The following is a 72,089-nucleotide window of genomic DNA, read 5'->3' as shown; positions in this document are numbered from 1 at the left end:
GAAGAGATGAAATGAGAATGAGAAGGAAGCAATTTAAAATTTGGAAATGAAAAATGTCACTGAAATTTTGAAAATGCAGCATATGAGACATAGTCAGAGACTAAATTGGTGAACTGGAAGATAGAGGACTTACCCAGTGCGCGCGTGCGCACGCGTGAACACACACACACACACACACACACACACACAAACATATTTTTCAAAGAGAAATGGTGGATATATTAAGAAGCTCCAACATTCATCTGGTAGAGGTTTCAAAGGAATAAGAGTACAATGATAAAGAATCATCAATTAAGAGAAATTGCCAATTACTTTCCAGATTTGAAGAAGAGAAATTGACATTGATGCTTAGACAGTCTGTGATGCTAATATTTTAACTGATAAAGCCAGAGTGCAGACCCAGAACCACTGGTTCACCTACAATGTAAAAATGACACTGGAGATTATAGCCCAGTTTGTTTCAAACCTGGCTATGTAATTTGGAGAAGATGCAGATCCAAATGCCATGCTTCTTTTCTTTAAAGAATTTTCCCACTGTTTTATAAGGACTCTTCTGAGACCTTTGTATAGTGTGATGGCTGAATATCTGTCTCTCCCTTAGAGGGTACTTAGAGTTCTTTGCAGGAACTTTACAAGTTCTGAAGCCTTCCCAATAGCCTTTATAAAAAAATTAGAAATAACTTACTTATATTTAAATCATCAAACATACATATGCCATTTAATCACTTTTGACCATTGCATACACCTATGAATACTACTACTACTACTACCACTACTACTACTACTACTAATAATAAAGCAATAGGCATAAAAGCCACCAGAGGGAAAACTGCTTTCTTCTAAAGGTATATCATCTAGTCTGGTGGGCAACAATGAATGCTAGAAATTTTTACAAATGCTGAAATAAAATAATTGTCAATCTAGATTTCTGTACTCAAAAAATTAGTCAAGTTTGAGGACAAAATAAAGACATTTTTGATTGCTGATCAGAGATAATCCCTCTGATAATACAAAGGTATACAATAATTCTTAGCAATAAAAGAAGTAAGCCAGATGGAAAACAGGGAAAAAGAGAACAATAATGAGCAAAGCAACTAGTAGACTATCTACATAATAACTATTGTGTGTTTAAAAGGGAGAAAACAAAAACAACTGTCCCAAATAATGAGCAGTTCAGTGGGTAGCTATGGCATAATGAAGCCATAACCGAGAGGATAGGATGGGTAAAAATGTTGAATAACTAAAGACTTTGTTAGAGAAATTTATAATCATGTGTATTTCTAAAAAAAAAAATAAAGTAAGATCATAAATAAAACTTATAGCATCCAAAGTAGCAGAACATAATAGAAGCCAAGAAAAATGATGTTGAACTGAAAACAAATGAAAGATAGCATAAATGGGTCAAAATATATCAAAAACATAATAATGTAAACAAATGGATCTCACCTGGTAAAGAAAAAATTACCAGAATAGCTTTTTGTAATAGTTACATGCTATTTATTAAACTATACTTAAAAAAGAAAATACCAAATGATTAAAGTATAAAAAGTTTTGCCAAAACAGAAAAAGTGGATGTAGAATATTAATATCAGAGAAAACAGAATTAAAGACAGAAATAACAAATAATAAAAAGGGATAATCCACAATAAGAAAAAAAAAATACCAAGTACTTACATGTCACAAGGTGGCAATAAAATGTATAGAACAAAACCCGCAAGAATTACAAGCAGACATTTATACAAACAAGACAGAATTATGCCCCTTCTGTTACAAACAGATCCGGAAAAAACAATAAAATGAGAAGCTTTGAGCAATAAATTTAAAAAGCTCAACTTATGAAATAGAAAATATTGTTTTCAAGAATTTATAAAAAAAATTGCCAGATATTAGGTCACAACGGAAGTCTCAAAAAATTCAAATAATGTATAACATACCGACCCTTTTGCTGATCACAATGCAATTAAGTATGACATATCAATAAGAAAAGACAATCTAATAGAATATGCCAAGTATATTAAAAGGCCCATTGACAGAACAAAACAACCCTGAATGGCCAATAAAAACCCAAGAAGTACTTCAATAGTAATCAAAGAAATGCATACCAAACCAAAAATAAGGTCAAGTTACACATCATTAGATTAACCATAGGTAATAAATTTGAAGACAATTAAAATTTACAACCTGGGAATTCTTCTTTTAGGTATATATTCAAGAAAAATTCTTTCACATGGGCACACTGAGCAATATTTAGGAAACTTGCACTATTTGAAATGGTAAAACAAATAAAAAATAAGGAAAAGGCTGTGTCTTTATAGCAAGCAAAAAGGTATATATTGATGTATAATCATTATAATGGCCTATTCTAATATTATAATGTGAACAGTATCTATCTAAATAAGTGGCTTTTCAATATGGATCAATTTAAAAATATAATTTTGGATAAAAAATTGTAAATGAATATATTCTACATGCCATCACTTAATGAAGTTTTAAAGGCTTTAAACCAATACTATTTTAAATATCTAGATTTGAAAACAGAAATTTAAAACCATGCAAAAGGTGAAAAGATAATAGGTTTAGCTATACTACAGAGCAATAGTAACAAAAACAGCATGGTACTGGTACCAAAACAGGTGGGTGGACCAATGGTACAGAATAGAAGACACAGAGACTAATCCACAAAACTACAACTATCTTATTTTTGACAAAGGGGCTAAAAGCATGCAATGGAGGAAGTGCTGGCGAGGATGTGGGGAAAAGGGTACACTTGTACATTGCTGGTGGGACTGCAAATTGGTGCGGCCAAATTGGAAAGCAGTATGGAGATTCCTGGGAAAGCTGGGAATGGAACCACCATTTGACCCAACTATTCCCCTTCTCGGACTATTCCCTAAAGACCTTAAAAGAGTATACTATAGGGATACTGCTACATGGATGTTCATAGCAGCACAATTCACAATAGCTAGTCTGTGGAACCAACCTAGATGCCCTTCAATAGATGAATAGATTAAAAAATGTGGCATTTGTACACAATGGAGTATTACTCAGCACTAAAAAATGACAAAAAACATTTGCAGGGAAATGGATTGCACTAGAGCAGATTATGCTAAGTGAAGGTAGCCAATCCCTAAAAAAACAAATGCCAAATGTCTTCTTTGATATAAGGAGAGCAACTAAGAAGAGAGTAGGGAGGAAGAGCATGAGAAGATTAACATTAAACAGGGACAAGAGGTGGGAGGGAAAGGGAGAGAGAAGGGAAATTGCATGGAAATGGAAGGAGACCCTCATTGTTATACAAAATTACATATAAGAGGATGTGAGGGGAAAGGGAAAAAAAACAAGGGAGAGAAATGAATTACAGTAGATGGGGTAGAGAAAGAATATGGGAAGGGAGAGGAGGGGGATAGTAGAGGATAGGAAAGGTAGCAGAATACAACAGACACTAGTATGGCAGTATGTAAAAATGTGGATGTATAACCGATGTGATTCTGCAATCTGTATACAGGGTAAAAATGGGAGTTCATAACCCACTTGAATCAAATTTATGAAATATGATATGTCAAGAGCTATGTAATGTTTTGAATAACTAATTAAAAAATATCCAACCATTAAAATCATGTTTAACTACATTACATAAATAGAATTATAAAGGAAATAATCACAATTTATTGTTTTTCTTTTGAAAAATAATAAATTTGCATGTTCAATGTTATCTCAACTTTACTAAAAAATGAAAACAGATGTTATGTATATAACATTATAGTGATTTGTCATGGATGGTGAAACAACAATCTTCATTTTTATGTTTTTCTGAATTATCAAAGTTATCTTCAATAAACACCATTTTTATAACAAAAAAAAAAGATACTAGGTTTAGGGAGAAGTACACAGGGATTTTCAAATGAAGTTTTAATGTGGGAAAAATAAATCAACTTTGAGATATCAATTCATACCCTGGTTTTGGCAAAAGTTAAAAAGGAAGCCAGGGGCTGGGGTTGTGGCTCAGAGTGCTCACCTAGCATGTGTGAGGCATTGGGTTCGATCGTCAGGGCCACATAAAAATAAACAAATAAAATAAAAGTTAAAAAAAAGGAAGCAAGCCAGACACTTGGCTCACACCTATAATCCCAGCAATTTGGGAAGCTGAGGTAGTAGGATCACACAGGTTCCAGGAGAGGCTTAGCAATTTAGCTAGGCCCTAAGCAATTTAGTAAGGCCCTTTCTCAAAATTTCAAAATAAAAGGGCAGGGGGATTCAGCTCAGTGATGAAGTGCCCCCTTTGTTCAATACCCAGTATTGAAACAAAAACAAATAACAAAATAAGCAAAAACATTAAGCTTTGACAAAGAAGGGAAACATTCTCATCCACCATCTGTGCGAGCGTAAATTAGTGTAACTACTTCAAAGAGCAATTAGTCAGTGACTATTAAAAAATTATAATCTGAATACTTTCAACAATTTTTACTTCTTGGTATGTATCCTAGAAAATGCTTGGAAATATGCTTAAGGGAATACATAAGAGGGTTCTCCCTAAAATACTGCTTGGAATGCTCAAAAATAGTTAAATATCTGTAATAGAAACAGCTGAATTAAACACGGTAAAACACGGTAAAAACACTATGAAGCTTTTTACAATGCTTTTAGAACAAATTTGTTTGTAGGAAGACTAAACAGCGTCGAGTTGAAACTGGTGAAATAAAGTTGGGGAAGGTTACAGTCTACTACCAGAAAGTGGCTTTTATTGAAGTAAAGACCAAGATATAGATCTTGATGACCAAAAGTCTACCTATATTGAAGAAAAAGATCCTGAAGTGGCCAAATTGAACTGAAGACTACCTATGAGGATGAGAAATAAAAATACTGTTATGGCGGCACTAACTATGCCTTAAGATAATGATGCAAAAGAGAAATGTGGCTTACGGTGCAGCTTTCCTGTATAGTAAAGATTCCTACCTGAGCATTCGAAATGACCCATGGAAAAAAGAGACATTATGATGTGGGTGGCGTTAAGGGGGAACTTACCAATAGAAATCAAACAGATCCTACAGGCAGCCGGTTACCCATAAATCTGTTCGGGTGGTGAAGACCCTTTCATGGAGGGGGGCTGTCTAAAGGACTGCCTATAAAGAAAAAAAATTGCTGTGAACAGGCCTAAGGAGAGGCCTCCTAATAGAAAAAATAAGACCCTAGTGTTAATAAGGTTGAGCATGATATTGCCTATATGATGTGGAAGACCATGGTGATGAATGGAAAACTGCTTGTGATGAAGGATCCTGGTATTAGCCGACATACAAGGTATTCACATCCTTCACTTACTTGGTTAAGTTTTTCCTAAGCATGTATTTGATGATATTATAAATGGAATTTTCTTCTTAAATTTTGGATAGTTCATTGTTAATATATAGAAACATGCAATTAAGTTTTTTTTAAAAAATATTTTTTAGTTATAGATGGATGCAATATCTTTATTTCACTTAATCATTTATTATATGATGCTGAGGATCGAACCCAGTGCCTCCCATGTGCGAGGCAAGCGCTCTGCCACTGAGCCACAACCCCAGTCCTTGAAACTAAGTTTTACATGTTGGTTTTGTATCCTACAATTTTATTGAATTTATTACTTTAAAATATGTATTAATATATAGTTTATGTACATAGACAAGTATATATAATAAATATATAAATACCATATATACTAGGAATCGAACCTGAGGGTGTTGCACTACTGAGCTAACATTCCCAGCCCTTTTTTATTTTTTATTTTGCGACAGGTTCTCTAAGTTTCTTAGAACTTCACTAAGTTGCTGAGGCTAGCCTTGATCTTGTGATCCATGTGTCTCCACCTCCTGAGTCACTAGGATATATCTCTGAACACAATAATCCTAGTGACTCAGGAGGTGGAGACAGACGGATCACAAGTTATAAACTCAAATATATAAAAATATATTTATAATATAAATATGTATACATAAATTTATGTATATATTAATATATTTATAATATATGAATATATGTACATATTCCCCTTCTGGGTCTATTCCCTAAAGACCTAAAAAGAGCATGCTACAGGGACACTGCTACATCGATGTTCATAGCAGCACAATTCACAATAGGAAGACTGTGGAACCAACCTAGATGCCCTTCAATAGACGAATGGATAAAAAAAATGTGGCATTTATACACAATGGAGTATTACTCTGCATTAAGAAATGACAAAATCATAGAATTTGGAGGGAAATGGATGGCATTAGAGCAGATTATGCTCAGTGAAGCTAGCCAAGCCCTAAAAAACAAATGCCAAATGTCTTCTTTGATATAAGGAGAGTAATTAAGAACAGACTAGGGAAGAAGAGCACAAGAAGAAGACCATCATTAAACAGGGTTGAGAGGTGGGAGGGAAAGGGAGAGAGAAGGGAAATAGCATGGAAATGGAACGAGACCCTCAGGTTTATACAAAATTACATACAAGAGGAAGTGAGGGGAAAGGGAAAAATAATACAAGGGGGAGGAATGAATTGCAGTAGTGGGGGTAGAGAGAGAAGAGGGGAGGGGAGGGGAGGGGAGGGGGGATAGTAGAGGATAGGAAAGGCAGCAGAATACAACAGACACTAGGATGGCAATATGTAAAGCAATGGAAGTGAAACTGATGTGAATCTGCAATCTGTATAAGGGGCAATATGGGAGTGCATAACCCACTTGAATCAAAATGTGAAATATGATATATCAAGAAATATGTAATGGAGGGGTAAGACAAGATAATACAAATGGAAGAAATGATTTACAGTAGAAGGGGTAGAGAGAAAAGGGGAGGGGAGGGGAGGGGAGGGGGGATAGTAGAAAATAGGACTGACAGCAGAATACATCAGACACTAGAAAGGCAATATGTGAATCAATGGAAGGGTAACTGATGTGATACAGCAATCTGTATACGGGGTAAAGTTGGGAGTTCATAACCCGCTTGAATCAAACTGTGAAATATGATGTATTAAGAACTGTGTAAGGTTTTGAACGACCAACAATAAAAAAAAAAAAAAAAGAAAGAAAAGAAAAGAAGGGGAACAGAAAAAAAAAAATAAAAAAATAAAAAAAAAATATTTATAATATAAATATGTATACATAAATTTATGTATATATTAATATATTTATAATATATGAATATATGTACATATATTTATAAACATGCATATATTTATATGTCTTTTTTTCTGTATGTAAGACCATGCTGGGGCTGGGGAGGTGGCTCAGGCGGTAGCGCGTTCACCTGGCACGCGCTGGGGCGCTGGGTTCCGCAGCACCACGTAAAATTAAAATAAAGATGTTGTGTCCACCAAAAACTAAAAAATAAATATTAAAAAAAAGACCATGCCATCTGCAAACAGATAATTTTACTTCATCCCTCAATTTGGTTGCTTTTTGTCTCTTTCTTGTTCATTTGTTTGGGCTAGGACTTCTAGTAATACCTGATAAAAGTGATGAGAATGATAGTCTTGCTTTGTTTCAGCTACAGAAAAATCTGCTTTCATCAGATTTTTAAATCATTGAATATGTTATTAGTTATGAGATTTTCAAATGTGGCCTGTGTTATGTTAAGGTAAGTTCCTTCTACATCTTATTTGTTGAGGGTGTTTACCATTAAAGGGTGTTGAAGTTTTTCAAAGGCTTTTTCTGAATCTATTGAGGTGATCATTCAGTTAATATGTTCTACAATATATAATCACCCATACATTCCACACTTTTAATGTACTGTTAAATTCTTTTTCTAATATTTTATTGATGGTGCATGTATCCATGTTTATCAGATATATTGGCCTGTTTTTTTCCTTTGTTATAGTGTCCTTGTCTAACTTTGGTATCAGGACAATCTTGTCCTCAAAACAATAGTTTTTGAGTGCTTTTTGTTATATTTTTGGAAATATCTTGGAAAGGATTGGTGTTAACTCTAACTTAAACATTTGGTAGAGTTCATTTGTGAAGCCATCTGATCTGGAGATTTGGGGAGTTTTTTATTACTGATTCAGTCAAATTTTTGTTTATGGTGTATTTCAGCTTTCTGTTTCTTGTTTATTCAAGACTGGTCAGATGCCTCTTCTTAGGAATTTATCAATTTCTTTTAGGTTACACAATTTGTTGGTGTGTAATTGTTCATAATACTCCCTCATCTTTTTAAAGTTTCTGTAGTATTGGTCATAACTATTCTCCTTCACTCTTGATTTTGAGATATTCTCCCTTTTTCATAGTCTAGCTAAAAATATCAATTTTGCTTACCTTTCTACAAACCAATTTTTAGTTTCATTGTTTTTCCTTATCATTTTGTATCTTCTATTTGTTTATTACTTCCTTCATTTTGTTATTTTATTCCATCTACTAGCTTTGGATTTAGTTGTTCATTTTCTAGTTCCATGAAGTGTTAGTTTATTTAGTTGAGATCTTCTTTTAATGTCGGTGTCTATCATTAGTCTTTTCTCCAACTACTAAGTTTTATTTCATGTTTTAATTTTCTTTCCTCTGGCAATAATTTCTTGTTGTTGTTTTGACTTCTTCTACTCATTGGTTGTTAAAGACTTATGTTTTATAATTTTCATGTATTTCTTATTTCAATTTTCTTTTGTTATTAATTTCTAGTTTCATTCTACTATGTCAAAAAGGATACTTGGAATAATTTTAACCATAAATTTGTTCAGACTTGTGATCAACATGGTCTATCCTGGAGAATGTGTAGCATGTGTTTGAGAAGAGTGGTTATCTTTTTTTTCCATTTCATGTAATTTTTTTCTTTTTTTATCGAGTGTGTATCTTTTTGCTATTAAATGATGTCTTACTCTTTTAAAACTACTATAACAAAATGTCATTCATTGAATGGCTGATGAACAACAGAAATTTATTTTCTGAAGTTCTGCAGGCTAGAAAGTCAAATATCAAGGCACTGCAAGATTCATTGTCTGGTGAAAGCCTGCCTCCTTATTTACTGATGGTCATCTGCTGCACATGGCAGAAGGGGCAAGGGAGTTTTTAAAATAAATATATATATAAGATCACTAATGAGTGTTCTGCCTTCACTATTTAATTGCCTACCAAAGCCTCTCCCATAAGATACCTTCACACTGGGGAATTAGGTTGCAGTGCATTTAGTTTCTAACATAACAAAAATTTATTCTAGATCAAGTGAAAGGTTCTGTATATGTCTATAAGGTTCATTTGGTGTATAGTTATTGTTCCAGTCTACTATTTCCTTATTTTATGGCTACCATACCCATTAACATTAAAGTGGCAAAACTCATCAATACTAATATTTGATATTTTTTTTTTAACCTGGATATAATAAAATAAAACAAAATATTAAGTAAAACCCTTTTATAAAAAATCCTTAAATCCTTCAAGGAGAAATTGTATCTGAAATACAAAAGTAATTTAGTGACTAATTGTAAAACTCATTAAACTAAAAGTAATTTATTTAAATGATCTTTGCTTTAAGGTTTTAATTGCAAATTTAATTTCATTGCTTGACATTGATTTTTTTGAAACTTTTTTGAGTTTTCTATATCTTTATGTTTCAATTTGGATAGGTCATATGTATCCAGAAATTTGTCAATCTCTTCAAGATTTTCTAGTTTATTGGAGTATAAATTTTTATTCTCAATTTCATTAATTTTGGCTCTGATCTTAACTTTCCTATATTTAACTGATTTCAGTATTAGTTTGTTCTTCTTTTTCTAGAGCCTTGAGATGTAATCTTAATCTTAGAGTATTTATTTGGTATTTTTCTATTTTTTAATATTGGAGCTCATTATCCCTCAAAAGGTCATGTGTGAGACAGTGTAAGAAAATTTAGAGGTGAAATGACTGGGTTAACCTTAACCTAATCAGTGCATTAATCCCCTGATAGGGATTAACTGGGTAGTAACTGTAGGCAGGTAGTGTGTGACTGAAGGAGGTGGGTTATTGGGGAAGGGCCTTTGGGGGATTTATATTTTGTTCCTGATAACCAAGAGTTCTCTTTCACTGCTTCCTGATTTTCATGTTCTGAGCTGCTTTTTTTAAATTTTTAATGCTTAATCAAACTTGATTCTTCTTTAACTGACTCTTCTTTTAGTGCAATTCATTCCTATGCTCTTTTCATTTTTATTTTTCATTTCTTTTGCATGAATTATTTCACTGAATGTGTGTGTGTGTGTGTGTGTGTGTGTGTGTGTGTGTGTGTGTGTTTGTATACATATATTTTGTACCAGAAATTGAAGTAAGGGCACTCGACCACTAAGCCACATCCCCAGCCCTATTTTGTGTTTTATTTAGAGACAGAGTCTTATTGAGTTACTTAGCACCTCACTTTTGCTAAGTCTGGCTTTGAACTCATGGTCCTCCTGTCTCAGCCTCCTGAGCCACTGGAAATCCAGGCATGAGCCACCACACTGAGCTCATTGAATGTTTTATAGTGCAGGCTTAGTGGTTATGAGTTCTTTTTGTTTCTGCTTATCATGGAAGGTTTTTATGTCATCTTCTGAAGGATAGTTTTGCTGGACATAGTAATTTTGATTGGCATCTGTTTTCTTTTAGTGTCTGGATTGAGATGTCAGTTGAAATTCAAATTGGCTTACCTCTAAATGTGACCTGCCATTTTTCTCTTGTGGCTTCTAAATTCTATCTTTTTTCTATATATTCATTTTATGTATAAAGTGCCTTGGAGATAATCTTTTTATCTTGCCTATTTGGAGTTATTTATGTTTTGTTGTTTTTGTTTGTTTGTTTGTTTTTGGTACTGGGGCTGACCACAGGGGCACTTAACCACTGAGTCACATCCCCAGCTCTTTTTAGTTTTTATTTTGACACAGGGTCTCACTATGTTGCTCAGGCCCTCACTAAGTTGCTGAGGCTAGCTTTGAACTTGTGATCCTCCTGCCTCAGCCTCCCTCTGCTGTGATTATAGATGTGAACAACCACACTCAGCTCTATATGTCTCTTGTATTTTCATTTTATTCCTACAGTTTGGAAAATTTCCTGTTATTATTTTTTTTGATTGTTTGTGCATTCCTTTTGTTTGTATTTTGGAGCCTTCATCCGTGCCATTGATTTTTAGATTTGGTCTCTTAATGTTATCACAGACAGATTTCTTGCATATTCTAGTCATGGTTACTTAACATCTTTATTGCTTAACATCTTTTCTTTATTGCTTTATTTTCAAGATTATATACTTTGTCTTCGAGTCCTAAGAATCTGTCTTCAAAGTGTTCTAATCTACTAGTGATCTTTTCCATTGAATTTTTAATTTGATTTATTGAGTCTTTCATTTCTGGCATGTCTGTTTCTTTTTTTAATTGATCTTTAAAAAATAAACAATAGAATGCATTACAATTCTTATTACACATATACAGCACAATTTTTCATATCTCTGGTTGTATATAAAGTATGTTGATACCAATTAGTGTTTTCATAAATGTACGTTGGATAGTGATGTCCATCACATTCCACAATCCTTACTAACCCCCTGCTCCCTCCCTTCCCCTCCCATTCCTCTGCCCTATCTAGAGTTCGTCTATTCCTCCCATGCTCCCCTCCCTACCCCACTATGAATTAGCCTCTTTATATCATAGAAAACATTCAACATTTGTTTTTTGGGGGATTGACTAACTTCACTTAGCATTATCTTCTCTAACTCCATCCATTTACCAGCAAATGCCATGATTTTATTGTCTTTTATTGCTGAATAATATTTCATTGTGTATATATGCCCCATTTTTTATCCATTTATCCACTGAAGGGCATCTAGATTGGTTCTACAGTTTAGCTGTTGTGAATTGTGCTGCTATAAACATTAATGTGGCTGTGTCCCTGTAGTATGCTGTTTTAAGTCCTTTGAGTATAGACTGAGGAGAGGAATAGCTGGGTCAAATGGTGGTTCCATTCCCAGTTTTCTAAAGAATCTCCATACTGCTTTCCATATTGGCTGCACCAATTTGCAGTCCCACCACTAATGTATGAGTGTACCATTTTCCCCACATCCTCACCAACACTTATTGTTGGACCTTTATTTATGTATTTGTTTATGTGTGGTACTGAGAATCGAACCTAGTGCCTCACACATGCAAGGCAAGTGCTCTGTGACTGAGCCATAATCCCAGCCCCATAGAGTAGTTTTGATTTGTATTTCTCTAATTGCTAGTGATGATGAACATTTTTTTATATATTTGTTGATTGATTGATTATCGTCTTCTGAGAAATGTCTGTTCAGTTTCCTGGCCCATTTATTGATTGGGCTATTTGTTTTTATGGTACTTAGCTTTTTGAGTTCTTTATATACCCTAGAGATTAGTGCTCTATCTGATGTGTGAGGGGTAAAGATTTGCTCTCAAGATGTAGGCTCTCTATTCACTTCACAGATTGTTTCTTTTACTGAGAAGAAATTCTTTAGTTTGAATCCATCCCATTTATTGATTTTTTTATTTTAATTCTTGAGCCACAGGATTCTTATTAAGTAAATTGGGGCCTAATCTCACATGATGGAGATTAGGGCCTACTTTTTCTTTTATTAGACACAGAGTCTCTTGTTTAATTTCTAGGTCCTTGATCCACTTTGAGTTGAGTTTTGTGCATGGTGAGAGATAAGGGTTTAATTTCATTTTGTTGCATATAGATTTCCAGTTTTCCCAGCACCATTTGTTGAAGATGCTATCTTTTCTCCAATGCATGTTTTTGGCACCTTTGTCTAATATAAGACAATTGTAGTTTTGTGGGTTAGTCTCTGTGTCCTCTATTCCATACCATTGGTCTGCCAGTCTGTTTTGGTGCCAATACCATGCTGTTTTTGTTATTGTTGCTCTGTAGTATAGTTTAAGGTCTGGTATAGTGATGCCACCTGCTTCACTCTTCCTGCTAAGGATTGTTTTAGCTGTTCTGTGTCTCTTATTTTTCATGATGAATTTCATGATTGCTTTTTCTATTTCTATGAGGAATGCCATTGGGATTTTGATCAGAATTGCATTAATTCTATATGTTGCTTTTGGTATTATGGTCATTTTGCTAATATTAATTCTGCCTATCCAAGAGCAAGGTAGTTTTTTTCATCTTCTAAAGTCTTCTTTGACTTCTTTATTTAGGGTCTGTAGTTTTCATTGTATATATCTTTCACTTCTTTCATTAAGTTGATTCCCAAGTATTATTATTTTATTTTTTATTTTTTGAGGCTATTAAAAATGGGGTAGTTTTCCTCATTTCCCTTTTAGAGGATTTGTCAGTGGTATACAGAAATGCATTTGATTTATGGGTGTTGATTTTATATCATGCTACTTTATTGAATTCATTTACTAGTTCTAGAAGTTTTCTGGTGGAGCTTTTAGAGTCTTCTAGATATAGAATCATATTGTCAGCAAATAGTGCCAATTTGAGTTCTTTTTTTCCTATATGTATTCCTTTAATTTCTTTCGTCTGTCTGATGGCTATGGCTAGTGTTTCAAGAACTATGTTAATTAGAAGTGGTGAAAGAGGGCATCCCTGTCTTGTTCCAGTTGGTTAGAGGGAAATGATTATACTACTTGTTTGTTTTTTTTAACTTTATTTTTTAATTTGTTTATTTTTATGTGGTTCTGAGGATCGAACCCAGGGCTTCACATGTGCAAGGCGAGGGCTCTACCACTGAGGTACAACTCCAGCTCCTTGTTTGTTGTTTTTTAACTTGGCTCTGTAGTGTATTTTGAAATTGTATTTTGTGAAGCCTCCATCATTGCTCTTTATTTTTTTTAACTAAAGATTTCTTTAGTTATTCAGGATCTTTTATTTTTCCACATGAATTTTAGGATTGTTTTTTCCTACTCTATGAAGAATGTCATTGGTATTTTGATGGGGATCTATAGATCACTTTTTTATATTTATTCTTTTTAGTTATAGGTGGGCACAATATCTTTATTTTATTTTTCTATAGTGCTGAGGATCAAACCTGGTGCCTCATGCATGGTAGGTGAGCGCTCTACCTCTGAGCCACAACCCCAGCCCCTATAGATCACTTTTGATAATATGACCATTCATCAGTATTAATTCTGCCAATCCATGAACATGGGAGGTCTTTCCATCTACAAGCATCTTCTTCAATTTCTTCAGCATTCTCTTATTATTGTAGAGGCCTTTCACCTTCTTGGTTATTTCTAGGTATTTTAATTTTTAAAATATAGTGTTAGTTGAATTGTTTGATTTCTTTCTGAGCTGGTTTGTTAATAGTGTAGAGAAGTCATTGATTTTTGTGTTTTGATTTTGTATCCTTCTGCTATGTTAAGTTTGTTTATTAGATCTAAAAGTCTTTGGGTCAAGTTTTTTAGACATCTGAGAATGGAATAATCTCATCTGTAAACTGTGATAATTTGACTTCTTTTCCTATATGTATCCCTTTTACTTGTGTAATGGCTCTGGCTAAAATTTCAAGTACTGTATTGAACAGAGTTGGAGGAATAGACAGCTCTGTCTTATTCCTAATTTTAGAGGAGAAAGCAATATTTTCTTATTTGGTATGGTTATGGTTTTTCATTTGTCATATATACCCTATTTATTTTGAGGTAAGATCATTCTGTATCTAGTTCCTTCAGGAATTTTATCATGAAAGATGTTGAATTTTGTCAAAAGCTTTTTTTTGCATCTATTAAAGAATATCATGAGATTTTTTTCTCGATTGTTTTTGGTGTATTATAGTTTTTATTTGCATATGTTGGATGATATTTGCATTCCTGAAATCAAACCCACGTGATCATTGTGTATGATCAGTTTAATTGTTGCGCTGAATTTGGTTTCAATAATTTTATTGAGGATTTTCATATCAGTGTTTATCAAGAATATTGGTCTATAGCTTTTTTTGTTTGCTGTGTCCTTACCCAGTTTTGATATTAGAGTAATATTGGCCTTGTATAATGAGTTGGAAAGTGTTACATCCCTTTGTATTTCATGGAAGAGTTTGAGGAGTAAAATTCAGACATGAACCCAGTTGGGCTTTTTATTTGGGGGGAGACTTTTTATTACTTCTTTAATTGCATTGTTTGTTATTTGTCCAAGTTTTTTATTTTTTATTTGTTTATTATCATTTTACAAAATTCTTGAATTTATTTCGACATAATTGTACAAGCATGGTCCCCAGAACTTCCCCTTTCCCTCCTCTCCTCCTTTTCCCTGTTCCTTTTCCTCTAGTTTATTGATTTTTTTCTGTATTTATTTTTTTTACTTTTTAAATTTGTGTACTATGTGTATATATGATGATTAAATTAACTGTGGATATTCAAATATGTACATAAGAAAATTTGTTTAGATTTATTCCACCATTTTTCCCTTTTCCTGTCCCTCCTCCATCCCCCCCAAATCCTTATCTTTATTCCACTGATATCTCTCCTATTTTCATGGAATTTCCCTTCTTTCCCTGCCACCTCTCTGATTGTGGTCTAGCTTCTGTATAAATTTAAAAGCTTCTGCACATCAAAGGGAACATTTAAGAGTGAAGGGAGAGTCTACAGAATGGGAGAAGAACTTTGCCACCTGCTCTTCATACAGGGAAATAATATTGTTCATTTAGTACTTCTTTCATTAATTTCAACTCTTATCTTTGTTGTTGCTTTCCTCCTATTATTTTGGGGATTAGTTTCTTCTTGTTTTACTAAGACCTTGAGAAACACCACTAGGTTATTTAAGATCTCTCTGATTTTATAATAGCTATAAATTTACCACTTCTGTCTTTGCTGTATCCAACAGATTCTTTTTTAATATTTTATTTTTTAGTTGTAGTTGGACACAATACCTTTATTTTATTTAGTTTTATGTGGTGCTGAGGATCGAACCCAGTGCCTCACATGTGCTAGGTGAGCACTCTACTGCTAAGCCACAACCCCAGCCCTCCCAACAGATTCTTTTATGTTATTTTTCATTATTATTGGATTATAAGAAGGTTTTAATACCCCTCCTAATTCATTGATGACCCACTGGTTATTTAATAGTGTATTGCTCACTTTCTGTATGGTTGTATAATTTTCAGTAGTTTCTTTTGCTGTTGATTTCTAATTTCATTCTTTTATGGTCTGATAGTTACAATAAGTTCTTTAAGATTTTTATATTTCTAAGACTTGCTTTATGGCCTAAAATATGATATATTTTGGAGAAAGTTCCATGTGCTAATAACAGTGTATATTTTGCTGTTGTTGAATGGAATGTTTTCTAGATGTCTGTTAATTTAATCCAGAGTATAGTTTCACTCTTGTTTCTTCACTGAATATTTTGTGTGGATGAGTATTTCTGAGAGAGAGTGGGATACTGAAGTCACCACTATATATTGTAGCCTATCTGACTTTTTATGTCAAGTTTGTTTTTTGATTTTTGAGGTATATATATTTACAATTGTATCTTCTTGGTGGAGTTTTCCCTTTACTAATACCTAATGACTTTCTCTGTTTCTTCTGTCTAATTGTGCTATAACTGTATCAGTGCAATAACTCCTGTTTCCTTTCAGATTCCACTTGCATGGAATATCAGTTAGAGCTCTTAACTTTCAATTTATGTATATCTTTGATGGTAAAGTGTATTTCTTGCAGGAAGAAAACATTTGTGTTTTTCTTTGTTGGTGCATTATGATTTTATATAATAGTGGATTTGTTACATAACATAATTTGATCAATCTCATTCCACTTTACCTTTAATTTCCCACTCCTCCTACCTCTGCCTGATCCACTTGCTCTACTCTACTCATTTCCTTTCTATTATTATTTGTGTAATAATTTTATATAAAAGCTGAATTTATTGTGATATATTCAAACATGGACATAGCATAATTTGGTAAATTTTGTTCCCTAGTACTTGCTATGTCCTACTCTCCTCCATTCTCTACCCCTTTCTCTATTTTGTTGGTCTTCCTTTTTTATTCAATTTTTCTCTCTATCCCCTTGTTTTTTACTCCAATTTGCCAGTTTGTGTCGTTTGATTGGATAATTAAGTCTATTAAGTCTATTTACACTTAGAATTATTATATAAAGGTCATAGTACATCTTATTATTCATTTATTTATTTGCTGTGCTGGTACTTGAACCCAGGGGCATTCCACTACTGAGCTACATCTCTATCCTTTTAAAAAAATTTTTCTGACAGGTTCTCACTACGTTGCTGAGGCTGGCATTGAACTTGCAATCCCCCTGCCTCAGTCTCCATTGTCACTGGAATTACAGTTGTGAAACACTACACCTTTCTCATTTTGTTATCATTTCTAATTCTCATTTTCACTCTCATCTTCTAATGAGATTTATTCTTTCCCATGTTCTCTTGATTGTGTTCATCATCCTCATCTGTGTGTAGGATTCATTATATTCTGGAATGCTGGCTTAGTGGTCTTGAATGTCATTAGTTTATGATTATCTTGGAAGGTCTTCATTTATTCTTCTATTCTGAAGAATGGCTTCATTTGGTATAGTAATCTAAGTCAGTTATTTTATTTTAGGATGTGTTAACTTTTCATCCCTGTCACCAAAATATCCAACAAGAATAATTTAGAGGAAGAAAAATTTATTTTGGCTCACAATTTCAGAGGTTCAGTCCATGGTTTGCTGACTCTATTGCTGGGGGCTTTAAGTAAGGCATGATATAAAAGCAGAGAGAGCATGGCAGAGAAAAGCTGTTCTTCTGGTGGGCTTGGAGCAAAGAGAGAGATCAAGGCAACAGGAACAACCTATGTAATCTCTAAGAGCATCCCCTCAGTGACCTACGTCTTCCAGCCATACCATACCCATCCACAGTTATCACCTACTCCATTCAAATTACTAATACATCAAATTAATTAATCCATTGATTTGATTACATTTTCAAAATCCAATTATTTTGCTTCTGACATTCCTGAATTAATGCAAGAGCTTTTGGTGGACACCTCATATCCAAACCATAACACAGGACTTGAAATATCTTATTTTATGTCCTCCTGGCCTTTAGAGTTACTGATGAGAAACATGCTATTTTGATGGGTTTGCCTTTATAAGTGACACTCTGTTTTTCTCTGGCAGCTTTTAATATTCTTTCTCATTCTGAAATTTTAGCACTTGGAGAGCCTCTTTCCTGGTCATGCCTAATATGCCAGAATGTCCATCTCATTCCTAAGATTTGTGAAATTTTCTGCTATTATTTCACTGAATGTTTTTTATACAATTAATTCATATCTCTGTTCTTTCCTCAAGACCTGTAATTCTTAAGTTTGGTCTTTTGATGTTGTCTTAGAAATCATGTATATTTTGTTCATAGTTTCTTATATTTTCTTTATTAATATCTGAACATTTTAGTTTATTCACCTTATCTTCAAGTCGTGATACACTTTCTTATGCTTGGTGTAGTCTACTGGTGAGACTTTTACCTGATTTATTTATTTGACTTATTGTACTTTTCATTTTCAATATTTCTGCTTTTTTCATAATATCTATCTATTGAAATACTCTTTCATATTCTGTACTGTTTTCCTTAATTCATTCAGCTGTTTGTTTGTATGTTATTTGAATTCATTGATTGTTTTAACAATCAATATTTTGAATTCTTTGTCCAGCATTTATCCACCTTAGTATCTATGGATTCAGTTTTTTGGGGAGTTATCAATTTTTGGATGAGTCTTGTTACCTTGATTTCTAATATTTCTAGTGTTTATAGTTTATAGTGTATATCTCTTCCACTATTGTGTGGGGTGTTTTTAGTGAACAGCTTTCTCTTTATTATGTACCCCGGGCTGAGGGTATATCTCTACATCAAAGCACCCATTTGGTGTGTTCAAGTACTAGGCTCAATCCCCAGTAGCCCTTTGAGATGGGAGATTAGCCACCAGTAACAGTGACAATTTAAATGAAAGCTAGTGTCAACATATAATAAAAACTTATTTAAAATGATCTCTATGACTCCGATAGTTATAAAAAAAGGGATCATTGGAGTATAGAACATGCTGAAAATGAGGTATTGATAAAAATGAAATCAATACCAAATATATAGAGAAAAAGGGGTAGAGAAGAGATATAAAGGAAATGAGAAGAGAAAGAAAACATTGGAAGGGAATAAAGTGAAAATGAAGAAAAGAGGTAGAAAAAATCTAATTAAAAGATTAAAAGCCCATACAATTAGATAAAATATGAAAAAACAATGAACCAAAACAACATAAAATAAAAGCAAAAACAAAAAAAGAAAAATACTGAGGTTTCTCTTTGCTGAAGCACTTAAACTGGAGGCACTTGTTTCTAATACTTCCAATATTTAGAATTTACCAAGTATGGGGAGGGGTTTGTTTTCTCAGCTCTAGCCCAAATAGGCCAAACCAATTAGGGCCATCTCTAGTCTGAGGTCCACCCCTCTTTGCACAGCAGAGAGTGCTAATGGAAAGTTATCCGCTGTGGTGCTAGATTCATACCCAATACCTTTGTTTTTTCATATCTAGGGATAGATCACAGCAGTAGGAGGAGCCTCACACCTCTGCACACTCCTAGTCCTGATGCACTTATTCAGTATCTTCAGGGGCATGGTAAGTGTCTAACCCGTACCAGCCAATCCTCCACATGCCTCTCAGAGTGGAAGAGGCAGCCAGACCCATGGGATCTGCACTTGGATAGGGAACTGCAAACACCAAGCTTTCCTCCAGTCATAACCATGGCACTTCCTGACTCAACTCCCTTGCAAATCCTGCCACACATCAGGTCTTGCTCATTGTTGCAGAGTTCAAACTACCAGTTTTAAATAGCAGTGCCTTCTGATTCCCCTTATCTACCAAATTGGCAGACCACACCTCTCACTACCCAGAATTTTCAGAAGATTTGTGTCACAATCACACTCCTATGCCCTGGATGACTCTTGGGTAAGAATCTACTGACCCAGCAAAGAAAAGTAGACATTGGGTTTGGAGCAGGGCTTTCTGATCTCCCATGCAGCAAGCCTAGTCAATGGGACCTTCTTAAGATGGTTACCCATCATAACACTGTCTGAATCCAAAGGGAAATGGAGGGAACCTCTTCTCTCAAATAAGCTGAGTATGCATAATCTAGGTCTATGTGCTCAGATTGCATATTTGCCCTATAGCAGAGTCTGAATTATTTGATAATGCTGAGATTCTCTCTTTCAGCCCACCAAAGGGGAGCTTCCTTTACCCCTGCTGAGTCTCTGTGCATTGAGTACTGGTATACTTTATTTCTCTTATTATTTTAAAAGTTGATATTTCTGGGGTTTACTTGGTCACTGATTCACTTGAGTTGCACTCCAGTGTTTTCCTACAACCCCCTACCTCATCATGCAGGCAGACACCTATTGATTTGATTCATTCTTGGGGAGAAGCAACTAAGTACTGAGTACTTCTAGTCCTTTGTGCTCTCTTAACATTTTCTACCTTCAGCCATAATATCAAGAATGTCCTATTTCTCCCACCTTTGGAGAGATGGAGTTCTTTGAAGAAACTGCATCTTCCTCAGGCAATTGGTTCTGAATAATTTGGAACTACGTATTGATACCTGGAGGTTCAGCTGGAGGAGGAGGTTGAACAGTCAACCTAAAGAATGTGGGCTTCTCTGTGAGAAAGACCTGTTATATTATTTGCTGAATTAGAAGTAAACTTTTATTCCCTCGTGAAAGACAAAGATTCAGCTTGGCCAAACTTTATTCAGGATTCTGCATCTTCTCCTGAGTCCATCTGGGCACTTCCTTGTAATATCCAGTTTTAGAAACCTGCTAAGCCAGTTTAATAAGAAGTTCCCATCTTTGATATCTAATCATCCTTGATAACTGATCTGAGTCCTCATCCTTCACCATCCCCCAGGTGATGTCTGATTACCCTAGTCTGTGTTTAGCAAGAATCCTGTTAGGTCAGTTTAGCCAAAATCCCTCTTTACCACTGACATATTATCATAGTTATTTTCCATTAACTGACTCCACACTGTTTCTTGGCCATAAATTCCTACTTAGCCATGTTATATTTGGAATTGAGACTACTCACCCCTGCCCACTGCAGGACTCCATTGTAGTGGTCCTTATATTTATCACAATGGTCCACCAAAAAGTCTTACTTACTGTTTTAACAAGTATCCTTGGATAGTTTCTTTTATAATAAAAAGATTGGAGAGCCCTGATATAACCAGATCCCTGACAGTGGAAGAAACATGAAGCCCTTCCCTTGGGGATATCAATTAGCTGAAAATGGTGTTTACTAAAGACAAAGGAAAAGTTTTGGGGGCAATGAAAGTGATAGATAAGTGATAGGCCCTCTGTAGGGGAGTGAAGAAAAATGGAGAAGCAGTAGACACGTCAGTAAAATAGGCCTATTAAAGTATTCTTATTATGATATATAGATACGTGAGAATACTTAGTAACTTTTATTTTGAGTGAATTTACATATTTACATATTCTGGGTAATCTTTTCAATATGAAAAAGATTCAAAAGATACAAGTGGTTGTATAGTACACAATTTTATAAAACAACAACATGATAATGTAAGTATATTTTAATTGATGTGGAAGATTTCCCTTATATTATTTTTATTTCATTCATTTTCAAAACGTAATATGAATAAGCCACATGCTGCTTCAATATGTATCAATAAGAGGATGGAGTATATAAATTGAAATTAGCCATATGTTGGCAACTATTCAAACTGAGTAATGAATATTCAGTGCATCATTTTATTCTATTTTTGTTTTTAAAACTTCTATGATATTTTATCTTATTCACAACAGTATTGAGAAAAATTATCTTTAATATCAGTAAATAACACATGCATATTGTCTCTATGAAATCTTTACATTTATAATATTTCCTTTTTCACCTTTCACTCAGGAGATGAGTTTTGCTCTTCTTATTCTCTTTCTTTCTGTTCAATCCACCCTGGCCTCTTTGCTGTTTCTCAAACATTTCATGCTCATTACCACATCTGATACTTTATATTGTAGATTATTATTTACTATATTATTTAGATTATTACTATATTATTTAGATTGTTCACTTTACATGAAGTACTCTTCCTCAGAGATCCTGGGTTCAGAATCCTTCATTTCTTTTCTCGGTTTATTCAGTTGTCCCTTCAGTAATGCCTATCTAATCGCTTGTCTTAAAAATTCTGTCCCAACCCACTCCAGGACCTCATAGATTCCCAACACCTTTTACTTTCCCCCCTCATTAACAGTTAAATGGCAGACTAAGGATTTAAACTTAAGTTTGTCCAAATTCAGGCCATACATTTTACTCAAAGATGAAATTAGTGGACCAACATTTTAAAATGAATAATGTAAACATATCTGTTTCATTAGAAACTCTTTTAAAGCTTAACATTAGGTCTACACTGATATTTTCATGTGGAGATGGGAAGGAAATAATTTTTAAAAAAATTCTGGTTATTTGATTTTACACCTTTATTTATTTATTTATTTTTACGTGGTGCTGAGGATCAAACCCAGTGTCTCGCACGTGTGAGGTGAGTGCTCTGCTGCTGAGCCATAATCCCAGCTGGAAAGAATTTTTGCAAACCACATTCCATGAAGGAAAAATGGTAAAATCCCTGTATATATCCCTCTTCTTGCTTCCAGATTTTTCCCTGAGCATAAATTAGACATGACATACTGTATCTTTTTTCTTTCTTAAAATACTCAGCATTTATTAAATGTATAACCTTTCTTTCTTTACTTATCCTCTCTGTCTTGGTAATCTAATCCATATAAGGATAGTAATAGAATCTACATGGTTGGACTGTAATGAGGATTAAATGAGTAAGTACAGGTAAAGACCTAAGAATAGTGCCTAAGTCATTGTAAATGTGTTTATTTAGAAAATAAAAGTTTTTATTTAGAAAATACTCCTTATAAACATTTTAGTTTTCTTCTGTAAGTTCCATAGCTATCTATCCACTACTATTTCTCTTTGCTATGATTTCCATTACCTGACAGCCTCTTGTTCAACTTCCAGCTGCTGCTCTAAACTCTAGGATCCGGTCACCACCACCCCATCCCTTTTTACAAGCATACCATTGTAAGCCTTTCTTGGCTCCTTCTTTGTATTAGCAGACAAAGAATCCTGCTCTTCCACAAAAGACCCTCTGCAGGACTCACATACCTTAGAAGGGAAAAAATGAAATGGTAAATAACAATTATCTTTTCTTTAAAACAAAAAGGATCAAAATGAATTACCCTGACACAAAGAACTAGAAAATCAAGTATGAAATTTCAAGGTAAAAATATGTTTAGTTATCCTAGGCCTGTAGCCACAAGACCTGGTAAGAGATCTATAGAATGAAAACTGACAAGTTTTAGGAGTTGAAATCAAATAAGTAAAGGGTTTTAAGAGAAATGGAAATGAAATCAGTGGATTTTGTTGGGGGCAAATTTAAGTTGGGAGTTTCTAATACTATTTAGAATTCAGTGTCAAATAAATCAAGGTTGGAATCTTATTAACCATATCTATACAAAGACAAATTCATTTTATTTGAACACATTCTTTGAAGATAAATTGAAACAATATATATTAAGTGCATAATACAGTCTAAATGAATAGAATTGACTTTTACTTGTATTTTAACATCAATTTTTAAAACACTTTTTAGTTGTCAATAGAACTTCATTTATTTATAGGTGGTGCTGAGAATCAAACTCAGTGCCTCACACATGTTAGACAAGTGCTCTACCACTGAGTCACAACCCCAGCCCTTAACATCAATTTTAAATGTTTTCATTAATTTATTTAATTTGGTTGTATTTATCTTTGCACTTATATTTATAGCAAGTACTATTTTGCTTAAATAAAAAATACTAAGCATAAAGTACTACAGGTTCTATGTGGATATAAAAAAATACCTTGACAGTGACAGCGAAGTCATTGAAACCTTAGAAGTTTTCCTTACATAAGAAATGGGATGAATATAAAAGGAAGATAATGGAAAGGCAAGAATAGACTATATGACTTTAAATCTGAATAGGATTATAGAATCATTGTAATTGTTATTAAAAATTGTTATACTAAAAAAAAAAAGAAAAGAAATGGGTTTCCAGGTGCCGTGCCACATGCCTGTAATCCCAGTGATTTGGGAGGCTGAGGCAGGAGGATCATGAGTTTAAAGGCAGCCTCAGCAACTTAATCATGTCCTAAGCAACGTAGCAAGACCTTGTCTCAAAATTAAAAAAGGAGGAGGAGGAGAAGGAGGAGGAGGAGGAGGAAGAGGAGATGATGATGATGTGACTTAGTGGTTAAACACCCCTGGGTTCAATCCCTAATTTTTAAAGATCTCATTGTTAAGTAGGTAAGCAGGCATGCAAACACAGCAGTTGAACTAAGAAAATGATAACTATGGCAGAAAAAAGATGAAAGACCCAGCAATATGAAGGAGAGACCTTATTTAAAGTCTTAAAGACAAGGAAGCTTTATAATACATGTCCCATAATAAATGACAGCCACATTTGAATACCAGTCACATAAGTGAAGTGTGGCCAGTTGAGACTGGAAAGAGAGTTTGTTTTTCTGTCAGACAGACCTAGGTGTGAACCCCAGATCTGCTACTTACTAGGCTTAGTGTCTCAAATCCCCTATTATACTTTCCTTATATGTAAAAGCAAGATTTCTTTTTTTTACTTGTTCTTTTTAGTTATACACGACAGTAGAACGTATTTTGACACATAGAGTATAACATCCCATTCTTGTGGTTGTACATGATGTGGAGTTACACTGGTCATGTATTCATACATGAATATGAATATAGGAAAGTTGTGTCCTTCATTCTACTATCTACTATATGATTCATTGTACTGTCTTTCCCATTCCTGTCCCCTCTCCTTTGCCACATCCCCCTCCCATGTGGTGAACCTCCCCTCCCTCCCCTCCCCTCCTTCCCCTCCCTCCCCTCCCTCACCATTGTGAGTTAGCACCCACATTTCAGAGACACCACTCTGACTTTGTTTCTTTGGGATTGGCTTACTTCAGTTAGAATTAGAGCCTCCAGTTCCATCCATTTACTGGCAAATGCCATAATTTCATTTATCTTACGGCTGAGTAATAGTCCATTGTGTATACATGTATAAACCACATTTTCTTTGTCCTTTCATCCATTGAAGGGCTCCTGGGTTGGTGCCATAGCTTAGCTATAGTGAATTGAACTGCTATAAACATTGATGTGGCTGTGTCACTGTAGTATGCTGATTTTAAGTCCTTTGGGTGGGATAACCCCAAGGAATGGGATAACTGGGTCAAGTGGTGGTTCATTACAAGTTTTATGAAGAATCTCCATAGTGGTTTCCAGAGTTGTTGCACCAATTTGCAACCCCACCAGCAATGTATGACTGTACCTTTTTCCCTACACCCTCGCTAACATATATTGTTACTTGTATTTTTGATAATTGCCATTCTGACTGGAGTGAGATGAAATCTCAGTGTAGTTTTAACTTGCATTTCTCTGTTAGAGATGTTGAACGTTTTTTCATATATTTGTTGACCATTCACATTTCTTCTTCTGTGAACTGTCTATTTAGCTCCTTTGCCTATTTATTGAGTGGTTTTTTTTTGGTATTAAGCTTTTTGAGTTTTTTTAATATATCCTGGAGATTAATGGTCTATCTGAGGTGCAGATGGCAACAATTTTCTCCCATTCTGTAGGCTCTCTCTTCACATTCTTTAAAAGTGAGATTTCAACACCACCTTCTTGAGGTCTTTGGGAAATTTTAAGTGTAGAGTCTGGCACATACATTATCACCAGTAAAGGTCAACAATAAGATGCTATGCCAAATGTCTTTCTACTTCCACAGAGTGAGTTTTTCAATAGTAAGAACATTGTCAGCCACATCTCTGCTCACTCATCCTGCTCTTTAGACCTAGCCATTGGTCATTGGTCTATAAATGCTTGTGGAGCAAATCTAAACCAGGTCTCAGCCTCTTCCATCTACAAACTGAAGAGGTTCACCTTGGAGATGCTTTATAACTCTGAAATGGATTTATGCTATACTAATATTAGTGTCCTTAATACACAAAGTTAAATTTATTACATTGTGACCATTGCTATGATGCTTTTTCTTTGTGTCTTTGAGCTAGATGCATGTGACTAATGGGTGGGCCATATATGGTTCTAACTCTCCACTGGGTTGAATGACATAACACAGAATCATCTTATTATAGCCAGTAGGCTTGATGTCAGAGTAAAAGTACTGTCTATGTTTAATTTAAATTGTCTAGTTTAATTAATGAAGTTTTGGTTAAATAACTGTGAGTGTTCTTATCTTTGCTAAACTTCATTTCACAGTTTCACATCATTGAATATGTTTTTTCCAGAACATACAAAAATCCATATAAAGAAATATTACTCAGTAATTAAAAATAATAAACAGTCACTGGGCACATTGGCACATACCTATAATCCCAGGGGCTCAGGAGGCTGAGGCAGGAGGATTGTAAATTCAAAGCCAGCTCAGCAACTTAGCTAGACCCTAAGCAACTTAGTGAGAACCTGTCTCAAAATTAAAAAATAAAAATAAAAAAGGACTGGAGATGTGGCTCAGTGGTTAAGCACTCTGGGTTCAATCCCTGGTACCAGTAAATAAATAAATAAACAAATAACTAGCAATTCATGCAACAGCATGGATAAATCTTGAATGTGTATTTCTCAGTAAAAAAAAATTCAGGCAATCTGAAAGTTTGCACACTATATAATTCCATGTATATGACTTTCTAAAAGATTACATTTTAATTATAAAGAAAATTTCTGTAGTTGCCATACTTACACATGGGGAGATGGTTTGACCATGAAGGATAGTATAAGGAAATGTTTGGGGATGATGTATCTGTTCTATACCCTGATTGTGGTGATGATGATGTAAATCTATTAAAATTCATAGTATTTTACTCTAAAATTGGCCAACTTTACTCTAAACATTTAAAAGTATAAAAAGGAAAAATTATGTGCACTGACATGAAAGCAGTACTTAGGGGGAAATCCATAGCTATATGGAGAATGGCCTTGACATAGTGATCTCAGTTTTCACCTTAAGCAACTAGAGCAAGGAGCAATTATACCCAAAGTAAGTTTTTTAAAGTCAGTTTTTTAAGAAGTCAATAAAATTTACAAACCTCTAGTCACATGATCAAGAAAATAAGACCGAATACACAAATTGTCAATATCAAGAATAAAAAGATGACATGTAGATTCTAGAGATTTTAAAAAGGATAGGGGAATATAACAAAGATTTTCATGTTTATAAAGTACAAAGCTTAGGTTAAGTGGACAAATTATTTGAAAGGTACACACTGCCAAAGCTCAATCATGCAGAAATAGGTTACCTAAATAATCCAACATCTAATGAATAAATTGAATTTATAGTTAAAACCATCACACACACACACACACACACACACACAAACCTACAGACCTAGGTGGCCTCAATGTTGAACTATCCTCAACATTTAAGCAAGAAATAATGTCATTTCAAAAATTTCTTCCAGAAAATTAAAGGAGGACTACTTCCCAACTCATGTTAATCTTAGGTTAGATAGTAATTTCTTAGTTATTCCACCAAAGGTATGACCCATACAAGGAAAAAAGTTGGATTTCATCAAAATTAAAAGCTTGTTTTCGGGGCTGGAGTTGTGGCTCAGTGGTGGAGCACCTGCCTAGTGTGTGTGATGCCCTGGGTTCAATTCTCAGCACCGCATATAAATAAATGAATAAAATAAAGGTCAATCAACATCTTAAAAAATATTTTATAAAAGCAAAATATTTTTTATAAAAACAAAATACTGTTTTTTAAAAAATACATTGTCAAGAGAATGAAAAGATAAGCCATATACTGTGAGGAGATATCTATATCTAGATATCTGTATCTATCTATATCTATCTATCTATATTTGTGTGTGTGTGTGTGTGTGTGTGTGTGTGTGTGTGTGTGTATTTGTACCAGGAATTGAACCCAGGGGTACTTTACCACTGAGCCACATCCCCAGACCTTCTTAATATTTTATTTAGAGACAGACTCACACTAAATTGCTAAGGGCCTCTCTAAATTGCTGAGGCTGGTTTTGAACTTGCAATCCTCCTGCCTCAGCCTCTCAAAAGTTATCAAGTTGTATTCCTTAAAATTGTGTAGTTTATATGCCAATTATGTCTCCAAAAATGTAAAAAACTTAGATTATTAATATGTAATATGCCTAATAATGCTTAGGGCAGAGAAAGATGTGGTGAAATAGACAGGCTCCATTCACTGATGTTGATACTTCCCATGAAATGACACAATCATTCAAGGTAATCAGACTGGATATATGTATCAAAGTTTAAATGTACATAATTATCCAAACCAGAAATTCAATGACTGAAAATAAATTGTAACTAAGTGGATAAATGTGTTCAGGATGAGGACAATAGCATTCATTGATTCTAAAAGTAAATAAATACATATTCAGTAGTAGGGTTATAGTGTAATAAATTTGTACAGCTATACAGTACATTATCTAACATTATGAACTAAAATATCTCTGTGTGTGATGTTGTAAATCTAGAATATCTTCCAATATCTCATGTATTCAGAAATGGAGTTTTGGAGAATTGATTGGATCAGGATGGCTCCACCTCATCAGTGGTCCATTTATGGACCAATGGCAAGTAGGACCTAGTTGGAGGAAGCAGGTCAGTGGAGCAGGATACAGAAAAGTTTGTTTCTTCACAAACCCTTTCTTTTCCCTTCCCTTCTCTCCTCTCCTCTCCTCTCCTCTCCTCTCCTCTCCTCTCCTCTCCTCTCCTCTCCTCTCCTCTCCTCTCCTCTCCTCTCCTCTCCTCTCCTCTCCTCTCCTCTCCTCTCCCCTCCCCTCCCCTCCCCTCCCCTCCTCTCTTTTCTCTCTCCTTCCCCTTCCTCCCTCCCCTCCCCCTCCTCCTTTTTCTTCTTTCTCCTCCTCCTCCTCCTCCTCTTCTTCCCTCCCTCCCTCCCCCATCCTTTCTCCTTCTCTGCTTCCTGGCTGTCATGCACTGAACGGCTTTCCTCTGCCATATCCTTACACCAAGATGTTCTGCCTCCCTTCAGGCCCAGAGCCTTGGAGCTGGCTGGCCAAGGACTGATTCTCTGAAAACCCTAAGCCAAAGTAAACTTTTCGTCTTCTATGGTAAGTTGCTCTTTTTAGGGAATTTTGTCACAGTGATGAAAAACTAACACTGTGTGCCTCAAAATCCTCAGATCACACTGATAAAGGAAATAAAACTTGGCTCTTAGGGAAAGTGGTTTACAATCACTAAAAATCCTGTGTGTGTGTGTGTGTGTGTGTGTGTGTGTGTGTGTGTGTGTTCATTTTGGTTTTCAGGTCCTCAAACATTCTGCTGTATTTGTATGGAACACTTTTCTTCACTCTTCTCCTACTTAACTCATACTAAACATTCAGTCTAACATTCACTTATTTACTCATATATGCCTTCCTTGGGTACATGAAGTTAGGCCGATTTCCCAGGGTTTTCTACTTGGAAAACCCAAAAGTCAGTATGCCTCATCTAAGATTCTCCTAATTAAAGTCAGCACCTGTTATACTCCACTTTTAAATTTTTTCTCTATACTAATAATAGACTGTGACCTTACCCTTAAAACTCCAGTGCCTAGCATGTAATAGATGTTCAGTAAATATGATTCTTTTTTTTACAGAGAATTTTTAAATATTTATTTACTTATTTATTCTAGTTTTCAGTGGACACAACATCTTTATTTTTATGTGGTGCTGAGGATCGAACCCAGGGCCCTGCGCAAGCCAGGCAAGCGCGCTATCACTTGAGCCACATCCCCAGCCCCTAAATATGATTCTTATATGAATAAAATGTCTGGCACATAGCCATTGTTACTGCTAATACTATTTAACTCTGAAATAGATACTATGGGAAAAGAGGTTATATGAAGTCAATGAGAATATTAAAAAAATGATAATATAAAAAAGTCAAGGTGCCAGGTGCAGTGGCGCACACCTGTAATCCCATTGGCTTAGGAGGCTGAGGCAGGAGGTTTGCGAATTCAAAGCCAGCCTCAGCAAAAGAGGTGCTAAGCAACTCAGTAAGACCCTGTCTCTAAATAAAATACAAAAGAGGGCTGGGGATGTGGCTCAGTGGTTGAGTGCCCCTGAGTTCAACCCCTAGTACCCTCCCCCACAAAAAGCCAAGGAATTTGGATGTTGAAAATGAATCCTGCGTATAGTGCTAAATTTTTTATATAACTGGAAACACTTTAGGGAAACACCTACTCAACAGCTCAGAGTTATTAGTAATGAACATATACAGCAAATACAATGCTGTTCTTAGCACTTAACAAGTATTAACATGTATGTTCAAATCTGGAGTTGATCCTAAGCAATCTCCCTTCAAAGTCCATGCCTTTAAGCATCAGGCACTATTGCCTCTCTCTAGATCAATAGGACACACTGTGGAAATCTTTTTTTATGACTAAGGATAGATGGATTATGTGGCATAATTTTAAAAATGAAGCAAGGGGAGCAAGAGGCTCAGGAAGATGGTGTAGTGAGCAAAGGGTCTGGTACTGGGATACAGATATTCTGCATAAAAATTCAGTGTTCCCCTTCAGGAAGCCATCACATCTTTGATGACTGAAGGTCTGCCACAACTTGCATAAGCCATTACCCTTTAATCTTCATAACACCACTATGATCTATCCATTTTTGAGGGGGAAATTTGGGCTTAGAATGAATAAGTAATATTCTGGACTTGACACAGCTTGAAAAGAGTAGAAATCCTGAACATGGAAATCCTGGTCAGTTTTTCCCACATCTGTCCCTTTTCTCTTCTCTTTCCATTATGCTCCTATCTTAGGGGAACACAAACACTCTCTTCCCTGTTAAACCTCATTGCACCACCCAATATACACTAAATTGGAGCAGCTTTGATGTATGATTACAGAAGTCAGAGTTCATGAATCTGATGATACGGGTTTAAATACTGACATCATAAGTGCTATGTTCTTGGACAAACTAGTTAAGCCCTCTCTAGTTTCATTGGTAAATAAAGGCTGTTGTAAAGACTGCAGATTTAGAGGTAGGTTAGGAAATGGTATGGTAATTCAGCATTTTTTTTATTGGTTGTTCACAACATTAAAAAGCTCTTTACATATCATATTTCATACATTAGATTGAAGTGGGTTATGAACTCCCAATTTTTACCCCAAATGCAGATTGCAGAATCACATTGGTTACACATCCACATTTTTACATAATGCCCTATTAGTAACTGTTGTATTCTGCTACCGTTCCTATCCCCTACTATCCCCCCTCCCCTTCCCTCCCATCTTCTCTCTCTACCCCATCTACTGTAATTCATTTCTCTCCTTGTTTATTTTCCCTTTCCCCTCACATCCACTTATATGTAATTTTGTATAACAATGAGGGTCTCCTTCCATTTCCATGCAATTTCCCTTCTCTCTCCCTTTCCCTCCCACCTCTTGTCCCTGTTTAATGTTAATCTTCTCATGCTCTTCCTCCCTACTCTGTTCTTAGTTGCTCTCCTTATATCAAAGAAGACATTTGGCATTTGTTTTTTAGGGATTGGCTACCTTCACTTAGCATAATCTGCTCTAGTGCCATCCATTTCCCTGCAAATGTTTTTTGTCATTTTTTAGTGCTGAGTAATACTCCATTGTGTATAAATGCCACATTTTTTTATCCATTCATCTATTGAAGGGCATCTAGGTTGGTTCCACAGACTAGCTATTGTGAATTGTGGTGCTATGAACATTGATGTAGCAGTATCCTTATAGTATGCTCTTTTAAGGTCTTTAGGGAATAGTCCGAGAAGGGGAATAGTTGGGTCAAATGGTGGTTCCATTCCCAGCTTTCCCAGGAATCTCCATACTGCTTTCCAAATTGGCCGCACCAATTTGCAGTCCCACCAGCAATGCACAAGTGTACCCTTTTCTCCACATCCTCGCCAGCACTTGTTGTTGTTTGACTTCATAGTGGCTGCCAATCTTACTGGAGTGAGATGGTATCTTAGGGTGGTTTTGATTTGCATTTCTCTGACTGCTAGAGATGGTGAGCATTTTTTCATGTACTTGTTGATTGATTGTATGTCCTCCTCTGAGAAGTGTCTGTTCAGGTCCTTGGCCCATTTGTTGATTGGGTTATTTGTTATCTTATTGTCTAATTTTTTGAGTTCTTTGTATACTCTGGATATTAGGGCTCTATCTGAAGTGTGAGGAGTAAAACTTTGTTCCCATGATGTAGGCTCCCTATTTACCTCTCTTATTGTTTCTCTTGCTGAGAAAAAACTTTTTAGTTTAAGTAAGTCCCATTTGTTGATTCTTGTTATTAACACTTGTGCTATGGGTGTCCTATTAAGGAATTTGGAGCCCGACCCCACAATATGTAGATTGGAGCCAACTTTTTCTTCTATCAGACGCAGAGTCTCTGATTTGATATCAAGCTCCTTGATCCATTTAGAGTTAACTTTTGTGCATGGCGAGAGAAAGGGATTCAGTTTCATTTTTATGCATATGGATTTCCAGTTTTCCCAACACCATTTGTTGAAGATGCTATCCTTCCTCCATTGCATGTTTTTAACCCCTTTATCAAATATAAGATAGTTGTAACTTTGTGGATTAGTCTCTGTGTCCTCTATTCTATACCATTGGTCCACCCGCCTGTTTTGGTACCAGTACCATGCTGTTTTTGTCACTATTGCTCTGTAATATAGTTTGAAATCTGGTATCGCTATACCGCCTGATTCACACTTCCTGCTTAGAATTGCTTTTGCTATTCTGGGTCTTTTATTTTTCCATATGAATTTCATGATTGCTTTATCTATTTCTTCAAGAAATGCCGTTGGGATTTTGATTGGCATTGCATTAAACCTATAGAGAACTTTTGGTAATATCGCCATTTTGATAATGTTAGTTCTGCCTATCCATGAACAGTAATTCAGCATGTTAATGTCAGTTTCTCTCCTCTCATGGTACTTCTAAAGCCCTCATAGATCAATTGCCTTTCTTCCATCATGTGCTACTTCCTCAAAACAGATAACAGATCCCCAGTGTCTTAATATATGACTTTATGATTTCCTCCTGCTAATACCATGCCTGGTGATATTTTTACTATTAAATACACTGTGTTTATTGAATAATAACCTCTTTGGCCTTGTCTTACATAAATGTGACTATTAAGCTTTGGGAAACACTGCAAGTAGCCCACAATGACCTCTGTTCCTAATGACATTTTTGGAAAAACTGATTTTAGAGCTGAGGCCCTAGGCTAGACATTACATAAGGATACCTATCCAGGATGGAAAATAGAACTGTTTTGTCCTTGTTTTGGATTGGAGCAAAGGTTCACTCAGGTGAAGGCCATGATAGGGATACGGCACCCTCTGCTTAATCAGCTGGTTTGAGGGCAGGAGTGAAGCAACAGATATGCACTACCTCAAATATGTATGTGGCTAGATTTATCAAACAGGAAGTCTCAATAGACATTGCCTACAAATAAATCTTCAGTAAGAAAGTGAATTTTTGGAAGAGAATAAGTTTACCTTATTACATTCCCAGGCTATCAAATTAGAATAGGTAAACAATTTGAAAAAATATACCCAATTTTGCAGTATACTAGGGATAAAGAATTTCACATACAAGAAGGAATGAATTAATAAATGAATGAACCAATCAATCAATCTTAAACTCGGGTGAACCTGCTGTAATCCAGAATCTCTGGTGTGTGCTATAAGACTTCTAGAGAAACTTATAAGTCAGGCAAACAAAGGTAGAGAGATCAGCCTTTTCTGTTTCTATAGAGAAAAATCAAAGGAAGGGATATTAGGTGAACTTATCAAGGTTAAAGTACATGTAAGTGACTTAGAACGGGTCAAAACTCATGTTCCTAGGTCTGAATTCAATGCCTGTTTCTCCAAAGGAAGCACCCACTTTCTACACAAGTGCAGATGTCTGGACTTCACTGGGTACAATTTGGCTGGCAATTCTGCTTTCCCAGTGATACACATTGCCCTATCATATAGAATTCATTCACCAAATGCAGCCATATTCTATATCACAAACTCCAATAAAGACCAAGAAATATCAAAGACTATATATAGGCTAGACAGGGCCTTTCCCCAAGTGGGACTACAAACTGAGCTTCTGTTGAGCAAGCATTTAATCCTTTCCAGCCAAACAGGTAAAAACCATTCACATGCCTTTTAAGAGTTCAGTTAAGAACACATGTAAGAACTTTTCCATCATGTATTCCTTCAACATGCATTTATTAAATGCCACATTCTCAACACTGCTTCAACACCTTGAGAGGCCTGCTATGTCTGTGCCTGCTATGTGAAAAAGGCTTTTCATTTACTATCTCATTTCATTCACACAATCCTATGAAGCCAGTACTTTACCTCCATCTTTCAGGTGAGAAAACAGCCTCAGAGAAGTAAAGTGACTTGAGCAAGCTAATACCTGCAATGACATGAGAAAAAAAATACAAAATGCCAGCTCTAGGGCCTGCCTCAGGGCAGCAAAAACTGGCTCAATGCCCTTTTGGACCAACCAAGATAAGCTTCAGGGAGAAAGATGCCTCTGGGCAGGCAGATGGAATTCAGATAGTTGGAGAAGAAAGAGAAAGTGATTTAGGCAGAGAAAACAAGTGAGCAAAGTTCAGAGTGTGCTCTGAAAGAAGCAAAATAAATGAGGTACTCAGGGAGACTGGAGCCTGGAATCCTAGGAGCCAACCTGCACTCCCCTGCCCCCACCCCATTCCCCATTTCCATATAGCCTCCTAAGCCTTTCAGTGGTCACCCTCAAAATGCCTGTCTCCATCCCCATAGCAACAGCCTCAAGGCTCACTTTCATGCCTCTTGCATCTTATTTTAATTGCTTCCTATGTGGTCTGCCAGGAGATAGGTTGCCCCTCCTTGAGGCTGCACAAATGGAGGTCTGATCCTCTTACTGCCCTGCTGAGTAACCCCTGAGAACGCAGAGCATTGCAAAGACTCTGCACCTTTTTCACACTACTGGCTTTGCACTCCTATCTCCTCTCATCGCCCAGCACTTTGGCCATAACATTATTATCCAGGTCCTAGATGAGCCTAAGAATTAATTAGATACGTATAGTATAAATGCTTTCTGAAAACAGGGAGAGTGAGTGAATGCGCTGCATACGCCAAGAGGGGGAAAAAAAAAAAGAGGGCTGGGGTCAAATGATTCCTTCCAAGAATACAACTCCTTCCCCCCAGACTTCCCTCCTCGCCAGCTAGCCTTTGGTGCGGTGCGAATGGGATAAAGACCCACTCCTTCCCCAAACCAGCGAATCAGTCTTGGAATGTCTGTAGTGGACTGAAGAATACAGAATCGTTTGGGTATTCTTTTCCTCCGTACATACCCCAACCCCCACCAATCCCTAGCCGTCATTTCTACCCTTGTCCCACCCCTGCTGTACCACGCTCCTTTTCCTATCTCCTAGCGGAAGTCCCTGTGGAGGACCGGCCCACTTCCTCTTTGGTGTTCGGCGAGTGCGTGGCAGGGGGGGGTGGAGTCAATTCTGCTGAGCTTTCTCGCGCGCTTGCAGCTGCGGCAAGTACCGGCAGCGACTGCTAGTGCAAGTCAGCTTGCGTGGGAACGAGCTTTGTGGCTGAAAACGTCTGGTTTGTTGTTACAAAGACTCTATTGACGTTGGTAGCTTCCGCCGCGGCCGCGTCTTAGGATAGAGATAATTGCTTTCTACAGAGGCTGCAGGCATCCTTCCCTAAGACTGTGTAGGCTTTCAGCGCCTTGCAAGAGACATGCCTCGGGGAAGGAAGAGTCGGCGCCGCCGTAATGCAAGGGCCGCAGAAGAGAACCGCAACAATCGCAAGATCCAGGCCTCAGAGGCCTCTGAGACCCCAATGGCTGCTTCTGTGGTCCCGAGCACCCCAGAAGACGACCTCAGCGGCCCGGAGGAAGACCCAAGCACCCCAGAGGAAGCCTCCACCACTCCCGAGGAAGCCTCTAGCAGTGCCCTAGCGCAAAAGCCTTCGGTAACCCGGAGCAATTTTCAGGGCACTAAGAAAAGTCTCCTGATGTCCATATTAGCCCTCATCTTCATCATGGGCAACAGCGCAAAAGAGGCTCTGGTGTGGAAAGTGCTGGGGAAGTTAGGAATGCAGCCTGGGCGGCAGCACAGCATCTTTGGAGATCCGAAGAAGGTCGTCACAGAAGAGTTTGTGCGCAGAGGGTACCTGATTTATAAGCCAGTACCCCGCAGCAGTCCAGTGGAGTACGAGTTCTTCTGGGGCCCTCGAGCACACGTGGAGTCCAGCAAGCTGAAAGTCATGCATTTTGTGGCAAGGGTTCGTAACCGATGCTCCAAGGACTGGCCATGTAATTATGATTGGGATTCGGACGACGATGCAGAGGTTGAGGCTATACTTAATTCAGGTGCTAGAGGTTACTCTGCCCCCTAGGAAAATCTGAGGTAGACCCTAGGGAATGGAAAAGAGAGTTCAAGATACCCCAGGAGTAAGTGGCCTGGGTCCGGAGTTGAAATGACATGAATGGGGGAGGGCACTGTATTTGGTATTTGTGATCAGTGCTAATTGTTTAACTGCGAAATAGAGTGTTTGCTTTGGATATTGTAAACTTGTATTCATTTTATAATACTGTTAATTAAGGATCACAATATGTTTAAATATATAATTGAACAGTTTTTTTTCTTTTTTTTCCTGTCGATGAGATTTAGTATAACAGTCTTGCTAACGTTAATGAAATGAAGTCGTTCCATCATATTCTGTGATGTGGTACAGAATTTATATCATTGAAATGGGCTATTCTTTGAAAGTTTGAAATAACCAGTAAAATGGGAGGAGGTGAGGGAATTGTTCATATCTGACCATTCTGAAACGATTTGTGTCTGTTGTCTTGTAAAGAAAACTGACATTTTCCCTGATTTTGCTTAGATACTGCAGAATATAGAGAAAAATAAAAGCATAATAACTAGCACACCTTGTTCATTTATTGACCACCTGTTATGTGAGGAACAAGTATAGGCCCTGGGAATACTCTGTAATATGCGGGCCCCATTACAACGAATGTTCTAGATTGTGTGGGAGAGAGAAATATGTAAACTAGCAGTTCCATCAGTGCTGTGCTAGAGAAAAAGCATGGGATACTAGGAAATGTGGAAAACATTATGTGACCAATTTTGGGGGGTGGAACAGAGAAGAGGATATCTCAACATGCTCAAAAAATTAAGAGATTCCAAAAGAAGATAGGAGAGAATTGAAAGAGACATCAGAATATACTATGAAATTATCTTGTATTGGCTGTTCTTAATTCAGTGTCGGGGAGGGGCACTGTCAAAGAGAAAGGGATATGCTGTGCTGTGGAAATAGAAAATATACTTAAATTATTAGAGGAGGGGAAAGAGTGGAGGAGTGGTTTCAGGGGAGAAAAGGACAACCATGGGATACTACTGAAATAAAAATGAAGGGACTATAAGAAAATTCTTGATTAGATGGCAATCTGATCTCTGAAAATAGTACTAGAGATGAGGAGGAAGTAATTATAGAGAAACTGAGGTAGCAGAGACACTGGAAGAATAACAAGGTTTACACTGAACTGTTAAGGGTCTATCAAAGGGAAAGCAGAGAACAAGAAATGAGGCAAAAAAAGAGGGAGGAATAACCAGAGCTTCAAGGGTGGCTGTTATGGCTGAATTTAAACTAATGATAATAAAGTGACTAACAAAAAGGATGAATCTGGAATAATGTGGAGAAAAGCTCTAAAACAGCAGAGTTACTTGAGTTTTAGAGGAAAACATGTAGCATCTCTTAAAAGTAAACATAAATTTCTGTCAGAAACTAGACTTTGCTATGGTGCCTACATTGTTTAGAATGTGTGTGTGTGTGTGTGTGTGTGTGTGTGTGTGTGTGTGTGTGAGAGAGAGAGAGAGAGAGAGAGAACGCACACCTGTGTGTGTATTCCAGTGCATCTCTCCAAGGGGTAAGATAGCATTAGCATTTCCAAGTGACACCCCCTCTTGCTAGCCCATGGTGTACTAAGTCAAGAGGGATGGGGTATCTTCACACCCCCAGGAGATTCTGCACTCTCACCTGGTGAGCTCAAGGAGTTCAGAGCTCTTATCCATTCCACCACAGGGGCTTCTGAATCCTCAGCATCACCCTACACCAAATCTGGGCTTGTGGGAGTCACTTTGACCATTCTCGCCAGAGACAGGCAGAGAACACTCCAGGAAGTTCTGACCACCTCCAGAGCTTACAACTTTTATCACCAAGAACTAGACAGTGTGTGAACTAAGTTCCCCAGTGGGGAGCAAGGGTGTCAGGTGCCTAACCTAGGCTTGTGGTTCTCAGCAAAGCAGTGGTCTTAAAACAGAGTAGCCAGGCAAACTCCAGGCTTGCCCTGCTTCCAGCTGAGTACCAACTCAAGTCACTGGGTGCAGGGTAAAGGCTCAGGGACCCAGAGTTATCAGCCTTTTGGAACCATGAGACTTCAAACAAAGGCAGTAGCTTTGAACCCTCAGCAGCTCCAAATTCATCCAGCAAGCAAGAAACTAGTGCAAGCCTTCTGTGTTTCAGCAGTGTGAGAGAAACTGGGCACAGAAAATGAAAAGGCATGTTTCCTGCTCTGAGAGAGCCAAGTTTGCCAATGCATCCCCAGAGGTTCACAAGCTGGGAATCTGAGGTACAGGTTCCTACTTAATGACAGAGAGGCTGCAAACCTCAGATCCTAGACAAGACCCCAAGTCTGTTCTCTGAAACTCCAGAGGGCTTTCCTCTAGGTCATTCTGCTTTCTGCTTCTGCCTGCCAGTGCACTTAAAAGGGGTCTGTCCTAAAATAAAGAAATAGAAAGCCCCTCCCCCAAAAAAATCCAGAATGAAAGAATAGGAAGTTTTGGGCTGCAGTCTCCAGTCCTTTGAGGGTGGGGAAGACTCAATTAAACTTCTCCCCATTTTACAGAAGGGGATGCACAGAGGTCACTTAGCTCCAGGAAAGTCAGCTAGGAAGTAGGAGAACCTGGAGAGCAGAGATGTGTTGAGCACCTCTTCTAGGCCAGAGGCATGCCATGTATTATTCCTAGCAGGTCAGTATGATCACCTCCCATTGTACAGAAACCACAAGCTAGCTCAGAGAAAGATATGATGTCCTCCCCAAACCTGTCTGAATCTGTGCATTTTTAGGCCCTGGTGGGAATAAATGTCCAATTGCCAAGTAAAGGTCATTAGCAAGTGTGGGCCAAAAAAGGGGGGGTGCTAGGGATGTAGCTCAGTGGTAAAGTGCCCCTGGGTTCAATCACCAAAAAAGTGAATGAATGAATAGGCAGATAAATAAATAACAAGTAAATAGATATCCAAAAGTTCTCAGGCAGGATGCTCCATAGGGGATTGGGAAACAAAGGATGAGTGATCTGCCCTAGCCCCAGGAGGGGGCCTTCAAAGCACCAGGCTCATTCCCCTGTTGCCAGTTGGTTCAGTCTTCCCAGCACACTGCTTTAGCACTACAAAGAGTTAAACAGCTTTTGATTAGGTAAACAGCAGAGGAGGGCGGGATTTCCTGTTGGCTGAGAAATGAATGACAGGTCTGAGGGAGGGGCAGGCAAAGGGGATTCTGGAAGGAGCTGAGCAAGAGAAGCCAAAGAGGATATTGATCCTGATGTTGAATGAAATCCCTGGGTTTTGAGCTGTGTGCAGATGGGACACGAAGCTGTGTGTCTTTTGCTCTGGGAATCTGAAAACTAAACTGGCCTCAACCCAGCAGAGTTTCCCTGAAGTGAGTAGGAGAGCTGCAGTTTTAGTGGCAGGGATGACTGTGAAGCTGGTGGAGTTGCTGGGTCCTAGAACACTCCAGTTGTTCAGGGAATTCAGAGAGAGAGAAAGCACAAACCTTTCCAAGGCTAGGGACAGTAGCAGCTGGCATTTGCTGAGAGCCACATGATGCCAGACACTTGCATGGCTGTCTACATGCAGCATCTCTAACTTGTTCACCGCACAGCAAGATGCCTGTCACCAGGCACAGGAAACCAAGGCAGAAACTCTAGGCCAGATCTTTCAAGCAAAATGCTTGGGTCACCTGGGTGGGTAGTGACAGACTAGCACCTGAACATAGGGCCAGCCTAGTTGGAAGCCCACACTGCTGTGTTACAAGAACAGGCACCACCAGCAGGACACCTGTGGCTTCTTCATCCAGCCTTGGGAAAGTCTTATGCTTTCAGACTCTACCAAATCCCAGGGTCATAGTGAAAATGATCATATCATGGAAGGGTCAGGAGGTGTGAGAAAACGAGGTAAATATGCACTTTGGGAATTAGCAGTCAAAGCCCCTTTATTCTGACTTATTGTTGGTGTATAGGCAGGCATCCTTGGAGAGGTGTACATGTGGAAAGAGTATTTCCTTCCAAGACAGGTGTGTCTTCCCTATTAGAGAAACTTAACCACCCTGCACACCCCATCAGTCCTCAAATCCTAGGTCCTGGCTTTTCCCATAGTGGAACAAGCAAGAGAAAACATTTCTGGCCCTGTAACCTTGCACCCTGGCACTGTATAAGGATCCAGAAGATACAATGGGCAGGCAGGACTTTGGCATCCCCTAAGCAGAGAAAATTGGATAAAACCCAAGTGGCAAACAGTGGGCAACTGCCTATGAGTAAAGGACAGTTTCAGTGACATCCTCCTTGTAGCCAGTATTTGGCCTTGGCTTCAGCAACCAGGTGCAGAGCAGATGGTGAAAGAGAAATATGGATTCTCCTTGGGCAAACACCGGCCTCTAGGAGGTAGGTAGTGGGCAGGAGCCCTCTAACCCTTCCTTTGGCATAAAGGTGCAATACCACTTTTCTGAGGGAAAGGCTTTTGAAGTAGTGATGGAGATGCAGAAGGGCAATTAGGGTGAAGATGGACTGAGTCCTGCACACAGCCTCACACTCCATGGCTTATGGCTCACAAGCCACAATGGTTCAAAACATCAAAGAGCTTATGGAATTTCTTTGAAAATCTGTGTGAGGGCACGTGGACAAAAGAGGGTCTCTGCTCAATCAAGATTACACAGAATAATCACTGTGGAGCCAACTGAAGCTGAGAGAACAGGCTTCTGTGGAAAAGTGGACAGTACGCTTGCAATGCTCGCCACCAACTGGAAAAGTGTTCACACAGGGGAAGGAGGGGAAGGCTGAGCCCATGGACAGCTAGTGAAAAGCAGGCCCAGTCCATGACTGGTCAGATCCTGCCCTCACTCACACAACAACTGTCAGCCTGGCCAAGGTGTCTCGCCATTTTCAAACGGGGAAAGTGGCAGAGATCCCTCCTGTGGCAGAGTGCTCTCCTGTGATTCTGGCCAAGGGTGCCCTGAACCCTTCTCGGATTGTCACCTCTCAAGACTGACATGACTTGTGTCAGTTCCTGTGCTGTGATTACTTGTGGTGACATATGAGAGAAAGGGCAAAAAAGAGGAGGAATACAATCTCCCACACCTTTAGAAAAGATCCCTTTGACTACTCCCCGGTGCTGAGAACACAAGTCAAGAGTCTGGCTGAGAGATGTATGCTTCAGGTACACACACGGCACTTAAATGCCATGAGGATACCTGAGCTCTGCTTAGGGAGTGAGTGTACACAGAGAAGGGTAGAAATCGGGAAAAGAGCCCCACAGCATAACAGGACCCGGGAGAAGAGGGGACACCAGCTCAGGAGATGGAAACATTTTCACCAAGGAGGCATGGAAGAAAACTGAGAGTTTCCTGGGAACCATGGGAAGAAACAGGTATCCAGAGAGAGATGGCAGTCTACTCTGATCAAAATGCTGATGTCAAGTGAGATATGAGGAGGGGTGAGAATAGGTCATTGCATTCATCAAGGTAGATGTCCCTGGAGACATCAAGAGCAGCTTCTTGGCAGATTTGGGTGTCACCACCTGCTTTGAAGAGGATTAAGGGAGAATGGGAGGAGAGGGATCCATGAGAACAGACAAGTCTTAAAAGGAATTTTACAGTGGCAAGGAAGAAGGAAAATGGTGTCATGTTGTAGGGTGAAGAGCGAGCCAGGAGAAGGTTTAGTTCTGTAGGAAGTAAGACCATTGTACTCAAGTCAACCTGGTAGAGGAGTGAGATGCATAGCACAGGGGTGCCCGAGAGATCCCTGCAGGAGGAACTTCGAGCAGGCAGGAGGGTATAGGGGCCTGGTATAAAGAGGAGGGCTGGAACATGCGCAAGGAGTTGCAAATGAGGGTGTTCTGGATTGGGCAGATGTCTGATTGGCATTATGTGTCCCCTGAACACAGCAACTTGAGGCCAGGTACATGAATACTTGTTGAGCCTCCATGTCAATTGAGCATATATTATGTTCCAGGCACATCGTGGCACCTAACATTTGATACTTGAAATAATCCATTATGTGAGTGATTTCATGTGGCAATATGCCCACATTAAAACTGGCAGATCTGCTGCACTAGGAGGTGAGCTTGACTGGCCAAGGCCATGAAGAAAACACAGAGGCAGTGAAGCTCAAAGCCTCAACAGGCCGCCTGTCAAGGCCTTTTTTATCTCCATGGATTCAGACCTGCTGGGATGTCAGAGCGTAGGCTTATTCTTGCAGCACCTTAGCATAGTAAGCCCCTGCCCTGTGAATCTCAGCAGCTTGTAATGATCACAAGGACGACAGTCCCTATGGCTAGGTACCCACCTCAGTCACCTTAAAGCACTGCTACTTCCTTGCCTATGCTGTGTTCTGACCCTGAGTCTGGGTAGCAGCACCTCTCTGCAATCTTGACCTGCTTACAATAGACCCCTCCTCTGAAGACGGGCCTACCTCCAACTGGAATTTAGAAACACCACTGAACCACAGAAATCTCCTTCCACTGACATTTTTGCACATCCTTACTACCTGAAGGCCTGTTAAAAGACCAAAGGAGTGAAGTAAGTCGCGTGGATATTGAAACCAACTTGGGCCATTACTACCAAGATTTGTGGACACACACACACACCATATACTCACACTCACAGGAAGACACAAAGATCTCTTTGTTCTCCTAAGTTTTATTGTGTGTGTGCCTCTGTGTGTCCTCTTCATTGTCTCATGTGCCTATTCCCTTCCAAAAATATCAGGGTTGGACCCCAGTTGCTATGATCCCAAAGAAGAAGCATCATGGTGAGTTGGAGCCTCACTTGCAGTTAAGCCTGGAACCAGATATGGATTTCACAGGACTGTGTCTCAGGGAGATACTGCAGGCTCAACTCAGGAAAGAATACCCTTTCTGGTAATCTGAGCCAAGAAGAATGAGGCTGACTCCACGAGAAGAAATGAAGGGTGAGAGGGGGCGCTGCCAATCAGAGACCCAGATATAGAGGGGAGAATATTTTATAGAGGAGCTCTCTGAGGCACACACTCACCTTGGACCTGTTCCACAGGCCTTGACCCAGAAGCAATACTCAAGGCCTTTGGGCACCCGCCTCCCTGAAGATGGCTATTACTACTTTTTACCCTGCTTTATCTTAAACTGTGCTTGAGTTCACACACTTGAATGTATCCCCCACTTTCAGAGATTCTCCCTGGCCCTGCTGCAGAGAGTTCAGTAAAGGCTGCTTGAGCTTCTCTGAGAAATCACTGGCCCATTTGATGCTGGGAGCTGTAGAGCAGCTGTCAGGATTGGGTCACAGGCACTTCTACAATCCCGAATCCTAGCAGGTGAAGTATCCTATGCAAGTTGAGTGGAAACGTGCTAGTCCCAAGCCCAGGGTGAGTTTGGGGACCCAAACTCCATGGGCAGTCTGGGGACTGAGTCAAAGTGGTCTAACTCTTTCACCTTTACTGTACATCTCCCAGGTGATGAGCAATCACTCCTGCTCCATTTTAGACATGCTGTGTCAAGTGAAGCAGAGGGTTTTCAAAAGAGTCCTAGACTGGTGCTTCTCCAGGTATATATGGTGAAGAAGGAAACTTTCTTTTTCCACCCCACTCTCTTGCAGATCAATGCATTTGTATAATCAGAGCAAAGTGAATTACTAGAATGAAATAACGTGGCAAAGGCATTGAAAACACAAAGCCATATCTGTGTATGTGTGTTTGTGTGTGTGTGTGTGTGTGTGTGTGTGTGTGTGTGTGTGTGTGTATATATATATATATATATATATATATATATATATGCATTAAGGGCTCTCGCTGAATGATTGAGTCCTTCCCAAACATTCACTTTTACCTTCTGTACTTTACACAGATATGTAACCACCTTTTCCAAAGCAGCAATGGTTACAGACTGAGCTCTGTTCACTATGCTCTGGCACAGTGTCCGGCCATCATAGACATTTACCAGTGGTTGCTATGGCTGAGAGCTATGGTAATATATGCTCTTTAACATGAAGGAGCTTACCTAACAAGAAACTGCCACTAGGGCTGGTGATGTGGCTCAAGCAGTAGTGTGCTTGCCTGGCATGCGCAGGGCAATGGGTTCAATCCTCAGCACCACATAAAAATAAAATAAAGATGTTGTGTCCACTGAAAACTGAAAAATAGATATTAAAAATTCTCTCTCTCTCTGTCTCTCTCTCTCTCTCTCAAAAAAAAAGAAGAAAGAAAGAAACTGCAACTAAATGCAAGAAGAAATGCCAAAAGCTTCATTTGCTGATGGTCAAGAGAACTGTGTGCTCAAGATGCAGTGCAGGAATTCCAAAAACAGATAGCACAGCAATTGACACCTCTGCTGGCCCTGGATGGTAAGAAAGTATGGAGATTACTGTGTTGATTTTGCATTTTATCCTTGTAGGATAACTTCATGATCATTGCACAAATTTCTGCAAGCCTGGGAAAAGTAAAGAGATTTGAAAATGGTAAGCATAATCCCACAAATCACAGGCTACCTGTGCTAACATTTGTGTCCAGAAATATGATAACAATGACATCAACAGTTATGACAACACACTCACATATTAGGAAACATTGATGCCAGTTTTCTGTACATCGATTCATTACCTTGACTCAGAGATCCCACCTGCTAGCACTGCTGACCTCATCAGCCCACTTGGCAAAGATTTCCAGTGGTGTCTGGGAGTGACCAAAGGTGACACAAATCATGAACAAGGGCTATCTGTGTACCAAGTCTCCAGCTAGCAATCACAGGTACCCCTGACAGAGCTTTGCTGTAGCCTTCACCTAGGATGAAGAGATGAGTCTTATGATGTTGACATTGTCTTATAACGTGGCCAGGATCCAGGTTCCAGAAGAAGCCGCATTTCATGCGTACACATATGGAGTACTATTCCACTTTCTGGTTGTACGTAATGTGGAATTACATTGGTGGTGTATTCATATATGAACATGAAAAAGTAATGTCCACTTCACTCCACTATCTTTCCTATTCCCAAATTCCCTCCCTTCACTGCATTCCCCTTTGTCTATTCCAAATTACTTCTAATCTTCCGCATCCCCTACCCTTATTGTGATTGAGCATATACATATCAGAGGAAACATTCAGCCTTTGGGTTTTTGGATTGGCTTATTTCACTGAGCATGATCGTCTCTAGTTCCACTCATGTACCTGTAAATGACATGATTTCATTCTTCTTTAAGGCTAATATTCCTTGTGCATATGTACATCGTTTTCTGTATTCATTCATCTGTTGAGGGGCACCTACACTGGTTCCATATTTTCACTATTATGAATTGTGCTGCTATTAACATTGATGTGGCAGTGTCACTATAGTATGCACCCATTTCCCCACATCCTAACCAACATGTATTTTTACTTGTATTCTTGATAGTTGACATTCTGACTGCAGCGAGATGAAACCTCAGTGTAGTTTCAATTTGCATCTCTCTGACTGCTAGAGATGCTGAACTTTTCTTTGTATGTTTCTTGGCCAATTGTATTTCTTCTGTGGCATACTGTTCAGGTCCTTTGCCTATTTATTGATTGGATTATTTGTGTTTTGGGGGGGTTGAGTCTTTTGACTTCTTTGTATATTGTGGAGATGAATGGTTAATCTAAGATGCAGATGGCAAAGATTTTCTCCCATTCTGTAGGCTCTCTCTTCACATTCTTGATTGTTTCCTTTGCTGTGACGAGCTTTTTAGTTTGACACCATCTCACTAGTTGATTCTTGATTTTATTTCTTGCGATTTAGCAGTCTTGTTAAGGAGGTCAGATCCTAAGCTGACATGGTGTAGATGTGAACTTATTTTCTGTTAGGTGCAGGTTCTCTGATCTAATGCCTAGGTCCTTGATCACTTTGAGTTGAGTTTTCTGCAGGGTGAGAGATAAGGGTTTAATTTGATTTTGCTACATATGGATTTTCAGTTTTGTGAGCTCATATGTCAAAGAGGTTATCGTTTTTCCAATGTATGTTTTTGGTGTCTTTGTCTAGTGTGGGATAACTGTATTTACGTGGCTGTGTCTCTGTGTCTTCTTTTCTGTATCATTGGACTACATGCCTGTGTTGGTGCCAATTCCATGCCGCTGTTGTTACAATAGCTCTGTTGTATAATTTAAGGTCTGGTATTGTGGTGCCTCCTGCTTCACTCTTCTTGCTTTGGCTATTGTGGGCCTCTTATTTTTGCAAATGAATTTCCTCGCATCTTTTTTCTATTTCTATGAAGAACGTCATTGCGATTTTCAGAGGAATTGCATTAAATTAGTATACCACTTTTGGTAGTACAGCCATGTTGACAATATTAATTCTGCCTATCCAGAACATGTCAGCCCCATTTTAAATACTAGAAAAGTGAAGATGGAGGATGTTTTCAAAAACAGATGATGGAGAATAGATGGAAGCAGAAACGCTGGTCCAGGCAATCAGAGGAGCACACATGAACACATACAGTTCTCTCTTCTCTCTCTCTCTCTCTCTCTCTCTCTCTCTCTCTCTCTCTCTCTCTCTCTCTCCCCCCCCCTTAAACACAGACACAGGCACACACACACACATGCTTGTGCTCTCTCACACCCAGGTTCACGTGTTGCTGAGAGAGACCTGCCTAGGTGGGGAGGGAATGGTTATCACAGCTGCCCTGCTGTGTCCACCTGGGACAAGTCAGCTGTTCAGGCTGCTCAAAGACTCACCTCTCCATACACGCTATGAAGAGAATCACTACTCTCTTTAACTCATACAGGACATGATCATTATTTGCTTCAGCAGGCCATAATGAGGGGAAAGGAATACTCCTAACTGAGCAAATAGGACCCCACGAACTTCACGATAAAACTGCTCTTAGTCGAAAGGCTGAGGACCAAAGTCAGCCCACACATTGACCCTAGTTAGTGAATATCTCAGCCCCACAGACCTCAGGGCTTGGCACAGATCAACATAGTCTGTGTTGAACAATCGGGCTGAGGTAAGAGGGAGGTGGCACTGCGGTCCAGCACCTCAGGGTCTCCTTTCCCTCTGAAATTGTTTCCTTTCTGCTCTGTGGCAGCACGCACCTTCTTTCCCACATTCCCCTACATGTTGGTCAAAGCCTATGTTCCTGTTGTCCACCAACCGTGTTTGGCCTTTCATCTGGGCCACAGTTCCTGGGGCAGGTCCCAGAAGCCAGGGTGCCCTGAGTCATTCTAGCGACCTCACCATGGCTCCTGAACATGTGGCTCTGTGCTCCCTAACCTGGGACCTTGTCTCAAGACTCCTATTTGCATAAACTCATCTCACCCTCCCAGCCTTCTGCCTCCCATTCTGATTGAACAAGCCTTAGTTCTCATCCTCATCCCATTGGCTGAATGGTGCTCACAGGCATGTCTTCGACCCCAAAAAGTGACAGGGCAGAGAAGGGACATTGAATCCCATATCCCTGAAGTTCACAACCCCACTTTGCCTCCCAAGTCATACAGTAATACACTGACCTCTCTAAAGGTGCACACATATATCCCCAAACTCAGCAACACTCAACTACCACATACCCAGGCACTTGGAGATAGGACACCACACCAACCTCAATTTCTCCTTGTGTTTGTAGATTTTCATTTCCAACTAGACTCATACCAAAGTGCAAGCACACACACACACACACACACACACACACACACACACTCACCATTTGGTTACAGTACATGCACCGCACAAACAGGAGTAACACATATAATCACCAAATTCACATACATAAATGTACAGGCATCCATTAGTCACACACAGCAAACCCAAGCCCACTAATAAATTCCTATGCATGCAGAAGGATAGAGGAATATCCAGGCAGTTAAAAATCCCAGAAACAGGTAGTGGGGATGTGACTCAGTTGTAAAGTGCTTGCCTAGCATGTAGTTTGATCCTCAGCACGACTTAAATAAAATAAAGTTATTATGTCCATCTACAATTGAAAATATTTATTAAAAAATCCCAGAAACAGGCATAAATGCATATATGAGCACATACTGGGAGGCTAACACACCCTGAAGACACTGGTACACTCACTGATACAAACACACTTACATGTTAGTGTACATAATGTACAAATGGGTACACACACACTTGAAAAGAAGCTAATTATGAATAATAAACCAATCTCTACTTTAAGTGGGAAAGAAGGTTAAAGATGCATGTCTGAGCCTCTGTTTTTTCTGTCTTTCCCAGCACTTGAAGGCACAGATGTGACACTAATGATCTGGTAGGCATGCTGTCCCTCCTATTTTATCCATCTCTCTCTTTCTCTCTCTCTCTCTGTTGAATAGACACACACACACACACACACACACACACACACACACACACACACACACACCTGCCCACATTCTCAGTGAGGGGAGAAAGGAATACTCCAATCTGAGCAAAATAGGACTCTATGCTCTGAGCAGCAGTTATGAGGAGTCAGTGGTACTACAAGCCTCCCTTGAGATCTGGGACCCAGAAGAACCCAGGTCCTGGCGCCCAGCCTAGACAGCTCCAAAGGCCAGTCATGGCCCCTGCTTCTCAGTGCCTTCTCTTTAATGCTCCCTGCTTCCTCTCCCAGCTGTAAGGCCTCTCTTTCCTCCTGGAAAGGGCCTCTTGGAATGTAGCTGCAGAAAGAGAGCAGGCATTTCTGTTGTTTCCTTGGAACAATGGTCTCAGGAATCCCACTGCAGAAAGAAGCAAAGTGCATCTGTGCAAGGAGGATAAAGGAATACAAACTGCAAGACAATGAAGAAGATGTTAGCATGTAAGGTGGCTTCCACATATCTGGGGAGGAGAGGAATGAGAGCGGGGGTGAGGCCGGGGTGGGGTGTCAGGGGGTTGGGATCCAACCTCTGATGTGAAGCTGCAATCACAATGAAGATTTCCTAAGAGCCAGGCAAAGTGGGGCATGCCTCAAATCCCAGTAAATCTGGATGCTAAGGCAGGAGGACTGAGGCAGCCTCAGGAGCTTAGTGAGACCCTGAGAAACATAGCAAGAACCTGTCTCAAAACTATTGCAAAGTATAAAATGTAATGTGGGTATAGCTCGGTGGTAAAGCACCCGTAGGTAAAATCGATTACCAGTACCAAAAAGTAAAAATAAATAAATTAGGAAATATTTCTTATAATATCACAGGAAGGTGAACAGGTCACATTCCTCTCTGGACCTCTGTAAAATCAGACCAGTCATCTAGAACCTCAGTCATCTTCATGCTGGGCTCTGATATGAAGCTTGGATCCTGTAATTGAAAATAAAAAACACTGGAACCTTCTAAAGAAATCATATCAGTCTCTGTTCATCCAAGGGCTCCAGGCACATCTCTAGTCAGTCAGTTCATGGTGTCAGCAGAGGAGGAATGGACTCCTCCCACACCATGTGACCAATGCCTCACAAAGGCCTCTGCACTCTCTCTATAGACTCCCACAAGGAGGGGCACAAGAGCCCCAGAGGCTGCAGTGGGACCCTCAGGTCAACTCTGTGGGTCAAGAACCTGGAAACCATGATGCCCTATCCTCCCCTCCCCAGCCAAATCCTAAACAGGACACCTATGCCTCTGCAGTTCACACAAGGAGGGGGTGGACTCCTGAGGAGCTAATGTGAGAGCAAGAGCAGAAGTGGATTTTGAACAATGCCACCAAAGGATTAGTGTTCAGAAAGCTGTCAGAACAAGGTATAGGAAGAGGTTGGAAGAAGCTGTCCCTAGAGCCCCCAGCAACCCAATTCAAGGTCTAAGCAAGGGTTTCCCTCAAAGTGGCCCCACAGTCTACCCACATGTATACATTCCAAATGGATGTCGGAAACGGTTCTATCAGTGCAGCTGACACCAAAGTGGAGATGGGAAAGCCCTAGGGAAATGAGAGTGCTGCACTGGGTTTACCATGCCCAGCACCCACGGACTACAAGTAGTCCTCTCCTTCCATTCCACGATACCAGGTACTGTGCTTGTGGATTTTGAATGGCACTGGTGGTGGGTAACTCAGGGGATGCCACATCCACCTCCTGGGAGAGAGAAGCAAGTTTGGACTGGCTGCTGTGAGTTCCTTCTCCAAGCCCAATCACATTCTAGGCAGAGGGTGCTCACCACTTACTGTGGGTATCGATAGAAAACAACTCTCTTTCCCAGTCCCATGTACCACAAATATGCACTTTGCTGCCAAGGAGATTCAGCACAAGAGTAAGCCCTTTTGGGCACACACATATGTTGTTGGTTTGACTGGAAATTAATACCACCACTCTGGAAACAGTGCACAAATTTCACACACACACACACACACACACACACACACACACACAAACTAGGAATGGGACCACGCAGCTATCCCCTTCCTCTGCATATATTCAAACTTTTTTTTTTATTCAAACTTTTAAAAGCAGCATACTCTTGTGATACATACACATCAATATTTTTAGCAGCTCGAGTCATAATAGCCAAATTATGGAACCATCCTAGATACCTATCAACAGATGAATGGATTAAGAAAATAGGATACACACACACACACACACACAGAAATTTACTCATCCCAAACGAAGAACAAAATAAGTGCATTTGCCAGCAAATGGACAGAAATGGAGAAAATCTTATGAAATGAAATAAGACCTACTCAGAAAATGAATGTTAGAATGTTTTCTCTCATATGTGGAAGTTAGAGGAAAATAAGGGAAAGAAGGTGGTGGGAGGAGATTGGATATCATTAAGATGTAGAGAAGTTCAGTGGAGAAACAGAAAAACAAGAGATGAAGGGAAGGGGAAAGGAATATGGAACGAATTTTACCAAATCATTTTATATACATGTATGAATGTACCTCAGAGAAACTTAGCTTCATGTATATGTAGAAAGGATCAATCAAATCCAAACAAGTATAGGATTGCAAAGAAGATCTGGAGAGTTTGAGAGGAAAAAAATGGGATGGAGGAGGGGAGCAACAGGGCAGGGAAAATGGAATTGAAATCAAATTCCTTGTATGTCTAATTTTGTTAAAATGAACACAAATGCTATGCATAATGATCATTCTGTCATATGAAAAACTAAATACAGACTTTTAAAATTAAAAATGAGAAAGAACTTTTGGTCAGATATTGTTGTACTTGGGAAGGGAGGACTCGGACAATCCAGCAACCACTAGGCCACCATTGAAGGTACCAAGTTCCTGGTTGTGGAAACATCACAAGTCGCACCCAGGCAATTGCTTAATTCTTCAATAAACACTCTTTCTTCTGTGAATGGGAGCATGCCCATGTAGGCCTTCTCATTACACACACACACACACACACACACACACACACACACACACACGGTCACTCTGTAGAGTATGGTTTATGATCAGTCATTTTCATGGGCCTCTTGGGTTGAGTTTCCTGTAAGACATTCACACCAGGGACAAAGTATGGGATCTGGAGTCATAGGTGTGACTACCCCAGGTCGGTTTGAATGAGTGACAATGGAAAAAGCCTTTCAGGCCTTTGACTCTCAGCATCCTCAACTGAAAAACAGATATGGCAATATAACATTTACTCAACAGCATGGCTGGGAAGTTAAATGAGATACAGTGTGTGAATCTGCTTTGTACAGTGCACAGGGTGCTAAGCACATATGCCGATTCTTATTCCCAAACACAATAATAGATAGGGGAGCACTATAGAGCTGGCCCCATTGCTACTGATATGGAAACAAAGGCTGTTATGTCCTGCCTGGTTTCTCTGGAAAGACAGCAGAGTCGGCTGCCAAGCAGGTCAGTCCAAGAATCTGTACTCTCACACTCAATTTACTAGAATGTAAACACCAAGGGATCAAAATTCCACTGGTTTTTCCACTTTGTTGACTGATGGGTCCCAAACGCATAGAGCAGTACCCTGTGCACACTACACAGACAGTAATTATGAAGGGCCCAAGAACAGAATTTTTAGCATGTAGCGATGAGGATGTCGATGGTGGAGATTGTGGACAATTTCAGGTGAGTGAGGTACTCACACAAAGAAACTAGCGGATGGCAAAACCTTATTCTTCCCATCTTTGACTGAGGGATACAGAAGTATTCTTCAAAACCAAGACCACTGAAGCTCCGGGGGTGTGCTTCAAGGTAGCTAAGGCTGTCTTCTGCAATTACACAGTCTGAAAAGGTTGTGCTAGGATGCACTGAAGGTGCTGCAGGGTTCTCCCTCTGAACCTGGGGGCAAATTCCTGAATAGAGAAAGACAGGGATGAAACCCAGATCTAGGGCTTATGTTTACTGAGCACCCACTCTGCTCTGGAGATTTATTTCTATTAATCAACTTCACTCTCAGTACAACTTCAAGCAGTAGATTATACAATCCCACATTGCCCCAGGCAAGGAAACTGGGATTAAGACACCTTAGGTAATTCATCCATGGCTATGTGAGGTCCATATTAAATAGCAGAACTGAGTTTTGAAATTGGGTCTCTCTCTCTCTCAGTCCAAAAGATCTACTTAGCCATTAAATGTTAAATGACCCTGCCTTCCACTATCTGTGAGCTGGTCCAAAATTCTGATATGGAATATGTCAGTATTTAGGTGCAGTTCAAAACCATAAGGGGGGTATAGAAGCCAATTATTGGAAGAGATGCACAGCGACACAGGCACAGAGTATCTGCTATTGAAAGTGCAAAGTTTAATACAGTACATGCTGTCCTGCACATATAAAGAAACTTATTTGTTTTCCAAAATATACTTACTGTTAGAGTATCCACTCCTATGGGCACCAGGCATGAGGAGGTGGTGACCAGTTACAATTTTATCATTGAAATTCTTCCAGTTTGGATGCCAAATTTTAAGCAACTGTTATGGCCCTTCCGAGTTCTACTTACTTCCCATTGTCCCTCCACAAAATGATGTCTGGGGTTGGGAGGGACGTGTGCAACTTAAGAGATAACATGGAGGTACTGGAGGGGGCCCAGGGTCTGAGTACTCCTCTCTGATTCTCCTGATGGGGCTCTGCAACTTGAATACTGCTTTCTTACTGAACTGTGCTCTTTCTAAAATTATGGATTCCCACTGAGATTTTCTTGTAACTCAAAGTTGACTGCAGTGTGCATGCCTCATGTGACAGTTGCCATAGGAATATAATCATTTTTCGCCAGACATTATACTGGGTTTAACAGTTCCTTCCACATCTCTCATCTACCTAGAAGCTCAGGAGGTGTTTTCAGTTTGGAAAGTAGGTCTTTGCAGATGTAATCCATTCTGATGAGGCTATACTGGCATAGGGAAGCCCCTGTGGAAGTTACAAGAGAAAGAATACACAGAGTCAGAGACAAACAGAGAGGAGAACACCATGTTAAGGTACAAGCAGAAGCCAAGGAACACCAAGGATTTCTGTGACCACCAGAACGTACAAACGCCAGAAAGATTTCTCTCCTGGAGGCTTCAGAAACAGCCTGGTCCTGCCAGCACCTGCTCTCAAACTCAGCCCCTGGAGCACGCACGTGCACGCGCACGCGCACGCGCACGAACACACACACACACACACACACACACACACACACACACACACAGGTGGGGGTGGGGGAGAGAACACATATCTGTTCTTTGCAGCTATTACACTTGTGGACGTTTGTTACTAACAAATGCACCAGTAAGCAAAGATGTGGATCACATGACTCCAGTATATGTAGATTTATTTACAAGGTCTACACTGGTGAAACTTTATTAATATGTATTTCTCAGCAGAGAGCACATGCCAAAATTGGAATTGAAAGGATGTGATTAAAATAAATATGCATAGAATTTCTAATATTTCCCTCTTGTACTTTAATGGCTCTTTGTGCCCTCCCTGTATGCGTGTACCACCCTTCATGTTCCAAGATCCCTTCTCCTCAAATTAGGGTGACTGGGTTGTGCTCGGCAGCAATCATGCAGCTGCCTTCTGAACTCTTCCATGAGGAGAGTGACATATTCTTAATCTCCCCTGAAGCAAAATGAGAGCTGAGGAAGACTCAGGAATGCAGACATGGAGCCCATGCTCCAAACCCACTCTGTGTGGCATGTCTTCATGCAGACTGCAATAAATCCTTCATCTTTCAACAGTCAGGATAGGTCCAGTGTTGATGGCAATGCGCTGTCTATAATCCACTTTCCCATCCATCTTATGTCTCCACTCACAGGATTTTTCAGGAAATGCTGTAAGATCACTCATGCCTATGTAATCCAACCCTTCCTCTCCTGCCGTTTTCCCTGTCTTTTTCTAAGACTTCTTATGGAAAGAAATCATTTCATGTTACTCCCTATATCTAACTCTCAGACATAATTCTAATACTAAAGGTCACTCTTCTTCTCAAGGAAACATATAGTCTTCACACCAACCTGGGGACTTTGGGGCTTCTGGAAGGCTAAAGTTTCATTACAAAAGAATGACAGATGCTACCCTCCAGTATTTTGAAACAGTATCCCACCCTACAGCTTTGCTTTTGGAAATCACCGAATCTTGAAAAGCGCACACAGCAAGATCATCACTGCCCTCTGGGACCTGAACACATCCCACTTAGATGAGAAAGTCCAATGCAGGGCTGCTCCCAGCTTGAATGTAAAGCAAGAGCAGTGGCAGTAAGCTCCAGACTGGACAGCGATATCTGTAGCTTGGGTGGCAACTTTTACTGCTATTCCCTGGAAAACCTAGAAAGACCTGAATGGTGTGGATCAAAGGGGCTCCCATTTCTGCAGAAATTGGAGGTGAGGGTTCAGTGACTCTTTTTCTCCCAAGGGTGCACAAAGAGACAATCTATTTGTGAATCTTTACCCTTGGGTAGAGGAGAGCCACTTCTCCAAGGGAGCCTGCCAAGATTTACCACAGACCTGGTACACTTAGTGGTCAGGAGGGAGAGTAACTAACTGAGTTATTAAGACTGATGTGTATGTATTTGAGTGAAAAATTGTTGGGGAGAGATGGCCCCTGATTCCTATGAATGCAATGCAGAATATGTAACCATCCTACAGTGACAATTGAAGCCATGGAGGCTGTGGTCTCAGAGAGAGTCTTTGTTTCTACTTACTCATCTATTAAAAATTATTTCCACATGAGACATGTTAAAGTAAAACTTATTAGCAGTGCTGGGGATCAAACCCAGGGCCTCACACTTGATGAGCAAACACTCTACCACTGAGCTACATCCCCAGCCGTAAAGTCAATTTTTTAAGTTGGAAAAAGAAGGAAAGGATCATCCAAAAGCTGCCTAGGCGCAAACCTCTGGACCAAGGACCAGGGAAACTGGGACGCCCATTAACCCCCATCTGGACTTATAAGCCGAGATCCCTTTGTTTCTTCAGTCTTAGCAAAGTGAGCAGGTCATATTTTCTTCAACACAGCCATACAATCGCTTGAAGCTCTAAGAGACTTAGCAATCACATGAAATGAGCAGAGTTTTCCTGGTCCTATAACACTCTTTCATGAGACAACTGGGGAGATGGAAATGGTAGTGACTGTAGGTGATGTTGAATCACTCTTGGTCATTTTTGTGGTCATGATATGGTACTGTGATAATGTTAAAAAAACATGGGTCCTTATCTGTTACAGTGTATTCCTGGAGGTAATGACTTGATGGGTATACTTGGCTTCTCAGTACTCCTGAGGGAAGAAAGAAAAAAGGAAGAAAGTATGATGGGGCATAGATGAAACAACAATTGAAAGTTAATGATTGTTAAGGTTGATAACTCTTGAATTTAATGGGTACTCAGGGTGCATTATACTATACCTTCTGCTTTTAAGTGTTTGAAATTTTCCAGAATCAAATGTTAAAAATAAGGAAAGGAACACTTGGATTAGTGAGGCACGTGGGTCAAGAAATAAGAAAGGGAAGACGTGAGAAATGGTCATGTTCGTGGGAACAATAGAAGAGAAATACGAAAAATACCTGTGAATTGTCAGTCCACAGGTACTTTTAGGTGTCCTTCCAATTGTAAATGCTCGTAGATAAAAGCAAATGGTGCCCCACGGTGAGAAACAACAAATAACCAGAGAGGGGAATGTCTTCTCGCTTGTTAATCAACCATATTTTGCTCTAAATAGGCATCCCTTCTTTTGTCATGGTTGTCATTGAACAAACAAATTCTGTATGTGATAATATGCACCTCTGGTAAGAATGTGGAGGAAGTCAGATTGGAGATTTATGTGCCCCAAATAAACCAGTAGGTAGGAATTATTATTATGTGAGCATGGTGGAGAAAATAACTGAGATGCAAACAGGTTTTTCAGGGTCAGAAACAAGGTTACACCCCTTTAGCAAATTCAGAACCATTTTCAAGGCAATAGAGATATAGCAAAGGAAATTGGAACCTTCTGCTTTGAAACTTTGACCTTAGGGGGTAACTCTGTTCCTAGGGATCCATTTTCCTGGGGCAGGGGGTGACAATCTTTCCAGAGTGGTGACCCACCAAATATCACAGCTCCGTTCATTGTCATGCTAGTGGTTAGACAGGGTACTACCTCAGTAAAATTCTCAAATTAGTGTGTGTGTGTGTGTGTGTGTGTGTGTGTGTGTGTGTTTGGAGACAGAAGAATTGTTGTGTATGTGCCCATTTCTCTCTCTCTCTCTCTCTCTCTGTGTGTGTGTGTGTGTGTGTGTGTGTGTGTGTGTGTGTGTGTGGAGAGAGAGAGAGAGAGAGAGAGAGAAAGAGAGAGAGAGAGAGAGAGATATCAGCTAATTCCCATGGGAATGGGATTGGGCCTGGTTGGAAGCAGTTCTATCAAACATAACTACTTTTCTAAACCAAATATATAGAAAAATCATCTGAAAAATGTTAATTCTTATTAAGTATTTGTTGATCTTCGTAATTGCCAACATGTACACTCAAACAATCTCTGGAAGCAAAGAAAGTCACAGATTATCTCACCATTACAAATTTTCAATGTATGCATTGTTATACATTGACTCCCCATTTATATGCTATGCATATGTATATTGTAAGTGGTCCAGATCATACCAAAAATAAGCATTGTAATCTAGGGGTTTTTTTTTGCTTGATATTATTTTTATTTGTGGAAGTAGGCATATGAGTACTTGTAAAGATATAAAAATTGGATCACATTTTCCCACACATTGAGCAAATTGTACTTTTAAGAATGAGACAATCAGATGCAATCAAAATGGCCCTGGAAATATAGAGCATCTCATCTCCATAAGCTGGCTGAGTGTAATGACAGATGTAAAGAGCCTCAAGTCTTCCTACCACTGTCAAAATTTGAGGTGGGTCCTGGCAGGGTCCAAAGAAGTGAATGTGGTCAAGGGTGGATGCTTAGCACAGGAGACACATGCCCTTTGTAGCATCCAGCTCATGAGGGGTGAGGGGAGGGAATCAATGATCATTTCTGCATGCTAGTTTCCCATGAGAGATTATGAGTCTAAATTGCAAGGATACACCGGTTTACCTTTATTATCTCAGGATCTGTTAACATTTCCTTACCACAAGTGATTCTTTATTACAAAGTAGAGAGACATCCCTCAAAAGTCTCATGATATTTTCTGATTATTCTTTGCCTTTGCTTTTAGAACATTTACATGAAATGATTTTAATTTTTCTATTATTTTAAAAGTGTAATTAAGTGGAACTGGTGCCTGAGGAACATTTAAGTTGTACACCGTCTATGATTGTGAATTTTACTCATTTGAACCCAAAGTGACAGAAAGTAATTGTCACTCTTGGAATCCTGTGAGGATTGGAATTTCAAATTTCAGACATATTTTCACAGTCATATGCATCACTTGCACACCCAGAACCATTTTATAAAAAGAGAGGTCAATTTGTGTGAACCTTAAATTCACACAGTCTCAGTCCCGATTGTACAGTCTATGTGGTATAATGAGAATGATGACAGTAGGCATCTCATTGAAGCTAATTTTTAAATGAATAAGTAGTCAACCCATGACTTATAGTGACTAATTTTTCACTACATTTTTCTAGGGAAAATGAAGGTAGCACTTAAGAAAAGAAAAACAAAATTCTCCATTTGGTCTACTTTGATCTTATTAGAGGACACACAGAGTAAGCAGGTATGGTAAAGTGGGAAATAAAGTCAAGCAAAATTAATAGAGAGGGGAACAAATCTCAGAAATGGAAGAGACAGGGACAGAGTTTTGTTCCCTTAGAGGGTGTATCAGGGAAGGCCTCTCTTGATGATGGCTGAACAGCAATCAGAAGAGAGGGAAATTATAGGGGAAGACTGTTCCAGGTCTAGCAACGAATACAAAGCTCCAGGGACGAAAGCTAACTTGCATTTTCAGGTGGAACATAGAACTTACATGCTTCTCACTTCACTGTGCTCCAATCTCTGTTCTAAGCACTTGATATTTCTTTACATATTGAATACTGTCCACAAAGAATAGTGGACAGACCTAGGGGTTGTTGTTATGATCAGCCTCATTTTACACAGCAGTAATCCAAGACAGAGTGCTTTTAGGTCACCTGTTGGAGCTCACAGAGCCAGGGGTGGGCATTCAGGATGCAAACCATTGTTTGGCCCATGTCCCACACCCTTATCCACCAACCGAACCTCTCACAACTTAGGTACCTTCCATATCATTGATATAGGAAGAAAGGCCAGAAAGAGACTTGATTGGCCCAAATTCACACAGCAAGTCTGAAGACACAGTGGGAAAACAGTCCCAGGGCCCTGCCTGGCATTGCCGTCTCAGTGTCAGAACTGAGGGTCTATTTGCTCCTTCCCCCAGTGTTCACTGAGCATCCTGTCATGTCAAATCTGATGCCTGGTACTACACATGAGGTACAGTGGCCTCCAGTCAGAAATGAATCGATGGGCATTACTTCAATTTGTTGGGCAATGTTTCTCCCTGGAAGTACCCTTTCATTCCCCACTGGAGCCCCATGCACTCCAGACTGAATCTGCTGGTGACCTGTCTGTGTGCCCTGCTGGTCTCTGAGCTTCTTGATGACAGGGAGCAGTCTGGGCTCATCACTTCCAGCCTGGCACACAGTAGACTCCAGGAATGCCTTTTGCACAGATTTCCAGGGGTTTGTCCCACCAATAGACACAAAACTATGGGACATAAAGTTGCACCAGTATATTTCCAGCAGCATGGGTTTTAGTGACAAAAGGTCATCACTTGCTTGGGATCCTGTCTGGGTGGAGCCTCATGTTCTGAGAGCCCCATCTGCTCCTATTGTGTGAGATCCCAGAAGGCTGGCCTGCAGGGTATATCACTGGATTTGGTGTCAATGAAGGGAAAGCAGGAGGGAGTCCAGGTCCTTGGAGGAGATTGGACATACAGTGTGAGTCCCCGAAGACTGAATGCCAGTTGACAGCCCTTCCCCCTGTGGCTCTAGTCATAGCCAGGCAGTGGCTGCAGTCTGCCTTTTGGGATGCTGGCCTCAGGAAAGTGAGGTTACTGAGGGGAAGAGGCCCAGGTGGGAAAAAGAAGCCTGAGTGGGGTTTCAGAGAGCCGATTTTAAAGGTCCCAGGGCCCCAAGAGCACAGAAGCACATTTTTTCCTGATCTTGCTCTTTCTATGCCACCCTTCACCACCAACATACCCCAGGACCTGCTGCACATGGAAATCCATGAGAGCAGCTGAGATGGAAATCATTCTGGAATCAGCTCCATCAGAAATGGCCCCTGCTACTCAGGTCTTCTTACCTTATCCTGTTTTGTTTATTTGTTTGTTTGGTGTTTTGTTTTGTTTTTCTTTTGCTTGTTTTATTTTACATGAACCCACATCAGAGATTCTGAAAGTGCAGTCCTCATTCCCAGAGCATAGGCGTCAGTTGTCAAAGTGTCAGCAAGGAATGAGAAACTCTGGACAGGGCACTTCCAATCGGTTTTACTGAGTCCACCATGAGATTCAGAGGCAGGCCAATTTGTGGAACTAGTGACATTCAGAAAGGCCTAAACCACCCAGACCCATTCATTCCAATTCTGGCAAAAATAATGCATCGTGCCAGTGTGACACATTTTCCCACATCACCATTATTGGTGAAGAAGAAGTTTGTTTGGTAATGATAGGCTCTGGGCTGACTAAAGGGGTGTATCTGGTCACTACAACTGCTTTCACAAAACATTTGAAGCACATTTGCCATCCCACTTCACCTACATTAAGTTGTGGATTGCAAGTGCCCTTGTATGTTTGTTAGCTAATGTTCATCTTCATGTCCTTTCCCTCAGTGAGGGACTCTGGCTTATTTTCTTTGTTCCTGATTTTGCATTCCTAGTGCCTGTCACAGTAAGCAGTGTTCCTTATCCATGTCCTGCATAAATGAATTAGGAGAGGCTGGCTTTCTCATGGTTCTCACCTTACCCATGACCAAATGGAGGCTCAGAAGACCTAAGTCCTTGTAAACTGTGCACTGCCTGTCTGTATTAAAAGAAGTAAGGCAATCTCAGAGAAGCTAGGATCCAAGCCATGGGTTCAGCAGCCAGCCAAAAGCCAACTCAACATTTCCTTGCAAGTTTGCTAACCCAGAAATGAGCAATACATTTTTACCTGCTGGTATATTGCCTCTTTCTTCTGAGTGCCCTTTTTCCTTAGTATGTTTGGGATCTTTGAAGGCTGCATGGTATTAATATCACTGCTTTGATGAAAAGTAGGTGCAATGTAATTGCAGTTTGTAAAGCCATGGATTGCCTGTAAGGAGCAGTACAACCTTTTGTTTAAGGCCTTGAACTCAGGGCTTGATGTTCCACCTTTTCCTTATCATTACTGTTTATTTTTGGGAAGACTTTTGAACTCTCTTGCTTCCTATTTCTTGTTTATCATGTATGGTCAACATTAAGGCAGACTTAATACAGATCCTGTATGACAAAGTGAAAAATGTGTCAGTTGAAGAATACCTTGGTGGTGGAGGATTTAAATCTGAGGTCTGGGCTGGGGTTGTGGCTCAGTCGTAGAGTGCTTGCCTAGTACATGTGAGGCCCTGGGTTTGATCCTCAGCACCACATAAAAATAAATAAATATTGTGTCCAACTAAAAAAATAAATATTAAAAAAATATGAGGTCTGGTCAGGCAATCCTTGTAATATGCTAGGACATGTTCTTCCAGATAGGTAACAATTTTTATTCCCAAAGTGTACCAGAAAGTCAAAGGAACTATTTGAACACTAACAAATGGGACAAAGGATATAACATAGATCAATGGCTGAGCTGACACCTGCTTCTTAGACTTGTATAGGCCATTCTGGATTCTAAGTATGACATGATGTAGTTCATGTGAGGTCACTATCCGCTCCATTTTCCACCCTTTGTGATTTTAGGAATGAGTTGCCCCCAGCTAACTATATAAATATGTAAGTATGTTGAAAACACTTGACTTCAAGTGACAGGATTCGTACTCAAATTAGCTTAAGTAAAGTGAATGATGTTATTGACTCATCTGGAAATTTGAGGGCTTCAGGCACAGCTGAATCCACAATGTCCAAATGATACTCTCTGGACTCTGGGAGAAAAACTCTGATTCTCTTTTCTCCTCATGGTATGCATTTTGAACTCTGATTCGTGTCACCCTAACCTAGATATACTGCATAGATAATAGGGTGGGAGAAATGCATTCTTTTCTTCTAGTGTCCATAAACAATTTAGCAATAGACTTAGCTTGGCCCTACCTGGGTCCTATGCCAACCCTTAGAAGAATTACTATTGTGGCAGTGGTGCAGATAATTGGAAATTCTAAACTGTCTCTGCCTGAGATGTGTCCACTCTGGGTACAAGGACAGAGGCAGGGCAAAGTGATTCATAGCCTCACTCCATCCACAAGAATGGAGGAAGATCAAAAGTGATAAATGAACTATAGCTCTCCCATAAATATAAGCCACCAGACATCACTCCTCGGTATCAGTTATAATGTTCAGTGTGATAGATAACATTGTGGAAAGGTGAGGTACAGTCACAGGGAAGGCAAATTATGTTCTATACCTATGAAGGATAGGTCTAGAACATAGTTGTGAGAGATTGGGGGGGGGGTCTGAGGGACTCTGTGATGAGGGGTAGTATTGCCACATATATACCAGAGAGCTCAGCTTTACCTTCAGCTATTTTTCCCCACTCCCACCCAGTCTCCCATGACTGCCAACTATTATGACTGTGCTCTTTTCCTTGCATTGCACCTGGGCCTTCCTCCACACCCCAGGAGGAAATTTCTAAGACATTCTCTGCAGTTGAGCAGCATCTCACACGTGTTTGGAGAAGATACTGCACTGATTATATCATATGACAGCACTGTGCATTTGATGAAACCTTAATGGATGAATGAATGAGTGAAAATACAGTATTGACAAGGTGAATAGAGCAAATAATAGAACTCTCTCCCACATTCAACAAACATTTATTAACACGAAAATGAATAAGGCTTGGCCCTCTGTTGTCAGGATGGATACCTGGTGCAGAGGGGCAGACAATCACAAAGCTACAGTAGAATCACAGTAGAATAAGTACTATCACCGAGGTATGGACAAAGTACTTTGGAGGCACAGTGAGAGGGGTAAGGGATGGGTGACAGTTATCCAATTTATGCCTGCCTAGAGTATCCAGGGAAGGTTCCAGAGACGTCATCTGTGAGTTGGGTCTTGAATAGTCAAGGAAGGAGCCTTGCAGGCTGAGGCTCAGAGACCTAGGTAAAGGCCAGGTTAAATGAGGGGTTCAGGGAATCAGGCATGAATGAACAGAAAAGGGAAATAATAAGGAATGCACAGAAGGACCACCAAGCACAAACCCATAGCTCTACTGTGGAAATTAAAGGTCTTATTTCCCCAAGAGCAGAAAGACAGAAAGCAGAGAGGGTGGGAGGTCCTCAGACATGGGTCCCTGCCACTTCCTCAATCAGGCAATGGGGGCTCAAACACCAAAGACAGAGCTTCACAGTTGTGATCTAAGTTTTCTAAACCATCAGATTATCTAAAAGCCTCTTTTCAGAAGCCAAGAATTTGTGTGAATAATGCAGTTCTAAATGGGAAAGCCCCTAATGTTTTCATCTTTCTCAGATGCAGTTGATTCTGCCTAAGTAGCTCTACTTCCTTCAGGAAATCAGAAGGGGCATGGAATCTGAGAGGGAAAGGTGGGCTATTGTTCAGGCCTCATAGCCATCTCACAGATGTTAAGATAAGGGTTAAAGTGTCTATTTGTCCCAAATTTTACTTCCGTTTTAACACATAATTCAAAAGATATATATATTCACAAACCCTTTTGTCTTGTTATTCCTATCTCCTGTGTTTACTCCTTCTATACCCGTCTTTTAATATTCTATACTGTATTTTGATATACTTAAATAAAAATAAAACTTTTAAATTTTTTTCTATTTGAATATCTTAAAATTTTCAATTGTCAATTTTTACGAGTGCTTTTCTTTTTAAAAGTTTTAGTTTTTTCTTTTTATCCTTAAATGTTTAAATTTTTGTTTAGCTCTCTCAAATTGAACTTATTTAAGGTTCTTCTATAATTTAAAATTGTTTTTCTCTAATTTTTGTTTTCGAAAAGTTTTAAGCAAATCTCATCTTTGTCTTGAACTGTTCTTAACTTTCTTCTTTTAAAACACTTATCTAAACTTTACTTGAATTTTCATTCCATTCTTCATATTATGAAAAATTTATAATTATCATACTTCTGTAAACTTAATTTTTCAATATATTTCATGCTTTAATTTTTAAAAATCTATTTTTCACTTTAACTTCTGATTTTAAATGTTTTCTTTCTATAACTTTTTAAATTAAAAGTATTTCTTTAATTTTTCTGTAAACTTTTTTAACCTTGTTTTAACTCATTTTACCTTTCTTAAAATTTAAGATTTCTAAATATTCTGTTTCTAAACATTTTAATAATTTTCAATCATTTTTAAATTAAAAAAATATTTCAAAATATTTCTTTTAAAAATATTTAACTTAAGACATTTTTAACATTTAAAATATTCTTTTGAAACTTTAAAAATTTTTTTCTCTCTAAATGTTTTCTTTTAAAGCTTTTAAATTTTTCTTTTAAAATACTCTTTTTCTCGAAACTATTTGGCTGATTGCCCACAGCTGGAACACCAATTGTGAAACTTTTTCCTAATAAAGGAATATTTAAGGACTTCCCACAATATTTTTGTAGAAATAAATGGCATAAGTAGTGTCAGAACACCTCTATTCCCACCTTTCCTCATCTTGAACACTCTTTTCATTTAATTATGCTTTATGTGACCATTTTCAACCCCTTCTCCCTCCCATTTCTAAGGCTGAATGACCACTGGTTAGTATTCATTTTTTTTCCTCCTACAGACTCATGGTCCCTATTAAAGTAGGTCCTTTATATCAAAGTGCTAGTTGTCATATAGGTGTTATTGTCACTGTCCGTTCCAGGTAGGTTTTTGTGTTACTTCACGAGGTGCTTGTTGTTTTAAGGGTATTGTTGTCATTGTCCATTCCAGGTAGATTTGTGTGTCACTTCAGGATCCTTACCTAATCGTTTCTTTTTTTCTGGTCTGGTAAGATTAGTCTTTCTCTAGACCCTGTTTGTGATAGAACAGCAAATACCCTTCACTGTAGAGTAGGTCCTCAATGGTAGCCTTGGTGATGATGGCATCATCACAACTGAACCACTGGTCCTTTTGTTGACGGATAAAGCTGGTATAGTGGCCACTTTCCAAAGTTCCATGGTGATTAATCACTGCAAACAAGGAATACTTATTCTCATTGGGCACACAATCTGTTGATGATGGCTGGCCTTCTTTCATTCTGCTCTCTTTAGTAGAGGCCAAAAAAGGAGTCATGTCCAGCTCCAATGGAAAAGAGATAAAAGTATTAATCTTTCGCCTCTGTTTGCCTACGTGTTCAAACCGTTTGAGATGAAAACAGGCTACAATGGGTAATTTCTTCATTGTGAGCTGTTTGGTAGATTCCTGGTAACTTTGGCAACTACTGCACTTGATTTTGGCACTGCTTCCTAGGTGCTCTGGCCTTGTAAACCACTGTAAGCAGTCTGTTAGTGAGGGGATTCCTGGTATGCGGTCATCCCTGCTCACTGTGCTGTCAGCCCTCTCTGGGCTCTGGGAACTAAATGTGGCACAAGAGCCAGGCAAGTCCAAACTGATGTCCCAGCATGGATCTATGGTGGTGGAGACACTATGGCAGGTTTGACATGTGACATCTGACTGCAAACCACCTGTAAAGATTTGGTCTATGATACAATTACAGCAGTTGGGGTTACTGGCCTCCTGCTCAACACTATCATCTTTGCTGTGTCTATGTAGCACATCTAATATTGCAATAAGAAACTCATGGGCATCCTGCTGCCTGTACCCTGCTAAATGTTCTGCATGAATCCATATTAGGTGCAGTAATTTATAAGGAATATGAGGAGTCCGGCTCCCAGAATACATAGCATGAAAAAGAGAAGACATTTCACAGACCAAACACAAGCTAGGGCTTGTCATTATACATTTGTGCTTGTCAGAGAGGAAGAAATCTTTCAGGAGAGGAATATGAGTAAGTGCCTGAACAATACAATTCATAAAACAGGTGTTTCCAAGATTGATTAGCCCTCTCAGGCCTACAGTATACACTGACTTTTTCCTTCTCTTTTTCTTGGGTTTCACCAATTTTGGTTCCTCTTCCTTTGACTCAGAGGTTGACTGTTTCTCTCCAACCCCGGATGACATAAACTGTTGATAAGAAATGTCTGTTGAGGTGGAAGTTAATAATTTCAAAATTTTCTCTTTTGTTTCTTTGGCAATCTGTTCTATATCTTTGTCATATACATAATCCTTACACATAAAGCAATATATAACTCCATGATAGAGGTCTACAGCTAAATTGTGCTGTTTTGTTTCTGCATGTTTATGAATATGTTTCTCAGTAAAGCAGCCAAAGAAGACACAGGAGAGACAAGAGTGGAGTCTGTTCATATGAGTACTACATACATGACAAATGCATGATTTTGCCTTACGTTTCCTAGTCTCTGGGGTTCCACTCCAAACAAAACGCTGGTAGATCATCCTCAGATTCTTCTGCCAGTTCTTAGCTACTTTAAAGCTCTCCACATGAGAGCAGCCTGTAGGACCATGATCAAAGTCAACCTCCAGTAACCAGTCCCCTAAGCCACCTTGATCCCCAGAACCGCCTAGGTCACCAGAGCAGCTTCTCCGCGTCTGAGGCCTGGACCCAGGCCTGGACCTACGCCGGGATCTGCGCCAGGTCGGGGGACGTGACGGGGGTAGTGGAGGCGGTGGTGGGGGCCGCGCTGGAGGTGGGGGTGGGGCCAAGAGCCCGTGCCGGCCTCGGGAGCGGGACCCGGGCTGGGGCCGAGGGCGGGGCTTGCGGCGCGGACAAACGGGCGAGGAGCTGCTGTGACAGCAAGGGGGGTTTGAAGGGAGCACCTTCTCGTCGCCGCCAATGTCGCTCCACGTCAAGTTCCCCTCGGGTGCAGGCTTGCGTTCCTGCCAGGGCTCCAGCTTCATCTCCTCTGCTTCCTGGACCGCGTAAACCATCGCCGCCCCCAGGGCCTCCGCCTCCATTTTCCCCGCCTTCTCGACTCCCTGCTCCTGAGAGGCTCCTCCTCCACCTCCAGAGGTCCAACGGGCCACGGAGCTGGAGGACAGGGAAGCTTCTCGAAACTGGGCCATCAGCTCACTGCCGAGCTTGAGAAGAAACGCGTCTGGAAAGGAGCCGCGACTGTAGATGGAATGAGACAGGAACTTCTGTGAATGATATGCCCAGCGTCATGGCCGCGGTGCGCCGTTAGCGCTCTCGGGACCCCTCCCACTGGCCCTTAGAGCTCAGCCAGCGGCTGCTGTGAGCTCCACCCCCTCAACCGAGAGGCTCCGGGAGCTGGTGTGCAGACCCAGGCCGGCTACCTGGTTTAAAGGAGATCTGATCATGCGGGTATTGAGGCGGTGGGGAGGAAAGATGAGGAATAAAATGTAGAGAGCAGGGAACAGCCTGAGCATTAGGACAGAAAGGATGGAAACTTCTTTAAAAAAGGCGCCACCCTCTGACTGCCTTTCCAGCCTCGCTTTGGTACAGCTTCCTCTGACGTTCTTTCCTTATATCCTAAAAACACTTGGGTCAACATTTTATCTTAAATATGGCTGAAAGGAGGCCACCTTTGAAAAATGGACTCGAGAAAGTGTTCCCCTGTTCCTATTTTACCTCTGCTTCTAGGTCCGGGTATGTTCTATCCTGTGGCCGAACCCCCAAGTGCACTTTCAGTACGACAAGCTCTTGCGCCCTCTCATGCTCTTTTGCGCTTGTGCTCTCACACCCCTTTTCTGGCTTTTGCCCCCTCATTTTTTAGGATTTCTCTTTGAATTCATATTTTTTCTTACTCCCTCCACGCGTCGCCACCCCCATGACTACCTCCAGCCACAGTGCGCGATCCCTGAAGTCCCTGCCCGCTGCCCCCTTCTCCCACCTTGGCCCCCTGCAACGCCCCCAGCCCAGGCGTTTGTATAAAGGTCTGCGTTACCTTGGGCCCAAGGCGCGTGATATAGAACGTCAGCAGCTGCTGCTGTCCAGGCGCTCCTCAGCCAGCCTTCTCTCCTGACCTCTCCTCAGGGCTGGTCACAAGGGGGCCGCCCCCTGGCCCCTCCCCTCTCGACGTGCGGCCCCCAGCCCCGGATTCTGTCCTCCTGCAGTGATGAATGGCACCGCTGTCCCGCGCAGGCAGACAAACCTCTTCCTGAAACAGATTCTACTGGAGTCAACAACAGCGACAGATTTTAGAGAAAGCCCCTGGAATGGAGACTCGGGCTTCACCTGGTTCCAGGCCCACTCTCTACAGAAAAAAAAAAAAAAAAAAGATTAATCAAGGTGGGGGTAGGGGTTTTCAGGAACGACAAGTCTCCCAAGTCTCCGGCATGAATCCCTCAGGAACCTTTCAGAATCTGATCCCTGGGAATAAAGTGGAGAGAGGGATATTATCCCTGAGTATAGAGCAGAGGAAGCATAAGCAAGGGCTTCAGGCTCAGACAGACCTGAACCTAAGTATTTCCTGGCTGTATGACTTCAGGTACAAGACTTAAACTCTCTGAGCCTTACGTTGTGCCATCTGTTAAATAAAAATGGGAATAATAATCTTCGTGTATTAACACTAAATAATAATGCAAATAAAGTAAAAAGGTCTTTATGGAAAGCCTTAACATTTATATCTCTTTGCTATCCTCCACTTTAAAACCAGCTGATAGCACAGTGCTCCCATACAGAGAATATAGGAAAAGAGAGCATCATTCTGTTCATGAACTCTCTCAAAGTTGCTACTCAGTTCACCTGATTATCCATTATAGGCACTTCATGCACAGGAATGTACATGAAGTGTACATTTAAATGTATTACTGTGCTAGGTATTCTGTGCTATGAGAAACAAATGTACAACAATTTGTATCCTCAGGAAGTTCATAGCCCAGGATGATTTTCCTTCATTTGACAAAAACAGAATCCAAGACCACAATCTCCAGGAAAGCTGCTAACTCCAGAGCCCATGACCAATACCAAGATTATTACTATTTTTTAGTGAAAACATTTGATGCTGTGTTAATCTCCCTTGGAGATTCATGCACCTTCGCTCTAAATGTCAAGATTGGGATTCCACTCTCCTAGGTTCAGGAGTAGGATTTAATAGATGCCTCCCCACAATGGATGTCAATGGTTTTAGGACATTGAACAGATTCATTCATATATTTGAATTTTCTGAGTGAGCATAGAGTAATATGCTCTTGGAGAGAATAACCATAACTATTCAATTCCCCCACACTGAGTATATGTTTAGAGGTTGAAATAAGAGCCAGTCTTCTTTCAGAGGAATTTGTTAGCAGCAACATTTGCCTGGAAATCAAAAGAGCAGTGTTCTCATACTTTCCCATTGTTATTAACTATGTTTGTATCCTTGGGCAAGCCACATGTCATCTTTGAGGTTTGGTTTGCTCTAGTAAGAAAGAGCTGGTTTGACCTGTCAGTCAGCTTTTCATCACTGTAACAAATACCTAAGAATAATCAGTTTAAAAGAAGAAGTATTTTATTTGACTCATGGTTTCAAAGGTTTCAGCCCATGGGTCCCTAGATATTATTACTTTTGGACCTGTAGCAAGGAAGTACATCATGAAGTGTGTGGTGAAACAAAGCTGCTCACCTCATGGTGACTGGAAGCAGAAAATATGAGACAGAAAGGCATCAGAATTCCAATGTATCTTTCAAGAACAAGCCCCTGTTTTGACCTAATGTCCTTCCAGAATTCCAATGTATCTTTCAAGAACAAGCCCCTGTTTTGACCTAATGTCCTTCCAATAGAATCCACCTTCTAAAAGTTCTACCAACTCCCAGTAGCACTACAGGTTAGTGACCAAATCTTTTAAAACCTGTGCCTTTGGGAACCATTTAATATCCAAATCATAGAAACCTGTTACCAGTTGTTAACTTAAACTTATATCAACTTTGCAAGAATCCTAATGCAGTTTCCAACTTGAATATATTTGACCCTGTTACTAGTCTACTTATTCTGTTAAAACAAAATACCTAGGGATGGGTAATTTATAAATAACAGAAAATTATTTCTTGCAGTTCTAAAAGCTGGAAAGTTCAACATGGAGGTGCCTTCAGGATTGGTGTCTAGTAAAGGCTACTGTCTATTTCCAAGATAGTACTTTAGACATTGCTCCACCAGAGGGAATAACACTGTCCTCAAAATTGAAAATCAACATATTACAGTGACTCGGCCATGTCAATGTTTATAACAACTCACTTCATAATAGCTAAACTATAGAACCAACCTAGGGCCCTTCAACAGATGAATGGATAAAGAAATGTGGTAAATATACACAATGGAATATTACTCAGCCTTAAAGAAGAATGAAATTATGGCTTTTGTTGGTAAAGGGACAAAGTTGGAGAATATCATGCTAAGTGAAATAAGCCAATCCAAAAAAACCAAAGGCCAAATGTTTTCTCTGATATGCAGATGCTAATTCACAATAAGGGGTGGGTGTCTAAGGAAGAACAGAGTTACTTTAGATTAGGTAGAGGAGAGTTAAGGGAGGGGAGGAGATATTGGGATAGGAAGGATAGTAGAATGAAACAGACATTATTACCTTATGTACACATATGACTGCATGACCAATGTGATTCTACAACATGTACAGTCTGAGAAATTATAACCCATATGTATGCTATATCAAAGTGCATAAATGCATCCCAATATAATGTAAAACTAATTGAAACAAAAAAATTATAAAGTAAAAAAAAATTGGTAGAAGGAATAATGAAACAAAAGGGTACCTACATATTTCCCGTTGGCCCTTTCATTAGAGCACTAATCCGTGCATGAGGGATGAACTGTTATGACCTAATCACCTCTAAAAGTGCATTATTATTTAATTCTGTTTCATTGGGGGTTAAGATTCAACAAATGAATTGAGGACACATATTCATAACATAGCAGTCTGAAATCACCTGGTATCTACATAGGTGACTGAAAAGCCACTGCCATCCCCCAGGGTTCTAAAGGAACCTCTCACACAAGAGTATTTTCAGATTAGATTTTACAAATTCTCTTGACACAGACACATTCTAATTATAAAAGCCTTGAAAAGCAATCTTGAAAGGTAAAATGAATGGCTCAAATTGAGATGACAAAGGCACAGTAGAATGTCTTCTGCTGGAGTTTTTATGGAAGTCTCATAAAAATAGTAAATAAATAGATATAAACAGAATGTGTGCATATCCTAGAGGAATAGTTTAGACAACATGTATCAACAGGAAGAGGAGCACACACAACCAAGCTACAGCAAGGTAAAGAGATCCAGAAATAAAATCACTAATAGATGATTAGAGGAATAATAGGATAGGCAGGGTTAGAGTGAGGAAGTGGCCTTGCTTCTGAGTAGGTGGTAGGTAGGTGGCAAAGGAGAATATGAAGGTCCTTAGTGACTACAAAGTAGCTTCTCCTACAAGGCTGTTTTAATCTCCTCCTTTGGAATTTTATTGTATACATAGTATTTACTTACTGCCACAACTTTCAAGAGGAATAAGGAGAGCACAGTGACCCTGAGTGTCCCAGGGATATCACTTCCACTGAAAACTACCCAGTCATCACCAGAATGACTGCTGATGCTTCACACAGAACAATGTTGCGAATTCCAATCCACTTTATCACAGTAGAGCCCAAAGAGAACTAAAACATGGAGAAGAAGCAAGACCACAGGAGAGCAAATTGACACCAGGTCACCCCAAGAATCTGCCCTGGTCGGAAAACCTCCATGCATCCAGTGTCCCTCCAGGTTCTCCCCTCATTTACAGCTAGCCCCAGAGATACACTCTCCAGACAGGCATCTCATAACCCACACATAAGGAGGGGAGGAGATCTCAGAACACAGAGGCAATACCTAAGTGGGGACCTTACCATCAAAGATGCATCCCTCAGGTCGGAGCCCATACCAATCTACTTAACTTTACCAACCTGGCAGCTGGACCAGCAGAGGGAGACCTGCATGAAGAGGTCACCCACAAGGAAGAAATGTATCCTGTGGAAGAGCAGCCCCAAACACATACAAATCTCAGTAACTTAGAAGAATATGAATGGAAAATACTGGAGTAATGACCTGAATTATGAGGAAAACATGTTTGTTTTTCACATGGATAAGAGCATTTGCACAACCCCAGCTGGAAAAGAAAAACTGTTGCTTATTTCTGGGTTAGCAGACTTATAAGGAAATGTTGAAAATTCAAAAACAGGGCTAGGGATATAGCTCAGTTGGGAGAGTGCTTGCCTAGCATTCACAAGGCCCTGGGTTCAATGCCCAGTATCACCAAAAACAAAAACAAACAAACAAAAAAAAAAAACCAAAAAACAAACAAACAAAAGAAAGATGTATTGTTATTGAAAATTCAAAAACATTTCATGTAAATGTTCAAAAAACAAATACAAAGAATAATCAG

At 39.6% G+C, this 72,089-nt stretch overlaps 2 protein-coding genes and 1 long non-coding RNA gene across 3 annotated transcripts; 2 read left to right on the top strand and 1 right to left on the bottom strand.

Annotated features, from left to right (window-relative positions):
* Positions 1-35,425: 35,425 nt before the first annotated feature.
* Mageh1 (MAGE family member H1) lies at positions 35,426-36,888 on the top strand. Its single transcript, XM_005340806.4, has one exon. It carries the CDS (start codon positions 35,694-35,696, stop codon positions 36,351-36,353), a length of 660 nt encoding a protein of 219 aa, XP_005340863.1. The 5' UTR covers positions 35,426-35,693; the 3' UTR covers positions 36,354-36,888.
* Positions 36,889-62,505: 25,617 nt separating this feature from the next.
* On the bottom strand, positions 62,506-66,787 carry Usp51 (ubiquitin specific peptidase 51). Its single transcript, XM_078034782.1, has one exon. The coding sequence runs from the start codon at positions 66,785-66,787 to the stop codon at positions 64,658-64,660; it is 2,130 nt and encodes a 709-aa protein (XP_077890908.1). The 3' UTR covers positions 62,506-64,657.
* A 41-nt stretch (positions 66,788-66,828) lies between these two features.
* LOC120888428 (uncharacterized) lies at positions 66,829-68,295 on the top strand. Its single transcript, XR_013431830.1, has 2 exons — positions 66,829-67,046; positions 67,719-68,295. It is a non-coding gene; the product is annotated as an uncharacterized LOC120888428 (long non-coding RNA).
* The last annotated feature ends 3,794 nt before the right edge of the window (positions 68,296-72,089 follow it).

This window comes from Ictidomys tridecemlineatus, chromosome X, assembly GCF_052094955.1.
Source record: "Ictidomys tridecemlineatus isolate mIctTri1 chromosome X, mIctTri1.hap1, whole genome shotgun sequence".
Classification (NCBI taxonomy): domain Eukaryota; kingdom Metazoa; phylum Chordata; class Mammalia; order Rodentia; family Sciuridae; genus Ictidomys; species Ictidomys tridecemlineatus.
The sequence above is the reverse complement of the archived record's forward strand: the minus strand, read 5'-3'. Positions and strand labels throughout refer to the sequence as shown.

Excerpts from the sequence above, each read along its gene's own strand:
- Mageh1 (XM_005340806.4), top strand. The coding sequence starts at position 35,694 with ATGCCTCGGGGAAGGAAGAGTCGGCGCCGCCGTAATGCAAGGGCCGCA.
- Usp51 (XM_078034782.1), bottom strand. The coding sequence starts at position 66,787 with ATGGCCCAGTTTCGAGAAGCTTCCCTGTCCTCCAGCTCCGTGGCCCGT.